This window comes from Bombus terrestris, chromosome 17 (assembly GCF_910591885.1).
Source record: "Bombus terrestris chromosome 17, iyBomTerr1.2, whole genome shotgun sequence".
NCBI lineage: Eukaryota > Metazoa > Arthropoda > Insecta > Hymenoptera > Apidae > Bombus > Bombus terrestris.
In genome coordinates, this window is record NC_063285.1 from 3,362,904 (window position 1) to 3,434,992 (window position 72,089).

At 38.8% G+C, this 72,089-nt stretch overlaps 1 protein-coding gene, 1 long non-coding RNA gene and 1 pseudogene across 2 annotated transcripts; all 3 read right to left on the bottom strand.

Annotated features, from left to right (window-relative positions):
• Positions 1-5,341: 5,341 nt before the first annotated feature.
• On the bottom strand, positions 5,342-18,416 carry LOC125386703 (zinc finger protein 184-like). The gene is made up of 3 exons (XM_048413780.1): positions 18,240-18,416; positions 17,875-17,991; positions 5,342-8,936 (listed from the first exon to the last, which is right to left on the bottom strand). The coding sequence occupies exons 2-3, from the start codon at positions 17,902-17,904 to the stop codon at positions 6,090-6,092; spliced, it is 2,877 nt and encodes a 958-aa protein (XP_048269737.1). The 5' UTR covers positions 17,905-17,991; positions 18,240-18,416; the 3' UTR covers positions 5,342-6,089.
• A 5,228-nt stretch (positions 18,417-23,644) lies between these two features.
• Positions 23,645-25,194, bottom strand: LOC125386710 (annotated as a pseudogene).
• Positions 25,195-26,526: 1,332 nt separating this feature from the next.
• Positions 26,527-26,930, bottom strand: LOC125386722. The gene is made up of 3 exons (XR_007227104.1): positions 26,898-26,930; positions 26,665-26,733; positions 26,527-26,583 (listed from the first exon to the last, which is right to left on the bottom strand). It is a non-coding gene; the product is annotated as an uncharacterized LOC125386722 (long non-coding RNA).
• Between the last annotated feature and the right edge of the window lie 45,159 nt (positions 26,931-72,089).

A 72,089-nucleotide genomic window follows, 5' to 3' on the forward strand; every position in this document is an offset into this window, starting at 1 on the left:
ACCTCCCTTGCCTCTGAGCCGTCCTGTTAGTTCTCTTTCCAGTAAGGCATAGTACTTGGTAACACTGGTAAATGTACAGATAGTACTCGATCTCTGCGATTTCGGTGAATTTTAAATATTTGGTTATCCCATAAGTTCGTGCCATTTTTCGAGCGGTTATATATGTTAAGATTGTTTACATTTTCAGTTTCATGAAAAAATGTAATCCCCCTCTCGTAGTACAACTTCTTCCCATTTTTCTGGTAGGGCCGTAGCGGCACTCGACAGCAAACTCGACTCAACGGTTTCTGTCCCGTGGCTCGTTACACAAAGACTCTACCCTTCGAACAAGACGATTGCAAGATGTCGATACATTTTCACCGAATATTTTCAGCTAGCCTAAGGACCCGCTATAAATCTTAGGATTCATGTAGCTAAGGTTCTCTAAAGGGACAAATAGTCTTTGTCTCATCAGTCCCTACACATACCACCCACTACGGGAAAACACAGGAAATCTGCTTTTCCTCGCGTACGACGCTCCTCGCTAGCAACTTTCTCTCAAAGGTGGTTAACATCCCTTTCCAACCACCAACTCAAAATTTAGCCAATTAACAGCGACGTCCATTTCCCTCACTTTCTGAACTAACACTTTCCTTAACGAATCCGATGATCCCGTATCCTTAGACACACCCAAACACAGTTTTCCTAAGGAGCATCATCGCGATAAAAATTCATTCGGTCATGAACTGCGAGACGAGTTGGAAGACGTCTATCTGAATTGATCGTCGGCAGTCGTCCGTAATAGCGAATCCGAATTTCTCGACATCTGGTGCAATCGTCTCGACTTGAATCGCACCGCGAAAAGTATCGCGCCGAGCTGGAACTTGTAATCGCGAACCGATAATTGTACCGCGCTTTCGGCGCACGAGTGTATACCACGAATACAAACAAATAAATAATTATTGTTGAACAATATCGAGTGATTCTTCTACACCTATCACGCACATGGCCCTCAGGGCCATTATTCCGTCTCGATAAAAGTTCTCTTGTTTTTCTTTAAAATATGAAATGTATACACAAAAGTGGGCACGAACTTATGGGATGACCTAATATGTTGTGTTGATGACCTAATATGTTGGGAAGAGAAAGCTCGATTCTGAACAACGTTTTCCTTTTCCTAAATACATATAATCGATTAAGCGATATCGCTTAGTTACCGCGATATTCGCAAGAAACTGTCGACAGCACACAGTAAATTCTGCCTATAGTTGTACAGCATCTATGACATCGTATGCATCAGTATTGGTTGTCGGTCGCTTACCTTTAGTTTATAAACGACAGGCGCGCGATGTTGATGGCCCCGTGCACGATCATAATTTATAACACTCAATGAAAAGTGAATATCATCGATAGTTTTACGTTCGGGTTAGATTTTTCAATTAGGTGGTCGCACCGAGGAAGGCAATGTGTACTCGCTGAGAGCGGCGTATTTCTGATTCCGCAAATTACATACCAAACATGAAATACGGCACACGAATTTCCGACAATAGCGTAACTAAAGGACGACAGGATAACAGAGGCACGTTAGAGCACGCCATTGATATTATACCCGTGTCGTGTGTCACGTTATCAGGAAACGTGCATGGAATGGGCCGGCACCCATACTCCGGTCTCCTCCGTTGAAATTCAATTCTCGTTAACTTACCGTATCGCAATTGAAAAGGAATACAACCGTCGACCTGATAAATATGGCTAGCCTCTCTCTCACCCTAATTTTGATCAGACATCTCTGGATTTTATCAAAATTTCCTTCACCATAGGATATGTATTGGGCAGAGGTCCATTTTTCTTTAGAGTGCTTTCTATTTTGCCATTAAAATCTATAATGTAGTAAAATGTTTTCTCTACTTTTCGTTCCTGTTTCGCTTTAGCTGATCTTCGGCAACATTGAACAACTTTGCATAAGTTACCACACCGATGAAACTTTACTCGAGATTGTAACTGGTGAAGTTCTCTTTGGAATTCCTCTAATTCCTCTGTACTTTTCTTTTCTTCTTTTTTATTCAAACGATCCATCTTAACATACTTCAAATTAAATTCGATAGGAGTTTCGGTTTAAATTTCAAAATCCAGGTTATTGGCAGAATTTGTAAAATTGTACTTCTTCTGTCACAAAGACGCTTCATGTTTCCATAAAGAGGATTTGTTTTAGCGCAGTCACTGCTGATTGATCATCGCGGTGAAAACAGGATGCAAAAGCATAATCCGACAAATACGTCGTTATTTTCTAGTTGATGGTTAAACAAAAACGTAGCTTCAATCTCCTAATTAACGTTACTTGTACAAAACGTTTCGAATCAAAGTGCTGTATACAATGGTACCAGTACACCCTATTTCGATTCCCGAGTATACAGACATATTTTAACTTCATGTCGCGTCTTTTAATTAAGGCGAGTCGTACACAACATTTCGAATGCGAGTGTTGGTTCGTACAGCAACAAAGGTTGTACGAATGTCGTAGTTTACACGGAGAAAGAGTTTACATTATTTTCTGGAAAATGTAATTTACTAAAGAATACCTACACTTTTAAAAACAGTACATATCGTACTACTAAAATCTACAAATTTCCCGAACAATCTATTAAGTTTACCAGCTTTCTAATTTTTAGAAAATACAAACGTTGGCTTTTATAATTGCTCAACTGTTCGTTTCGTTGTACGACAGAACCGGTGAAAGCTCATGAAAATAGTTCATTTTCCCGCTGTGGAACAACCAATTTATTTGATTACGCGCTGCAACTATTCTTTGATATGAACGTCAATTCTTATTTTTTTATAGAAATTCTAATACGACAATTTTCATTCGCGCTTTCATAGCGATACATATTGTTACGTCGCATGAAAAGGCCCGCGCGACGTCCTTCATTGTCTGACCGTCAAGTCCCAAGCATAATTAGAGAGACCCTCAATAAACCTAAGGCCCCACCATAAATCGAGTCTTAATAGCTTGCAAGAACCTTTAATCCTGCAAGTATTTTCGGTTTATAGCTGGTACATAACGGTCCTTAGGTATATTGTAAGTTCTTACAAATTACGCAGAAAGCAGGTAGTTATCTAATGAAAAAATCCGAATAGTTGCCTAACGGAAAAGCTGGTTTTTCCCATAAAACAATGTTGCCCATGAGCCACGTTGATAGGAGGATTTTCCTCCTATCTTCATTTCTAACGTTGGTCATAACCAATCGGTATCGCGGATCGTTACCCTTACTTTCCTAACTAAAAGTATGAACGACGAATCCGCGTTCTTAGTTCAAAGGGCACACCCTTACCGAGCTTTCCTCCGTAATCATATAAGAACGAAATCTACTGCTTCTGCGACAACAGGAGGCTCAACTCAACTTCTACATCCCTCTAGACTTGCACTCATCACTACAGAGCAGTCACCTCATCTATACTGCTTCAACTGCTTCTGCGAGAACAGGAGGGTCGACTCAACTTTTACATCCCTCTAGACTTGCTCTCATCACTACAGAGCAGTCACATCGTCTGTACTGCTTCTACTGCTTCTAACGCCATCAAGAGGGTCAACTATACTTGTTCTCGAACCTATAGAACAATCAATTTATTCTCTAAACTACAGAGCAGTCACTATATCCCTCTAGTCTTGTCAATTTGTTCTTGGAACGACAGAACAGTCTATCATAGGAAGTTTATATCAACTGAACATTCAAGCAGTTCTAGCTCAGTTCGAATACTCCCTACCTCAAGACATCTTCGAAGGCCACCTATCTACCCGTACTCAATCTCGATCTTCAGATCAGTCACCATCTACACAGATTCTCTTATCTACGAGTAATCCTTTTCTTCGTCACCTGTATCTTAAGCAACGGCGTAAACTCACCAGTGTAAAGTCGTGGGAAATATATGTCGGGTTGGCGTTACGATTAGAGTTAGGGTTAAGGGCGTAAACGAAGCCCTATTGACACTAGACGTGATCACTATGCAGTAGAGGAGATATTTACTAGTGCAAACATGACCATGTTGGAATTGGACAAGTAATCGCGATAAATTGATACTCGAGAAGCTAATGACAATGATCCTAGGCTCAATAACGAATCCACGGTCAACGGGATGACGAACTCTACTCTTCTCTAGCGTCTAAGTTGTACTCAATGTTAATGCGTGGGGCGATCACTACGTATCCGAGAGTTACTTGAATGGTCGTCGAGATCGTACCGGAGAGTAACTCTCCGTCTCGACGATGCCGTCGAGGAAAACTATAATGGGTGGGTCTAAGGACATGAGATCCTCGGATTCGTCGAAGAAAGCTTTCGTTCCAAAGGTGAGGGAAATTAGCGCTGTTGCTAACTGGTCGATCTCCATATCGGCGTTTTGAAAGAGATGCTGGCCGCCCTTGAGGGGAGGTTGTTGACGGGGGCATCGTTCGTGGAAGATAGGCTTCTCCTATCGTCCCGTAGTTGCAACAAGGACTGTTTGTCTAAATGAAGAACTTTGCTTGACTAAATCTTAAGATTTATTGCGGGTCCTCAAGTTAGCTAAACATACTGCGGAGGTATATAGACATCTGGAGATCATCTTACCCGAAGGATAGGATCTGCGTGTGGCGAGCCACGGAACAGAAACCTTTGAAATATTTACTGCCACGTGTCGCTACGGCTATTTCTTTAGAGGAGAGGTATAGAGTTACTCTGTGCTTTTGTTAGATAAAACGTTCATCCCTTGACCGCGGCTACGTTCGGCGACTGGTTGTCGCCTCGAGCCCATCACTATCATAAACCTCGAACAATCGGAGCGACATTTGTTTAATCTAAATTACGACATTACGGTATTCCCGAGAATCCAAGGAGAGGTTCCGGTGTTTTTCCATCTCCGACATATATATTTTATAACCCTGCTAATCGCAGCGTTATACCAACTCAATCACCCCTATTATCTCAATGGAAATCAGGGGATCTATTCGCGGCGTCGATTATTTTAATCGTAACGGGAATTTACGACTCCGGTTGACGTGTTCCCTCGCGATTGTGTCCCCCGCGATTGGTCGAAATTACACATATCGTTCTTGGTCTCATATTCCTCTCGATTATTGTGTTGGGCGACCGGCACTGTGATGGAAATTGAAATATAAATTTACTGAACATTTAACGTAATAGTTTAATTGCACATTACAAAGCATTATCGTTCCCGTACAATTATCATTCGAACGTCATTAATCGATAGCTGGGTAAGTAAATATATCATCTCATAACGAAAATTGTAATTACGATCCATATTTAAATTAGTCATCTGTCAAATATGAAACTTATCATATAATCATTCCACGTGTGATAAACGAAATGAATTTTTTTTAATCTCAATATCAGATTTATTAATAGGTTTGTTCATTTTTTAACGAATGTTATAAATATTATATCGAGCGGACGTTTAATCGAATAATTGTAGCGAGTAAACATTGCAATAGAAGAAAAATGACCAATATCAGACCAATTAAGAAAAGAAATTACAACATTTACTTACCCTCGCTTCATTTATTTTCTAACTTTTTCAAACATTTAGGCTGACCGAAAACAATTTATGAAATATGAAGATCAGCAAACGCACACGCCAAACGAAAAACTCCCTTTAACAACAAATTTTACAATAATGAAATAATGAAATAGGGTAATGATCAACGTACTTGATAAAATACACAGACGCGCACGCACGCGCGCACCACACACACAAACACACAGGCGCGAGCGCATATAAAAACACATAAATATAACGCGTTCAAAGAAAAGCAGACAAATTTATTACTCGATCTATCATAATTTTCATTAAGCTGTTTCAAGCGGCACTTAGTAAACGATACGATAACGCGATTATATCTCTTTATCTCTTATGACAAGAACAAAACGATGTATATTAAATAAAGTTAGAGACAGTATGGAATATCTAATTCACTCGTTTCTGGCTGGTCGTCTAGCTTAGAATGCTTGACATATTCTGGTTCAACAAACTGAGACCATCCGAAACAATGAACAGGAAGCGCCTAAGGCTGACACTCAATTACCCAAAAGTTATCCAATTATCCAAAATTATCCAAAGAATCACGAACACATGCGAAAAGTCTGATCCGATATATCGCGGTCGCGCGCCTCGTCAGCGAGGAAATCGTGCGAATGAACGTGTAGCTTATGTGCGTGGAAATGTGATTCGTAGCTGAAGCCTTCGTTACAAGTATCGCATTTGTAAGGATACAATTTCCATGATACATCCGAATAATGCTCCAACTTGTTGTGATGATAAAACTTGTACATTCCTTGAAACAACTTACCACATATTGCGCATAAAAAATCATTGCCCTTGTAATAATACATGTTATGCTCGACTAAACGTTCGTAAGATTCAAACAACAAATGGCATATATTACAGATTGGTTTATCTTTTACAACGCAATCGGAATTCAGCTCCAGTCTAGAATCCTGCCCAATATGCAAGTGTCGTTCGTGAATTTGAAGATTTGATTTCTTAACAAATCCTTGATTACAAAACTTGCAAAAGAATTTATAGTTCACCGAGCACGAAGGCGTATGAGTAGCAAGTATGTGAAACTGTAATAATCTTTTAGTGGAAAACATCGTGTTACAAACGTTACACTTTTCTGTGGCTGTTTGGCAATAGGTGCGCACATGTATGGACAAATTTTTAAATTTTTGGAATTGTGTTCCACAAGTAGTGCAAGGAAACTTTGTTCTGTTCATCTTGTCCGCTTGGTGACCCTTTACGCATGTAATCTCTTTAAGCAACCTTTTGTTCTTTGCAGCTGTATCGAATGACGAAGAGAAAGTATCATCCGTAATAAGCGTACTCGGAGCCAAGTAATTTTCGAAAGATCTTGTCGTCTCACCCGAAACATCCAACATTTGTTCAAAATCAGGTGACTGTACTATGCCGAGTTCCATGTCACTTGGTTCTTTCAAGGACCGAGACAAATGGTTTACACGTTGTTTATTTATTAAAATTTTCATTCGACGACATACATTCTCATGTTGTTTCAAACATGAGTATAGCCAAAATCGTTTGCGACAACCTTTGCATTTGTGTTGTTTCTTGGATGCATTGCAATTTATTTCAACATCAACCGGTGGAGCGTCCTTTTTTGATCTTATGGTCTTCAAACAATGCAAAATCATGTGCCGCTTCAACAATGCCGAAGTGTCAAACTTCTCATAACACACGCAACATTCCCTTCGTTTAAATATAATATGCCGACGTAGATAGTGAGTTAGTAACTTATTTATAGACGTGTAACGCGCGTTGCATATGCTCGACATGTAAATCGTATGGAACAATTTCATATGCTCGCGCAGGTTCTCCTTCAAAGAAAACGATTTCTGACAAATATGACATTGAAATATTTTCTGCTGATTGACCTTAAAGTTCTTCTGAAATTCAAACAATTCCTGTTGAGGTACGATTAATCTATCAGCGAAAGATTTTACAAATTCATTGAATCGCTTTGACGCAATCGTGTCAGCTTTCAAAGGCAAGTTACATGTCGAGCTTGTTTCACGAAAACTTTTAAATTCTTCTTTCACATTTTTCGATACTGCTTGTTTAAAAGCGTCTTCGTTTTCGTCTTCGTCTTTGTTTGACACGAAACTAGTAGGCTCCAAGAATTTGTCGCATTTCTCTAAACGGACCACACATTCTTTATACTTAGCTTCAGGTGCTGATCTTCTACTTTGGTTGAATATATAGGGGGACTTGTTTCTTTTAAAAGATTGTCTTGATCTTCCAAAGGTCTCAAATTCCAATAAATCGCAAAAATCATATAAAGAAGAAGAACATCTTTTCACTGGCCTAAGGTTGTAAGACATATTGTGCGAAGTATTAGAGCTTTCAGATTCAGCTTTCATTTCGTTCCTTAATGAAGATATCATCGTTTTTAAATTCACATGAATTTGAACAAATGGTCTTTTCCTAACAGGAGATTCTATTCGCTTAACAGAAGTAGACATCTGAATAACTTCTGCAGCTGTTGATGTCTTGTTACCAAATGTCTCAAGTGTTGGAGTTGGAATAATAGTCGCAGTAACAGGAACATTCTCCGTATAAATAACTTTTTCCGGGCTAACCCATTTGTCATTCAGTTTGTCTTTGTACAGCGATATGAAGTCTGTAAGGACAGTCTGCTTCATCCTTTTCGAAGGAGTGCCATACGAATCGTTTAACCATTTCGGATGCGTAGACTTGATCTTGCTGCTGGAAGCCTCGGTGAGTGTATTGTTTGAACTATTAGATAGTTTCAAAGATATATTTATTGAGCTATTTACGTTTTCTTGGCAGGAACTGTGTAAAGTATTTGATTCTGCCATGACTATACCATCCGAATTATTCGACTTTCCTAACGATTCAGGAGATGTTTTCATAATTTTGCTTTCACCAGAAAATATCGCGTTCCCGTGCGCATGGAATAAATGAGATTGGACATGTCTTTTATAAGAAAACTTTCGATTACAAAAATTACATTTATATCCAGACAATTTTTTCATACAACATCGCCTCTTTAAATGACGTATCAACGAAATATGCATAGTGAAGATCGCATTGCAATTATTACACTTAAATACATTACAGCTATATAATTTATTATGCAGTTCCAATAAATCTTTAGTTCGAAAAGTTAACAAACAAACATTGCAACTTATTCTTTTGTTTGAAGGTACTTTATGTTTACTTTTTCGTTTATCAGGATCCAATTTATTTTCTAAATACGTACTTCCTTGAGGAAACGCGGATTCTTCATTTTTACAATAAACGACATTCGAAGATTCACCTTTAAACGTCGCTGTTTCATTTTCATTCCCTGTATTCGTATCAACTGGCGACAAATCATCGCAGATCTCTGGATCGATTGGCTCTTCCTTTATCCTTATTGCATATTTAGAAGGCTGAAAAAAATATACAAACCTAATGTAACATCCTAAGAAACGAAAAATCTATGAAACAATCCTAGTCTAGTAATTGAAGACAACCTGCCATAAATATCATGGGTAGGATAGAAAACTACGTATAGAGCTACAGAACTAGATACTGGAAAGAACGGTTTATGTTTATGAGTTAGACAGGTTATACCATTAAAGACATGAAACACATAACTGCACAAGTCCAGAATACTACATACATAACAAGAGAGATGTAAATTTTGTGTAACAAATTTTACGACTCCATTAGAATTACTAAGAAACTTTTCCTCAACTCCTAACATTTACCATAGAACAGGGCCGATCGATATATTCAAATTATCATGTAGTGAAGTCGACCATATTCAACTCCCAACTATATTCAAATGTAAGAAAAATCAGATTCGCAAACAATAATTTTAGCATGATTGTTTAACGTTATTTCATGAATGTATTCTTCCAGGTAAGAGTTTAGTACAAAGCAACGAGCAGTCCTTCTATATGTTTAACAAATTGTATATTATAAATGAGAAATAAGATGTACGACAGAGTAACAAACACCATGCAAAACTCTAAAAATTCCATATCATTTGAAAATGTAAAAAAACAACTCAAAATGTTTACAAAAATCACCATGAATTGTTTAAAATGAAAATATTTGTATCCATTTCGATGGAAAATATTGTAGAATCAATTGAGATTAATAACCGGTGTGAGAAACAGTTAATGGTAATACCTGGTCAAACAGAAGGAAAACGTGACAGTCAACGGTGCTTACATACGCCGAAACACTGATGCGATGAACGCATCAACGTTTTCTGTTCTTTTATGATGTATATTGGCTTGCATCGATGCAGAAAGTAATATATTTTTTCAATTGGTAAGCAAAGCCATTGGGTATATATTAAGTATATATTGATATACTGATGTCATTTAATGAGACTTTGGAGTCGATGCGTAGCGTCATTACAATACGTCAGTTCCGCCTGGGCAGGCGACCTAAACGGACGTGCGAAACAGTGCTCCAGTGAAAGTGCGGCAAGAGGGAACAGAAAGGGATAAAGTTGACGCCAAAAATAGACAAAACGTGGAATCATGCAGATTCCACCAATAAAAATAATTAACTCCGGTGAAACATTTTTCATAAATAAAGCTACAGACTCTACATATGCAGAGAAAAATGATGATATTATGGAAACAACACAATCCGACGGGGAACAAAACATACCAATACACCAGGAAGAAAGCTGGACGGTGGCAACCTCCAGCAAAAAACGGAAGGTAACCCCGCTCGCAAGCGCGAGGAAAATTGATACATACGAAAAAAAAACAATGGCTACAAGATATCAAGCTGCACAATCCATTCAGCGCACTGCCAGAAGAGGCAGCAACGGACCCAACGGAAAGTCCGACAAACCGTACTCCCAAACCACCACCGATATACGTAAACGCAAAAATAATTGACCCCCTCATCCAACTACTAAACAACATCGCAGGAAAAGACAACTATATCATCAAACAGATAAAAATAGACCAGGTGAAAGTGCAAACCAACACCCCAGAAATATTCAGAAAAATTACAAGATCACTAAAGGAAAAAAATGCAGCATATCACACTTTTCAGCTCAAAACCGACAAAAGCTACAAAGCAGTAATCAGGGGACTACACCCAAAAACAAATACCGGAAAAATAAGTGAAGAACTGGCAAAAATCGGACCCCAGGTAAGGTCAATTAATAACATCAACAAATACGATACCAAACAACCATTACCGCTATTCCTAGTTGAACTAGAACCTAAAAACAACAATAAAGAAATATACGATATAGAAAAATTACTAAACACAATAGTAAAAGTGGAGCCACCCAGACATAAAAAAGAAATCCCACAATGCATAAGGTGCCAACAATACGGACACACTAAAAACTATTGTAATAGAACCCCGGCATGCGTTAAATGCGCAAAAAATCATCTCACGACACACTGCCCATCCACGGGAAAAATTGAGGAGGTTAAATGCTACAACTGTAACGGAAACCACCCAGCCAGCTATAAAGGATGTGAAGTAAGAAAACAATTACAACGTAAACTGTTCCCGCCCCTACGAAGCAGAACAATCACTAACACACAAGCCCAACAGGACAGCACAAATCCTGAAATAATTCCAAGTACAGAGCAAGCAACAAACACCAAACCTATCAGCACCAACACCATTGGTGGTCTAAGCTATGCTCAAGTAACCAGCCAATCAACACATACACACAACCAATACCACAGCAATAGTAACAATGACACTGCAGAAATCAAAGAACTGCTCAAACAATCCATAAAGAACACCGAAATGCTAACCAGAATGATAAGCGAACAAAACGCAGTACTCAGACAGCAAACCCAACAAATCACGGTCATGCTAAAACTAATTACAAACGTGCTAAGCAAAAAATAAAAACGGACACTCTAAAAATAGCAGCCTGGAACTCAAACGGCCTACAACAACGGGCCCTTGAAATTAAAACATTCATGTACATTAACAATATAGACATATTACTTGTCTCAGAAACACACTTCACTACAAAAAGCTACTTGAAAATACCATACTACACCATATATGATACCAAACACCCCTCAGGAAAAGTTCACGGAGGGACAGCAGTGATAGTCAGAAACGATATCAAACATTATCTACACAGCCAAGTTAACAAAGAATATTTACAAGCAACCACTGTTACAGTTCAAACTAGCAGCAACTACTTCCAGTTGTCAGCAGTATATGTGCCTCCGCGACACAAAATAACAACACAAATGTGGGAAGAATACTTCCAGGACCTAGGGGACAAGTACATCGCAGCGGGAGACTACAACTCAAAGCACACGCTTTGGAGGTCAAGAAACATTACACCTCGAGGTAGAACACTGGAAAAATACATTAGAAATAATAACCTCAATAAATTATCCACAGGAACACCGACACATTGGCCGACTAACCTGAACAAAAAACCAGATCTTCTGGACTTTGCAGTTACAAGGGGACTAAACACAAATAAACTAAAAATAACACCCAACCTCGAGCTCAGCTCCGATCATACACCTATAATAATTGAATACAGAAACAAACCAATTAACTATAGCAAACCAGAAACACTATGCAATAAAACCACCAAATGGCAAACTTTCAAAGAAATAATAGAAAGCAAAATAAAGTGCAACATCCCGTTAAAAACTCCTGAACACATAGAACAGGCAGTAGCAACATTGACAGCAACTATTCAGGAAGCAGCAAGGACAACCACTACTCCCGAACCAACCAGCAGACAAACAATAACAATCCCGCAAGAAATACTCGACAAAATCAAAGAAAAAAGAAAAGCAAAAGCAAAATGGCAAAAATACAGAACCCGAGAAAACAAAAAACACTTAAACAAACTTGCAAAGGAAATAAAAAACAAAATAAAGGAGTACAACGATAACGAATTCGCAAAGTTCATAGGGACACTCTCCACACACGAGAACACCAACTATTCACTATGGAAAGCCACGAAAAAATAAGGAAGCCAATAATACCCGTCCCGGCAATCAGAAAAGCAGATAACACAGGGCAACAAGCAACGAAGAACAAGGTGAAGAATTCTCCAACCACCTCTGCAACACATTCACACCACACATTATCAACAACAGCAACCTCAAAAGTCATACGGAGGAGGATCCAGAAACCACTACTACCACAGCCGACAAGGAATACACCATACCTAAAACATCGGCACAAGAAATTAGAAACATAATTGATAAAACAAATAACAACAAAGTGCCAGGAATCGACCTAATCAATGGTAAAATCTTGAAAAACCTTCCGCCAAAAGCAATAAGACTAATGACAATAATATTCAATGCAATTCTAAGAATTCAATACTTCCCCAAACCATGGAAATTAGCACAGATCAAAATGTTACATAAACCAGGCAAAGACCCGCACCAAACTGCACCTTACAGACCAATATCACTGCTTCCAGTATTTTCCAAAATACTGGAAAAGATAATATACGACGGCATAAAACCAATAATAGAGACAAAAAAACTAATACCGGATCACCAATTTGGTTTCAGAAACAAACACTCCACGATAGAGCAAATGCACAGGCATATAAACGAAATAATAGTAGCACTAGAAAACAAGGAATACTGCACAGCCATCTTTATAGATATAGAGAAAGCATTCGATAAAATTAACCATGAAAGTCTACTACAAACAATTAGGAAACAATTCCCGGAGCAAATACACCACTTAATAAAATCCTACCTAAGCAGCAGAACCTTCGTAATAAAAATCAAGGACACACATTCACAAGTTAAAGACATCAAGGCCGGGGTACCACATGGAAGCGTCCTAGGCCCAATACTATACACATTATACACGGCGAACATACCAACAACTACCAACAGCACAGTATTGACATTCGCGGACGGCACAGCTATACTAGTCAGGCATACTAACCCAGAAACGGCAGTCAAAATACTACAAGAACATATCGTAAAAATAGAAAATTGGCTACAAGAAAAACAAATAAAAGCAAACCCCAATAAATGCAACCATATTACATTCACGCTTCGGAAAAAGATACCACCAAACATCCTATTGAACGGCACGCATATAACGCAAACAAAGCATGTCAAATACCTAGGACTCCACTTGGATCAAAAACTCACCTGGAAACTACACATCAAATCAATAGTAGAAAAAATACAGAAAACAAGGAGACAAATGCATTGGCTAACAAGCCGAAAATCCAAACTAAGCACAAAAAATAAATTAAAAATATATAAAACGATCATAAAACCAATCTGGACGTACGGAATACCATTATGGGGGACGGCAGCAATGAGCCATATAAACAAAATAGAGATAATACAGGCTAAAATCCTCAGAACAACAGTAAGCGGACCTTGGTACGTCAGAAACGAAGATAAACGGAGGGACCTGGGAATCCCAACGGTCAAGGAAGAAATTAGCAGATACTCCGAGAAATACAAATCAAGAATAGCAACACACCCAAACCGGTTAGCTGCGGAAACATACAAAACCATAAAAATGGACAGAATACTAAAAAGGAAGCACCCAGCAGACCTTATAAAGGACATAACCTAACAAACACGAGGATGGTACCCCGCTGGGGGTAGCCACCAACATGCTAATTTAACTGTTAAAAAATTCCACCAAATGTCCAAATTGGACAAATTGTGAATTTTAATAAATAAAAAAAAAAAAAAAAATTACAATACGTTTCAGCTTGTACAGGTTGCTAAACGAATTTTCCACGCTAGACTATATGAGAACTACCGTCCCAATGCTGTTCGGGCAGTAAGGGACATATGCAAAATTCCTCCCTTTCGCTATGTTGCCAATTTGTATAAGAATATGTATACACACAGGCGCACGCATACGCACACTAATGCAAACGTGTATCTGTGCCTTGTTATAACTGTGTGCGGAAAAATTTTGTGTGCAGCAATATTTTTCATAACGCATACACAAATTTAAACGTAGGCATTAGTTCGGTCAAAATAGATATTTCAAATAACAAAAATTCCGACAGAGCTAAATTTTGGTAAAGACTTTGAGTACACCAATAGAAATAAAGTGCCAAAAGTCCCCATTGATTCCATGGGTGCTAAAAATGTTATTCGAGGTAAAAATCAAAATTTTCGGATTTTTTTAATTTTTCTTGAAAACGGTAAGTTTTATCGAAAATATAGCTCAGATAAAAATTGTAGATCATAAAATTATCTACAAAAATTTTTCTTATACTTTTTCCCCTAAGAATCACCATTCCTAAGATATCGTCATTCTAAAAGTTGAAGGAGTTACATTCTACATGATATGCACACATTACTACACCACCTATGGGGTAATATACTTGGCGCTTTTTTTTAACGTGGTTTTCCCAGTAAGCCTATTCCACGATCTGCTATGACGGAGTTTTATGGCTAATATTTGTGCAAACTAACTTCAAATGCTCCAAATTATGACGTTTGTTTTTAAGAATGATTTGCTCCAAAAAATATGACTATGAATCCGGGATATCGGTGTATATTCTCGAACATTCTACTCGGTGGGGGGTACATAATATTATCAAACACACAAGATTGGATATCCTCACGAATAATTGCTGTCGCGGCTTTCAACATTTTTAACCGTTCTTCTTTTTCATTCAAGTTTTTTTTTTATCAGACCAGGCTTGACTTAAAATGTCTTGGTAATTGTCGACGAAACAAATGAATGTTAATTTTCCCGGCTTTTCTGTAATAATAATTCTACTACCATACTTTACTTTCAATCGTATTTTTATAGTTCTGTTATCTAAAGCTAGATTTTTACTAACATGTAAACTAACTAACTAGTTCGTTCTGATGACGTATCAAAATTTATAAGTTTATAGAAAGTAGTAGTAATTGCCATTTTACATTGGATGAACCCCAACCCAAACCCCTAAATTACTGTCAAAACGGATTCTTTGAATGAAAGTGTAGCAAGTCGGATTCACTTACTCGCGCTCTAGTACGAGGTGGACTTACTTTTGATGTACTAACTTGTCCATCCTCATGTTGTCTTTTGATAGCAGCAATTGAACTTTTCCGGATGTATGATTTTCGGCAATCCACGTGAACTGTTACAGACTTTTCACTTCTCAGATAATCAACGAACTCATCACCTCTTTTGATACTTGCATCGATCAAAGTTTTCATTCCACGACTAACTGTAACTTTTTCACCTTCCGTCAAAAGTTTATTGCAAATAAAGCACAATTGTGACATTTTTTTTAAATATTAATGGATACAAACTGAAATAGTAGACGCTAGCAATAAATACATGTATTCACTTGAAAGGAACGTTCAACACTAAAAGTATTTCACTTAAGCCACTTCAGAAAAGCAGGTATATGAGCGTCACCACGTGGACAATAGAGTAGGCAGATCTTGATCAAGGCCATGCAGGTATATAGAAGGGACTGGCTAAGGGACTGAGTTTCTTTTGAGTATATATTCTCAGAATTGTATGATTTAAACATATAAGAGATAAAAATAGGCATTTTTACTTATATTAAGTGCCTGACTATGTATATATATGGTATTTGTGTGCATATCATGTAGAATGTAACTCTTTCAATTTTTAGAATGGTGATATCTTAGGAATGGTGATTCTTAAGAAAAAAAAATATGAGGAACATTTTTGTAGATGATTTTATGATCCACAATTTTTATCTGAGCTATATTTTTTATAAAACTTATCAAGAAAAATTTTAAAAATCCGAAAATTTTTATTTTTACCTCGAATAACATTTTTAGCACTCATGGAATCAATGGGGACTTTTGGCACTTTATTTCTATTGGTGTACCCAAAGTCTCTACCAAAATTTAGCTCTGTCGGAATTTTTATTGTTTGATCACTATTTTTATGTCTAATTTAACCGGACTAACAAGGGTACACGAGCGTTAAAACGGACATACATTTCAAGACCATTTCGTACATATGTAGAAGTCACGGCATACGAGCGTTGCTTGTTTTGCAGAGTTGGCGGAAGAATTACTCACGTGCTATCAGAGCACTAGCACGCAGATGGTCGGAGCGCTAAATTTCTATTTCTCAACAATAGCGATTGTTCTTCACTGTGACATAAGCCATGCTTAACGGAACTTTCGCGACATTGTGTTGTAAAACTCCAAAAATATTTCTTTTTAATTTGAATCGAAATCGAAATGCGTTAAAAACTGTACATAATTTGATTTATATAAATGATTTATAATAAACAAATTTAAAAATCTTTGCACAAAATAAAAAAGTTTTCATTCCGATACAACTATTCGCTATAGAATAATCGCTGGATATACATAAAAAATACGTACTCATCGAACTGATAAGGAATAACTAATGATACGTTCGTGTGACCTGTTCTATTTAAGGTTATACAATACAAAACATGCCTCAGCTGAATCCAATGCCCGTACTCATATAAATACATCAGTGAAATGGTAACGCACGTTACCAGTGATGAACGTTCCTGGTACATGTGTGAGTTTCAATCTATTATACGGCAATATATTTTTTACAACATACGTTGTTTCAACTCTCGTATGCTTCGACGCTCGTATGCTTCAACGCATTAATATGATAAAAATTTTATCTGTAACATGCATCTTTTTTATGAATTCACTTGGTATCGTACGAGTAAATAGATAACATTTCACGATACATCAATGATTTACATTAATATTACATAAAACACATTTATATATGTATAAATATCAATTTTATATTCCACAAGCATAGAAAAATTAATAACAAATAATAATAACACACATGGTAAACATAATCAGTATACTAAATATTAACATATTAATGGAAATCATTTGTAATTCAACATTTCCATTTTTATAAAATAAAATATATCAATGAAATTTAATTGTAAAATAATTATATTCGTATAAACTCATTACTGTGCAACGGAGCAATTAAATATTATATTTATAACAATAATAAGCAAGGTTGGTTCGATGCCAGACATTCTGCATTACTTTAGTATTTTTAATCCATGTATTATTATTGTGCCATAATATATAAAGCATAGACGCAAGAAATCATAGCGCGTTGGCCAAAGTAATCTTACAATTGACAGATACATTATACAAAATTTTATGTACCATGATGGAAATTCCTTCTAATTCAACAATTAAATTTCATTTCTATTACAAATCACAAGTTTGCGTCACAACGACCAAAGAAGCAAATCTTACTTTATCATATTGAAATAGTTAAAGGAAGTGGTACATAAACATTAGCTTAATATGTTATATTAACCAAGATTTATAGAAACAAAATATATTATTCAGTACGGTCAAAGTTTTCTTATCGAATGATGTTTCAAAAGGTACTTACGTCCATTTTGTTGTCCAATTTTATATCCATGAAGATTGCATCAACAGGGCGTACGTAAACTAACACTCGAGTTATTTGCTTTATGAAATTATTATTATTATTAGACAAACTGCTTGCCTGTGCACAAAGAAAATCTATGATTAGTGAATAGTAGACTTTAATAATATCCTCAAAAAACAATTCGCATTTTCCCGAAAATATGTCATAACTGCACAATAACAATAGCAACTTGTAAATGAATATAGAAATTGTATGAAATACAGTTATCAAATATATTTAACAAAACTGTAATTATTTGATAAAAAGTCGTGAAAACAATGAAAAGCAGAAGACAATGGAAGATATTTCAGGTTAACGTGTCATACATGATCTTAAAAGTTGTTTACACTCTTTTATTATTCACTTGCATCCAGAACATGTTTCCTTTGTTAATAGTTCGCGTCAAAATAGAATGTGAAATTTTTTTATACACATATAAACATACACAGAGAAAGAAAATACCGTTTAAACTCGGACACTACCATGAGCAGTACTGTGGGCAATAAAATGGCATCCTCCACTAGTAGCAAACGTGCCGCTCAGTTCAGACAGGTTCAGATTATTATCGGTAAGGAAGTAACCTTGAAATTACATTTATGGAAAGTGTACAATAAAGAATCTTATATTATTTATAATACATCATTCTTCAGCAGTTTAATATTAGTTTCATCTAATTTTACCTAATTCATTTTATAAATTGCATTTTAATTACGAAACAGTATCATATTGTACGTTTACACGTAACGGTAAATCAAAAATTGATTCGTAGAGCTACAGCGCATGCGTGTTACTGAGTAGTTTTCTAACTAACTTCGCGTTATGTCCAATATAATATTCTTGTTCACGTTTCTATATAAACTCACGTTATATATGTATGTATATCTGTGCATCTAAGAAACAACACCAACACGTCAATGAATATCTGATTATTCCTGCATCATAAGTATTGTAAGCATCGCATTCGTATACACAGGTTTGTAAACTCCAGTAAAGAGGGTAATACTCTTAATATTCGGAAATGTGCTTTACAAATCAGCCGTTAGTCGTAGCGCTGGCATCGATTTGTTAACACCTTTCTTTGCATTATCACTGAAGATAAAGGATATAAACTAAATAGTATTTCACTTGATACAAAAGAATGTTGTTTAAATAAAGTTAATTTTACATAATACAATAGAGTTTAGTTATAAACACGATCGTGTTGCAGACACAAGAAGCGCTGCACGGCGAAGTCTAACAAATCGATTGACGTCCCTTATTCGAGAAATATTTTCTGGCCCGTAGGAGTCTTACCCACTCTAATGGAATTCTTAAATTTGTGTATACGAACTTGGCAAATATGTGCATACATACACATGCGCCCGCGCGCGCGCGCGCGCACACACACACACACACACACACACACACACACACACATGTACGTACTGTTGACTCTGTCAAAGGCTTATGAGATACCTCTGGTTGTTAAAATATTTGTCAAAATATCTGTTTTATACTCTAGCGTTAAGGATGAGAATCTTATTGCTCACGAAATTAAAATGTGGTCAAAGAAATGATTATTTCAATCCGATGGACCATCAACTTTTGCGGTCGGTAAATTACCGACAACATATTTATATGTAATATCATCTGAGATACAATGACACAGACGGAACGAAGTACAAAATAAACATTTATATCAGTTTACATAGACGAGACGTAGAATAAATACGGTTGTCGCACGTCTGGAGGCATTGGGAACCTTTAGCATTTTAGTATTGTTCCAAATGTTACCGACTCAGCGTCTCGATAATATTTTCTCTTCCCTTCAGCAGATTATCCAGTCCAGCACATTGTTAAATATATAGGTATCTCCTTTCCATATCACATCTTGGATAACAAGTTTTTGTGGCAATCGTAGATCCGGAGATATTTACTTGTACTCCAATGATCCGAGGTTAATCAAGCTGAACACTTGATCGGCCAACGGGCGTTCCTAGAGTCTTATCCCAGTAGTAATAAAAATAGAGGAAAATATGGAATTCTCTAAGAGGTGGTGCTCTATCTTTAAAACCATCTCAATTTCTGGCATGGATTTTTCTGGCGAAAATCATCCCGGTAACCAAGTGACTACTACCTAGCGAAGCTACAAAAGAATGGATTGGAACACACAACAATACTCTCTTGAAAGTGCAACAGGTCTTCTGTGCTAAGGAAAACCAAGACTGGTGTTTTCTCGATAATGTCTAGACTAAAAATAGAGTTTTTTTTTCGATTTTGAACTCGAACATCTGATGACGAAGATGAGAGCCTGCTGAACTATGAGTCTCATTTAAAAGATAGACAGAGTCACGTTACATTTCTCCAACCGGTAGGGAGTACCACGGATAATCAATACTGGATGGAGAAAAGGCGGCTCTGAATCGGCGTTTCATCAAATACTTGAAATAATAACTTAAAACAGCCTTGTTACATTTGGACTTCTTCAGAACATGATAATGGCAGTGAACTCTGAGCTGATGTAGGGTTTTCGTGACATTTTAGCGCGGCTTACCTTGCACAACCACATAAATAAATTGGCGAAGGTGGGGATTTATAGTACTTAACTAGGCTTCTTCTGCTTGATGAGATAACAAGCAGCAGGCCTCGTATCACGACGTCCTACGACGATCCACGAGGTCCCAGGACATCCCATGACGTTCTACAACGTCAGATGGTGCCCCCGTAAGAGGTTATTAATCCAGTCTGGTTCATCAAAAGGTTTTGGATGATCTAGACTAGGCTAAACTATTAAAATAGTTTTTAGCTTGATATATCTCGAAATTATTAATATATGTTGTTTACCAATAGCAATCTAATCTTAATATTAAAATTAACGTTACACTTTCAGAATAGTACTTCATGTATTGTTATTTGGGAAACGATACCAATTATCCGGTCCCATCACGGGGAGGTAATTACGCTTGGGTTCTATTTACGTAGAGTTTTTAAGCATCGGAAGCAGAAAATGTAAAATTATTTGATAACAAAGAAGTAGCGTGTATTGAAATTTATTAATTAGAATAGGTATAGTATGTGGATCCACATAATCATATTTGAACATTGAACTTACCATCGAAGAAACCAAACCTCGTTGCCATCGGTTGCCACCTGATTGCATTTGCTTCTTCAATTCCATGAATGCGATTTAATTCTTTGGCTTCGAGCGAGCACGAAGAATTACATTTCATCTTTAGATACTCTACAGTTACACTTTGTATTAGCACTGTTTTATATGAAATAGTTAAGTGAAAAATTAAATACTGTGTTTAAAATTAAAAAATAAAATTAAATAGAAACAAAATACCATTTCGAAGACTCGAAAGATTTCGTTAATACTAAATAAAACAAAATAAATCATTAATTTAATCGCTACGAGTTGGTGGTATTGATTTAAATGAATAGTAGAATTGCTTCCGATTAATGGCATAAATTAAAAGCTTAATTATTTTAAATTAATAGAAGGATATTTGTTACGTCGCGTGAAAAGGTCTGCGCGACGTTCTTCATTGTCTGACCGTCAAGGCCCAAGCACCGTTAGAGAAACCCTCAATAAACCTAAGGCCCCGCCATAAACCGAGTCTTATTAGCTTGCAGGAACCGTTAATCCTGCAAGTATTTTCGGTTTATAACTGGTACTTAAAAAGTCGTTAGGTCTATTGTACGTTCTTCCTAATTACGGAGAAAGCAGGTTACCTAATGGGAAAAACGAAATCGTTGCTTAACGGAAAGGCTGGTTTTTCCCATAAACAATGTCGCCCATGAACCACGTTGGTAAAAGGCTTCTTCCTCCCATCTTCATTACCAACAGTGGTCATACCCAATCGGCATCGCGGATCATTGCCCTCACTTTCCTAACTAAAAATGTGAGCAACGAATCCGCGTTCTTGATTCAAATGGCACACCCATACCGAGCTTTCCTTCGTAATCACATCAGAATCACATCACATCACGAACGAACTACAGAGTCCCTATAGCCCTCACAGTGCCTGGAGTTCACACAGTTCGTTCGGCTCTCACAGTGCCTAGAGTTCTCACAGTTCCTACGGCTCTTACGGCTCCTATTGCTCCTATTGCTACTATTGCGACTACTGCTTCTACGCCATCAAGAGGGTCAACTCTACTGGTTCTCATAACCAACGAACAGTCAAAGTCAAGAAGTCAAAGTCTAGTCATTTTGTCATTCGGTTGATTCTGTTGAGTCGGTTGACTCAAAGTCAGGTCAATCGCTACGTCTATTACAACACGGGGGCCTTCATCTATCAGATTGTCAGTCAAAATCTGATCAAGATCAGGGCGGTACCAATCAAGACAGTTCTCATACTCAGCGACGTTACTAAAGTGTGTGATTCTACGAAGTTGTTGGAAAATACATAATTTATAACACGGTTAATCACGGAGTTATATCATTTCAATCACCCCTATTATCTTAACGGAAATCAGGGGATCGGTCTACTCGCGGCCTCGATTCGTAGAATCGTAACGGGAATTCACGACTCCCGTTGACGTGTATCTTCGCGATTGCGTCTCTCCGCGATTGGTCGAATTTACAGTCTGTATTTTGTAGATTGGGAATACTATTTTGGGAATGGTCCCTATTTTCAGATTGTTTTGATTTCTTTGTACTACTTGGACAGAGGAGATTGAAGTAGTAGTGAATTTTGGAGGACTGGGCGTTTGATTGATTGTCTCTTTGGCTCTGAGTTTAGGATACTTGTTTATGTATAGGGTTTTGTAGGCTGAGCAACCTTTGTAGTTAGCAGGATGGTCTCCTTGACAGTGGAGGCACTTCACTGGGATTTTTGATGACTTAGTGCACTGATCAGTGAGGTATGTACCTGTACATTTGACGCAGCGGAAATTATGATTGCAGTATTTCTACGTGTGACCGTACCTTTGGCACCTTTTGCATTGTACTACCTCCTTTCTTATTAAAGGAGGTTCGATTTTTACTACCGAGTTCATCAATCGATTTATGTTCTATATTTGTTTGTTATTGGTTTTTTGCTTTAAGTCGATGAAGAATAGAGATAGCGGGTTTTTAGAGATCCTATGTCTAATATTGTTGATGTTAACTACTTCATGACCAGTTTAAAGTTTACAAGTTTAAAGAGTTCGAACTTCAGTTCGTCTAAGTTAGTCGAGTGGTGGATGTTGCATAGTACCACTCGAAAAGGTCTTTCCTGTTTAAGTTGGTAAGTGTGAAAGTTAGCATTCAAGGTTTTTAACAGTTTTGTTATCTTTTTATATGAGGCCGGGTTAGCCGGCAGAATTTTAACTTGGTTATTGTTTATTTTTAATTTATATTTCTCATTGTTGATTTCTTTCTCAATGGACTTTACCATTGTTTGTATATCGATGACATCATCAACGAATATAGGTGGAGGAGGTGAATTTTTTGGCGTATGTTGGTTAGTTAATGAATCAGCAACATCCATGGAGTCATTTGTGGATTCTAGAATTGAGTATCTATTGTAGTTGGTTACACAGCCTATTGACTGTTCGTTCTGATTAGCGTTTGTGTTTGTTTTAACTGTTTCTAGCTTACGCTTTTTAATATTTTTGGTGTCACTAGTATGGAGGAATATGTTGCTCTTTTGCCACGGAGAAGGTTTTACTCAAGAGAGTGTCACGTAAAATAACATTAAAAAATAGAAAAAATAAATATAAACAAAAAAAGAAACTTTATTTTTTTTCTAACACAGTTCACAATTTTTACTTCCGAGCTCTAGGCGTGACTTTTCAAGACTGTAGTTCTTACAATTTTTTGACTTCCGATCGGATCCTTTGTCGCCCCTCAATATCCCCACTATCCATCCGTTTGCCAGGCGTCCGCGATCGCTACCGCGCACGCATTCTCCTCGAACATTCGGCGGAAGGACCGTTGGGATATTGATGGCTCATTAGGCTCTTCAGCGATATACATTGTCGCCGAGTGCCGCCACAGCTTTGTCTCCGATTTTAAAGCGAGCCGGTCGTGACAACAGCCTGGTCTCTGATGTGGATTGACATTACAAGAGCCTGGTCGCGATTCTTGGGCCATCATCGAGCTAGTTAATTCAAGTTGAATAACTAGTCGAGAGGGTATGAGGCTATGATTCGGGTAGAGATTAGAAGCGTTGGAATTTTTCACTAGTAAGATACGAAACACTTGGTTTATGTCTGTTTCGATTCACTATCGACAGATGGGCGTCACTAGATCACGGCGTCACAAAATCACGGCGCCACAGAGCACTAGACACACGTCTGCACGCTTCGGCACTCAACAGGAAACTGAGTTTCTCTAATTGTGTTTGCTTCGTTTAACCTTTCGCACTTCGCAGCTCGGGGCAGAATGAATCTTTTGGTTCAAAACGAAACAGATTCTTTCCTTTATTGACCATCGATATCCCCACTACGCGCGCGTTTGTTAGATTTTTTCTATTCTTCCGAATATTCGGTGAAAGAACCGTAGGGCTATCGATGGTACTGATTGACATGTACCTAATATTTCTTTAACAGTACCACTAAGATACTTTGTCATAGATTCTCTGTCTCATCGACTGAGCAATGGAGACGATATCATCAAATGATAGATTCCCATTATGTCTCATATTCTTCTGCCTTTTTCGGTCCCTAGGTGGCTCCTTCAAAGCCTTAATAATTAACGATGCAGTAGAGGGAACCACCGTAATTGTAGCTTGTCTGTTCTGAATTGTCAACTGGACGGTAATTTTTAAACCCTTCCAGTCACTGGTAGCTTTGGCAATATCATCACCAACCTTTTTGGGAGACTATAAATATAAACCAACATTTAACAACTATATAAATGTTTTTTATTTATTAATAGAATGTAAAATAGAATCAAATAATGAAAGAAGACGATTAATATTTACAATTACAAAATAGAATAATTTCTCAAAATTTAGAAGAAATATTATTCATAAATAATTTAAATTTATAAAATAGAATCTTACTAAACCGAGTGGACCAATTTTTGGAGCCAGAGATGAAGTTGCTCCTACTTCACCTCCAACGCATCTTAGATAGACTATTGAAACAAATAAACACATGTGAGGAAATTTTACATTCTTGTAGTACATATTAAAATGAAATATTAAAAATATACCTATCTTGATTTCGCTAGGGTCAAATTTAGGTGGCATTGTAATGACAACTTGTATGTAAAAAAAAAAGAAAAAAAAAATACCAAAATGAGACACAATCGAATAAAAGAAACAGGAACGACAATCACACGTGGTAAATCTCGTTCGAAAAGAGTGGAAGAGGTTATGATATCGAGGTATGTAGAACCGCTGTAACATGAACTATATAACTCAACGTAGATTTACATTCAAGTCGTCGAATTGTGACATAATAACACACCATAGTAATAAAACAATGCGGATGTGCCTTTACAATTTATTCAAATATTCCTAAGACATTTTAATACGCTACAAACATCGAATACAGTCTACTGCTTTAGGTACTACAAAGCGTAGTAGAAATTGGGTACCACCTCTTGCATTTTTATGAAATGGTTGTTCGTATTCACTTACACTTCATGAATTTTCAAACTCGATTTTTCATAAACGAAATTCCTAACGCGATTTTGTTAATTTTGGATCTTCGTCTTATTTTGAACCATAGAATCTGTCTAACCACATTTGTATCATGAATGACGGACCACCCACTATGTAACACAATACTATCCATATTTGCCTCTATGTTTGGTTGTTGTCCATGTTTATTCTCTAATCATTCATATTCATTCATACTGTTCGTTAGGATACAGTCATATATATTTTTGTTTATTTATTACAATGAGATATTAAACACAAACATTTTAAATATAATATTCTTACAATATTCAGGATTTTACTTTTACTTTACGAGATAAAAATTACATTTATCGTTATACTTTTGTCATAGCATTATAAATTATTATGAAAATACATAAATGTCTCCTTTCTTTTTTATGATGTTCTTTTACTGTTTAACTTTTACTTCTAATGTTCTTTTACTACACCTGATATTTATTACAAAGTATTATTTTTTGTAATGAAATACTATTAAAAGTGTGTTTTTTATACATTTAATTTTTATGTTAATGTTACATGAAATATTTGGTGACTTTGATCAGGTTACTATTAACATTCATTATTTTACGTTCTTTATTCTTTTTATATGTCTCGTATAAAGCAAAATATTAGAGGAAATTTCCCAAAAATATTTATTTCTAAGGTTTTTCAATAGTACAAAAATATTTAATATAATTTATGGAAGATATTTCCCATTATTTGTTTTTAAAAAATAAACTTATATTTAAATATACATATGGCAAAAGGACCAAATTGTTATCAATATAATCATAAAAGCATCATACATAAAGATAGTAAATTCGAAATAATATTTAAATGCTTAAATGCAAACATATTTCATTAATATATAAAATTTAAATTAATCTTGCTTATAATATTCAAATTGTTTCTATTCTCCCCAACAAAGGCAATAGCTTCAATTTCAAATTTTGCTCCCTACAGTAACATTTTATGTTTAATGTTAGCAATTAGATTTTGAATTATATGTAAATATTTATATGTGTATTGCTTCTTACCATTGGTAACTTTTCAACTTGGAATGTAGATCTAGCTGGATAGTTCTCCTTAAAAACTAAAGGGAAAAAATGGTGCGTGGATATATACACAAATATAACATACACTTATATAAATAAAATTAAAAATTATATCTTACATTCTTTGTAGACTTCATTTACATCACTAAACTCATTAATATCTTGTAAGAAAATTGTTGTTTTAACGACTGTAAATAAATATAAAAAGTAAATATTATTAATGTTTAATAAAATTAATTATTAATATTATTAATCACTGCTGATAACGTTTATCATATTTCTTGATCGTTTCGGAATTGAAAAATATAAATTAACAAATCAGAAAATAAGAAAAATTTAAAATAAACGAAACCTTTATCATAATTAGATCCAGCTTTCTTTAAGACATTTCAAATCTAAAGTAAAGATAGATTTTATATGAATGAAAATATATAGTAACATTATGTTTAAAAATCATTTTTAGTATAGTATTTGCAAACAAATTATTCTAACTATATGACATATTTGTTACATGTTATAATTAGTATATCTAACATTAAATAAATGTAATAACTATATGTTATTTGGATGTGTGATACATATTCATTGTGTACAAGGTATATGATGTATTAAAACATTTTTAATTTATTTATTTCATTAAAAGGAGGAAACATACATAAAAATACAACACCTTCATATTAAAAATGTTTTATTTTTTACTCCTTATGACAAATCTGTAACAATGGGAATGTAAAATTTTTATAATTAAAATACCACATATTTATGGTATATTAAATGATGATTTTTTTTTATTGAGGTTTTCTCCTCAGTAGCAATATCCCTGAGAATCTGTAACAATATTATAAATTGTTACAGCTGTCAGGTGGATGGGATGTTAACCCCTACCCAGAGCTCGAAGAAAATACTTTGCATAACAATATAAATATCACTTATTTATTTAACTATCCATCATTTTAGTTGTATAATAAACTCTAATATTTGATAAAATGAGACATTGTGCTGAAAATATTGGCAAGGAGCTCTAAACTTACCATATTATTCATCTGGGACTTGGAGCTTTCCACCATTAATTTCTTCGATAAGATCTCGTGGTGGTCTACCTTCAACAGTACATCCAACTGATTGACAAGTACCTAATATTTCTTTAACAGTACCACTAAGGTACTTTGCCATAGATCTCGGTCTTATCGACCGAGCAATGGAAACGATATCATCAAATGATAGATTCCCATTATGTCTTATATTCTTCTGCCTTTTTCGGTCCCTAAGTGGCTCCTTCAAAGCCTTAATAATTAACGATGCAACAGAGGGAACCACCGTAATTAGTGCAGAGTGATGCCTTTTCTTTACTATTTCGAATTGTTTGGTTGCCGATTTGGCTTTAAAGACCTTGCAGTGCTTCATTTTGTGGGTCCGTGGCATGTCGGACTCACCAACGTCCTGGTTTTTGTGTTGAATGTTTGCAATCGCGATTGGTGTTGTCGGTGACGGGAAGATTAATGAGATGAGATGTGTTCTGCCGCGCAACACATCTGCACGCCATCCCGCGCGGCTTGCCAAACAACGGTCTACGTGTCGTCCTTCGAACACTCCATAGACCCAAGGACCCACCATAAAGTTGCAATTCTAGCTGCATTGTTCGCACACATGGTCTAAGCACATCTGTTTGCCAAAAGGACTTTCTAATTCTGGAAGTGTTTTCAGCTGGTTTTTTAGAAAGGTCCTTGGGTTTATCACGTGCTCTTAAGCATTACGGAGACAGCGAACAGCTAGCCAATAAAACAATCAGGTTTTCCCATGAACAAGGTCATCTATCAACCACGATGGTAGGAGACCTTCTCCCCATCCCTTCAAGCATCCGCGTAGGGCAAAACCAATCGACATCGCGGATTGTTACCCTCACTTTCTTAACGAAAAGTATAAACAACGAATCCGCGGTCGTCATGAAAAAGGGCACACCCACATTGAACTTTCTTCCGTCTCGACGCTAGAGCGCCCAGTCAGTCAAAGATCTAACGTCTAACTTCTAACATTAAGTCTCTTACCGTTCTAAGTCATTAAGTGTTTATATCTATTCAATCGTGTATACTAAGTGTTGGAAATATAAATTTTAACTCTGTGAGCCACAGTGTTATCATACCTGAATCACCCCTATTATCTTAATCGAAATACGGGGATCGAACTATTCGTGGTGTCGATCATTTTAATCGTAACGGGAATTTACGACTCCCGTTGGCGCGTATTCTAACGACCGCGTCTCCCCGCGATAGCTCGAAAATACAAGATGACCCGTTTGTTTTATTTGATTTCGTTCGGATGTCATTACTGTTAGCCCGTGTCTGAAGCAATTCCATCAAATGTATGTATGATGGCATTCTTCTATTAGGCAACGTGCGCTGCCATTTGCGAACGATGGACGACGGTAGTTTCGATGAGAGCAAGTCGATAATTACTATATTAGAATTGATAAGCTCGCCTAATGTATCTAGCGCTTTGAGACTCACCTTGACTGCTTCGTGCAAGTCTTCTACGGCTTCTGATGTTTCCTCTGTGATTTTAGGGTAGTGTTTTAGCAATTCCCAGTGCCGCATACAGATTCGACGGTGATAGTCAAATGTTTCCTTCAGCACGTTAAGTGCGATCGAGTAATTAGAATCTGTGACTTCCAACGGCTGGGTGCTTCGGGCGGCCTTTCCAGTTACGGTTGTTTCAAGATATTGAACCTTTTGGACCGATGTTAGGTTCTTATTGCGGTCCACTGTGGGCACGAATGTGTCGTAAAAATACTCCCATTCTTCTTGACGAAGGCGTCAAACTTAGTCAAGGGTATCTCCGGTAGTTTAAACGATGGCGATTCGGACTCGTTGACGAACTCGCGTTTTGGGAGTCTTGACTTGGTGGAGGGATGTGTGATTGCTCAAGGAGATCCGGTATTCGTGCGTCAATGTGGTGATATTCTTGCGCTGAAGATACTAGACGCTCAGATTCTCCCTTGTCTAACGATTCCAATTCTTGGAATTCCGATTCTTGGACCGCGATTATTTTCATCCAATTCTCGTCGAACGCTCTGCGGCAAGATATCAAGTAATTCTTGTTTACCCGTCCTGATTCCTCGTATTCGTCGAGTTGACGCTTTGTGAGTGTCATTCGGCCGATTAAGTTGTTTCGTCTACGCCGCAATGTGCTGATCTGTTCAGCGTGGGCCATTTTTAGGTTAATAAATTGAATGATCTTACCTTGAAGAACTGGACGTTGGTCCGGGAATCGGTTGCTCCTTACTGAGCGGCGTGGGGTCGCGTGTATGCTTAGCAAGGAAGGCGTTCCTTACCGACGGCCGCTCGTTTGGTTGTGTGATTGAAGTAGTTGGACTGCGTTGAATTGATGATTGTCCAGCTACGACCAATGGGTTATGCTTCTTAGAAGGTGACGCTCCTGACGTTACTGGCTTCGCATATATGCGTCCATAGTACTCTAAGGGTTAAAACGAAGTATTAAAAATATACCTATCTTGATTTTCCTGGGATCAAATTTAGGTGGCATTGTTGTTCAAGTTATTAGATATACAGGGTGGTTGGCAACTGGTGGTACAAGCGGAAAGGGAGTGATTCTACGCGAAAAAAGAAGTCGAAAATATAGAATAAAAATTTTTCGTTTGAGGCTTTGTTTTCGAGAAAATCGACTTTGAATTTTCGCTCGGTTCGCGTGCACTTTATCACGTCTCGTTATAATGGATCTTACTGTAGATCGTTGTCTCGATGGATATTATCGCAGTTTAAGTTTATTTTTGCCGTAACGGAAAATTAGGAATACATAATGAAATAATATGAAGTAATCAGGGTTACCAACCACCCTGTATAAAAAAAAGAAACGCGTGGATAAATAAGTTGGACAAAAGTGGATCGTTTCTTTACTTCGTCCCGCAGACGAAACAAAAACACCGAGACTATCGCTTGTATAATAGAAATCGGTGCTGCCTTGGCACTGTGCCGCGTTTTTGTATTTTTTTCTGTATGATAATTTATGATACTGAGGTGGTATGTCGTGATAGGTGCAGAAGGAATACTCCGATGTTCAACAAAAAGTTTATTACTTATAACAATCAACGAGTCAACAATTCATACGATTCACACTTATGATTAACCATCGAGAGTTTACAATCGCGTATCTCGGCTTGTGTTTGCGTCGCTATGATACTGAACCTTTCGCACTTCGCGGCTTGAGGCAGAGTGACTCTTTGTTCGAAACCAAACGGATTCTTTTCTTAGTTGCCCTTCGATATCCCTACTACACACGCGTTTATTAGATGTACCGCGGCGGTTGCCGCGCGTGCATTCTTACAAACATTCGGCGGAAGAATCATAGGAATAACAATGGCACATTAAGCGCGTCGGCCTTACGCTTTGAAGATGTAGCGCTTTGTGTCGCGAAGCCGTTGGAAAGTTCCGTGCTCGTGTGCCGCCACAATACATTCGTCTGTGGTATGGTACATTCCTCGGTTTATCCAGTCAAGTATTTCACTAATAGATGGTTTCGTTCCTTCCACCTTGTTTGTTTCGGCAAGTACAAACCTTACGATTCCCTTTGATTCCTTTTAGAACGAATTAATATTTTTGCCAAATCTCTTCTTCACTGGCTAAAGCTACCAGTGACTGGAAGGGTTTGAAAATTACCGTTCAATTAACAATTTAGAACAGACAATTTCGGTAGTTCTATTGAGCTGCATTCTTAATTATTAACACTAGGACTAAAACCCCACGGTGGATCGCCCGACGTTCAGCTGGAATGCCCGGGACCCATTTCGAATTACTGCCGGAGCACTCCTGCGTCTTCTCCTATCTGAGGGAGTCGTTCCTTGGTTAGGTTCGGTCATTGGGAGGGATCACCCCTCTCTGTGCTATGCCTTGGGCCGTCGTACATGTATGAGCAGGTCCAGATCCTCCTTGGCGTGTCGGGCTCTACAACCACCCAGGACGGCGTAGGGCAGTCCTTTGGCGCGGAACCCTGTAAAGGTGGAATGTTCTCACCCTCTCTCGCTCTGTTCGTTCCTTTACGAGCATTACCTCCCACGCCGGTCAAAATTCTAACGTGTACTGGGCCGTGCCCTTGTCACGTAAAATAAAAAGCAGCAGGCTCGAACGAAAAGAAAAAAATTAAGGTAACAAAAAAACAAGAGAATTTATTTCTTGTATTCTGAATTTACACTGACTGCGATTTTGTTCTGAGCTCCAGCCGCGACTTTCCAAGACTGAAGCTCTTACAATTTGACTTTCGGTAACATCTGTTTCTTCTTTGTTTGTCATCCCTCAATATCCCCACTACCCTGTAGGCGTACGTGACCGTTGTCACGCTTCTAGGACATTCGGTGGAAGGACCGTTAGGATACAGATGACTCATTAGGCACTTCGGCGATATACATTGTCGCCAAGGCCGCCACATCTCTATCTCCATCATCGGTCCATCGGATTTGAAGTATGCCGGTCGTAACATACCCCCCAGTTTAGATCGATCTTGGTCCTCTAAGATCGTAGTAGAATTGGTTGGATTTGTTTATAAATCGTAATTAATATCCTGTGAATTTAAGACAACTAACCAAGGGTATTGTTACTAGTGCTAGCGTCAGCATTATCCTGGAAAAAGTACGTTTTCAATCGGTTACCATGTATCTTTTTCTTAATATTGTCGATAGATATAATGTAGTAAGGAGTTTTCACATCATTGATTCTATAGGGTCCTAACCATTCAATGTCCAACTTATCTCTTTTATGGTCATTGTGAATTAAAACAAAGTCTCCTTTCCTAAACACGGTCTGAGTTTTAACAATCTTTCTTTCTTGGTCTCGCTTGTAGCGTTGCTTATTTTGAATAAGTGTTTTGTGAGATGTTTCCCAATATTTATTTAACTGTTTTTGCCAAAGTGAGTACATATCGTCATAGGTAAATGTGGGGAATTTGGATATTGCGGAAGGTAAGTTCGTTTTTCGCCCAAAAGTCAATTCGAAGGGGGAGAATCCTGTTTCTTCATGTTTTGCAGTGTTGTATCCTAAACAAATGAAATTAAGTACTTCGTCCCATTCTTTGTCATTGTCGTGTAACGCAGTACGAATTAAATCTTTAACCGAGGCATGTGTTCTTTCGAGGGATCCGTTACTCTGTGGGTGAAATGAAGTTGTTTTGACGTATTTGATTTTAAAGGCCTCTTCAAATTTCGTCATTAAATCGCTAACAAAATTTTGTCCTTGGTCTGTCAGAATCGTCTTTGGTGCCGAAAATATGTAAATATACTGCTCAATGAGTGCGTTAATTATAGATTCAGTTCGTTGCGTTTTAAGGGGAACAAGGATCAGATATTTCGTAAGTTCGTCGTGAATTGAAAGTATATATTGATTTCCGCGTTTGGTTTTCGTCATCGGTCCTATGATGTCCATAGCGATCGTTAGGGTGAAGTGGTGTGTCTGAGATCTGTGGGGATTCTTTGGGTCTGATACGTGTTAGTTTCTCCTTTTGACATGTGTCGCATGTCTTCACGAAGTTTTCTACTCTTTCAAAAAGGCCGGGGATTTTGAATTTATCCTTAATCCGTTGATACGTTTTCTGTATCCCTAAATGTCCTACGGTGTCGTTATGGTTTTCCTTTATTGCTTGTAGTATTTCGCTTTCGTCTAGTTTTAAGATGGGGTTGGGCGCATAAGTAATTTCCTTGTATGTGTCGTTAAAATATATTAGCATGAGTTTAATCTGTGTTTTCTCTAACTCAGTGAAATCGTTATTTCCTATGCCGATTTTTGTTGTATTTTTAAGAATTTTGTAAAATTCTCTGATCCAAAGTGTCTCGTCGTATTCTCCTAAATCTTTTCGAGTTAATTGGTAAAATGTTTGATCATTCGGTTTAATTTCTAAGAGTTTCGGGTTCTCGTTGTTGTTCTTCCATTCGTTGAATGAATTAGTGTGGTCAATTAATAGGTCGAGATTAACTATTTCGTTGCGAGTTACCGCGTGAACCCTAGATAAGGCGTCTGCAGCTGTATTATCTTTACCCTTTGTGTATTCGATTCCATAGTTGTATTCTTCGAGTCTAAGTCTCCAACGAATCAGTCGACTAGAGGGGTCTTTGCAATTGTGTAGCCACTTAAGGGCTTGGTGGTCGGTTCGAATAATGAAGCGTCGTCCTAACAAGTATTGCCTAAGTCTTTTTACGGCCCATACGATGGCCAGGAGTTCCTTTTCTGTCGTGGTATAGTTTCGTTCGGGTGGGTTTAGTGTCCTTGAAATGTAACAGCAAGGATGACCGTCTTGTGACAGTATTGCTCCTAGTCCTTCGTTACTTGCGTCAGTGGTTAGGGTAAAGGTTTTGTTAAAGTCCCGATAAGCTAGTATTGGGGAATTACAGAGTTTGTCCTTTAAAGTATCAAAGCTAGTCTGGTGTTTGTCAGTCCAATGGAATGGTGTGTCCTTTTTTGTTAAGTCTGTAAGGCTTTTCGCGATTTTAGAAAAATTCCGAATAAATTTGCGGTAATAACCTGCTAAACCTAAGAATGATTTAACGTCCGTGGCATTGCGGGGTAATCGAAAGTTTTTTACAGCGTCTAATTTCTTGGAGTTTGGTTTAACTCCTTCGGCTGAAACTACGTGGCCTAAGTATTCTAGTTCCGGTTTTACTAATTCGCACTTATCCGGTTGCAATTTAAGTCCTAATTCTCTGAGTCTCTGAAATACTATCGCGAGGTTTTCATTATGTTCTTGAATCGTTTTTCCGAATATCACTATGTCGTCCAAATAAACAAGGCAATATTTTCCTACAAGTCCAGTTAAGGCTCTGTCCATTAATCTTTGAAAAGTAGCGGGTGCGTTTTTAAGACCGAATGGCATTCGATCGAACTGAAAGTGGCCTTGCGGTGTCGAAAAAGCGGTATATTTTTTGGATTTCTCGTTCATTGGAATTTGATGAAATCCTGAGGATAAATCAAGCGCCGAAAAGAATTTCGCGTTTCCTAGTTGTGTCAAAATGTCGTCTATGTCAGCGTCTTGTTCCGTGAGTTCATTTAGTTTCCTAAAATCAATGACTATCCTCCATTTCTGTTTTCCTGAGGCGTCTAATTTTTTCGGAACTACCCATACCGGAGAGTTATAAGGGGAATCTGATTCTTCTGCAATATTTTTCTTTAACATGTCTCCTATTTATCGCGAAATTTCGTCTCGATGACATTCCGGTGGTCTATACGATCGTGTGTTAATGATTTCATCTTTGGTTAATGAAATTGTGTGCTGGGTTAAATTAGTACAGGGCAAAAGGTCGGTTTCTAAATTAAAGATGTCAACGTAGTGGAGAATAATCTTTTCTATGGATTCGCGGATTGGCTTTTCAATGTGATCTGTTCTCACTAGGCTTTTTAGTTTTGATACGTTGGAAACATCATGAGAATTTTGAATATTATTAGAAATTTCAATGTTTTGCTCACCAGTGTTGATAAAACATACTTTAGTCGGTTTGCCTTCCAGATAGATTGTTTGAACTCTGTTTTCTCCAGGAGTTAATTGTATTGGTTTCTGAAATAAAATGGTTTTGTCATTTAGTCGGATTCTGTCATTGGATATTGAATAGTTATACTTCTCTAAACATGGTAGCCCAATGATTCCGTCTTCGATGATTGGGAAGTTGTCCGGTACTATGTGAAAGATGTGGTCTTGTCCAAAAATTCGTTTCGTTACGTATTCGTTCGTTTCGTATTTGTGTCGTCTCATAGAAAATTTTTGTTTAGGCCCTATTTGTATCGCGTTGACAGTTTTGTTACGTTTCACTAGGTTTATCCCTGCTCCTGTGTCGACCAGAAATACTCGCTCTGTGGTTCCGGTTGACAAAGGTATTGTGAGTAATCTTCCTGTGGTGATGTTGACTCGTATGTTTCGCGCGGTTCGTCTATACTCTGGTTCGATGTTACTTCTCGTGTTTCGTCCCTTTCCTGGACTGCTTGAATTCTTGCGGGTGGTCGGTCGTACTGACTCGGTTGTAGAAAATTTTGGCATTTGTTGGCCATGTGTCCCAGCTTTCCGCATTTGAAACACTTCATTTGCGCGCGTTCAGCGGGTGGCCTATTCTCTACTCGGTCAAATGTGGTAGGTTTCTGAGCTACTAGTGCGTTGGGCGATCTAGATAGTGTATTAGATCGTTTTACCTGCATTGATTGATTGTTGAGGCGATTACTAGCGGAAGGTAAGCGACTACTTGACCAATTGGCTTGCCGTTCTTCTCGTGAATAGCGTTCTAAGTCGGCTGCTTTCTTTTCAGCTTCTTCATGATTCACGGGTTCAATGATTAATAATGTTCGGCCTATGTCGCGCCTGAGTCCCTTTAGGTACACACGGACAATCTTCTTTGTAGTTTATTCGATCATTAGCTTGCGTAGAAGTGGTTGTGGGTACTCGTTGGTTACTGCGTACAGTAAACGGTTGAGTATTCTTCTGAAGCGAATATTAAAACTCTGCACTGATTCTTCCCGTCCCTGTCTCAACTCTTTTAATTGTTCCCGATATTCTTCCGAAGTCACTTGAGCTGCCACATTGTTCCTCAGTGCGTTGTACAGATCACTGTAGCACTCAATGGGGATGTTGCGGATACTTTGAGCTGCTTTTCCTACTATTTTTTCTACCTTTATTGCTTTTAGCAATAAATCTTGCTCCATGCAACGGTCTTTCATACTGCTCACTTCTTTGATGAATTCTTCCACACCTACATTATCGTCTCCGTTGAGCATTGGAATACAACGTATTGCATCCTTAACTCGCAGAGTGGAAAATAGCCTCTTTCTTGAACCTCGGGTTGTTCGGTGTCGATGTGCGCAGGTGGGATGCCTGGAATCGTTAACCCGGTCGGTTCGCGTGCCCTAACCGTACTCCCGGTGCGATTAATCGCCGTCGATTCACTTTCGTTGCCTTCAGTAATGATGGAACCAGAATCATCGGTCGCAAGGGATCCGAACCCAGTCCGTAGCTCTGCGACGGTTCTCCCAAGACTTCCGAATTCTGTTACCCAGTATCTATTTGTTTCGTCACTTTGCATAGACAAACGTAATATATCCTCTTGTAAACGGGCAATACTCTCTTGCTGTTTTTGAATGCTATCCAATATTGTTCGCAACGTTGGATCCGTTGAGGTAGAAGTTTGAGATTCGTTTGTCTTAGACATCTTCCTGCTTTCGGGCGAAGATGAGTCTTGGCTACTGAAGCTAGATTTTCTTTCACGGTAACGTACGAAGGAATCCAGTTTACCTTCCTTTGTCACTTCACTCGGTTCGTGATAGTTACTTCGTTGTTGCGGATGACCGTAGTCCCAAATAATTCTATCTTCCGTAGATGATGAATGTCTTTTGGTTTCCGAACAAACACTTTTCACTATCCTGGCAGTAATCGCCAAAAATGTCACGTAAAATAAAAAGCAGGAGACTCGGACGAAAAGAAAAAAATTAAGGTAACAAAAAAACAAGAGAATTTATTTCTTGTATTCTGAATTTACACTGACTGCGATTTTGTTCTGAGCTCCAGCCGTGACTTTCCAAGACTGAAGCTCTTACAATTTGACTTTTGGTGGCATCTGTTTCTTCTTTGTTTGTCATCCCTCAATATCCCCACTACCCTGTAGGCGTACGCGACCGTTGTCACGCTTCTAGGACATTCGGTGGAAGGACCGTTAGGATACAGATGACTCATTAGGCACTTCGGCGATATACATTGTCGCCAAGGCCGCCACATCTCTATCTCCATCATCGGTCCATCGGATTTGAAGTATGCCGGTCGTGACACCAGCACAAAAATTATACATATCTCAATACACCTCCTTAATTTTGTGCTGCATATTCATTACCTTTTATGAAAATTAAACCATTTTTAAAAGTAATCTAAAATTTTCAAATTTATTTCTCCCTAGAGCCTTCGTTAAAATATCAGGTACATTGTTTTCTGAATCTACTCTTATAGTGTCAATCTCTTTATTTTCGTAACTTTCATTTGCAAAATGGAAATGAACTTCAATGTACTTAGAATTTTTTGCCAAGTTTCCAAATTTTGATATCGCAATCGCTCCAGAATTATCTTCGTAAATTTTTATTGGTCTGTCGATCGTAATTTTGGAATTTTTCAATAATTTCTTCACAAATTTTATTTCACTCACTGCTTCTGACAAAGCTACATTACTCGGTGGCCGTTGACGATTTTGTCACGCTACTTTGCTTTCTCGATTTCCAGTAAATTGCGCTTCCGAAAAATCTTATGATAAATTCCGTAGTGGATTTTCTATCTATCTTATCACCAGCCCAATCAGCGTCAACAAAACAATTAATGACTTCAGGGTTCAAATTTCTTTTATAAGTTAATCTTAATTTTCTGGTTAAATATAAGCATTTCAAAATTCTCAACGCATACTTATAATGGGTCCCGTCGTAAGTGTATTGAAATCGACTTAAATAGTTTACAATATAGCTAACGTCTAATCTCGTTCCAGTAATAATATATAATAAAGCTCTTATGAGATTTCTATATCTTATATCGTCTGAGGCTGATTGTGCGGGTTCTAAATTTAAGTTTTGTTCCATTAGTGTAAAATATAGTTTACTATTTTCTAGATTATATCGTTTCGCTAATGACTCTATATAACTATTTTGATCTAATTTCATCTCACATTTCTTATGATCGTATTCGATGTTTATTCCTAAGTAAGTCTTTACTTCACCTAAGTCCTTCATCGCAAATCTGTTTCACAATTTGTTTTTAATTTCATCGATTTTTCCTTTGTTTTTTCCGCATATTAATAAATCATCTACGAATAGAATTAAGTATATAACGTCATCGCTCTCATACTTCATATACAGACAATAATTATTCTCACTTCTTTGAAAATCTAATTTTTTTATATACTCGTCGAAACATTCATACCAAACACTTGAACTTTCACACAATCTATATAACGCCTTTGATAGTTTACATACTTTCCCGTTTTTATCGTTGTAACCCATAGGTTGTTTTACAAATACTTTCGATTTTATAGTTCCGTTTAGGAATGCTGTTTCTACACCATTTGCATAATCATCAAACCATATTGACAACAATAAGCTAGTAATAACTTCAGCGTTTGCATTTTTGCCACTGGAGAATATAAATCTTCCAGTATTTCCTTTTGTTGGAAGCCTCGAACAACTAGTCGCGCTTTCTTACGATTATCGGATTTATTCGTATATACCCATTTCAAATCTAATACCTTTTTATCTTTTGGTTTCTCTACTAATTGCCAGGTTTTATTTTTGACTAAACTATTTATTTCTCGATCCATTGCTTCCTTCCATGATCTGCTATCATCTCCACATAAAGATTCTTCATAGGTTTGAGGACTGTCTGCGCTAACTACATTCACATAAATGAAATATGAGCTCGTTTGGCCATATCTTTGAGGTTTCTTTGTTTCCCGTCCTGACCTTCTCAAATTATTTTCTATGTGCTCAAGTTTTACTTCTGATTCGTTATTTAAGTTTCTCTCCTTTTTTATTACAACCTGCGCGACCTTTTTGTTACTTGTTTCACATTCATGAATTTCGTTTATATCCGAATATTCGTCAAAATCCCTTTCCGTTTCATTATCTGATTCATCAGTTCGTTCGTGAGTGCCGAGGCGTGCAGACGTGTGTCCAGTGCCCGGCAAAGTCCACAAAGCAGCACGTGACCATCCAGTTGCTGCTGAGTGCCGAGACGTGCAGACGTGTGTCCAGTGCCCTGTGAAGTTCACAAAACTCCACGTGACGCCCATCTGTCGAAAGCGAATCCAACTAACCTAGCCAGGGGTTAACAGCCTCTCGACTAGTTCTTTCACACTGAATTAACTAGCTCGATGATGGCTCTATCATTTCCAACAGGCTCCCCGGAGCTAAATTATAACACCGCCATTTTTCCTCCCCCGTGGCAAGAGGGCAACACATCCATCCTGGTAAACGACCAGCACACGAAAAAACGAAAGCTTGAACCGACCAAGACAAACGTAAACAAGAATCAAACCAAACCATCAGCCAGCCAAGTGACCACCTACAATAGATTCTCAATACTGGAGTCCACGGAAGACTCCATGATTACAACCGAAAAGGTAAACAATCTCCATACTCAAAGAATTCCCCCTCCCCCACGGATATTCATAAACGACGTAATCGACATTCAGTCAATGATTAAGACTATCGAAAAAGACATCAGCAAAGAGGACTACAAGTTAAAGATTAACAACAACCACGTGAAAATACTGCCGACCCACCCAGACGCCTATAGAAAGTTAACCAAGCTATTAAAAACATTAAACGCTAAATTCCACACATACCAGCTCAAACAAGAAAGACCATTTCGAGTGGTGCTACGCAACATCCATCACTCAGTCGATCTAGACGAACTAAAGTGCGAACTGTCAAATCACGGCCACGAAGTAACTAATATCAGCAACATTAGGCATAGAATCACAAAAAACCCACTATCCTTATTTTTTATAGACTTAAAACAAAAAACAAACAACAAAGAAATCTACAATATCAATCGGCTGATGAACTCCATAGTTAAGTTCGAGCCACCTCTTGTAAAGAAAGAAATAATACAATGCAAAAGGTGCCAAAGGTACGGCCACACGCAGAAATACTGCAATCACAACTTCCGGTGCGTAAAATGTGCAGGTAATCACCCCAATGACCAATGCACTAAACCCCCGGAAACCCCCGCCAAGTGTATCCACTGTCAAGGAGAGCATCCTGCGAACTACAAAGGATGCTCAGCCTACAAATCGCTACATAATATAAAGTACCCAAAACTGAGACCCAAGGACATAAACATACAAGAACCTAAACCCCAAAAACGCACCACACCAACAGTATCCTATGCGCAGGCAACGCAAGGAAACGTATACAACTCGAAAACACACAGTGTACACACAGAAAATAGAATTCCCACCCCACAAAGCACAGACAACTTTACCAGACTCGAAAAACTTATCGAGAAGCAAACTGAGCAAATTAACAACTTTCTGTCACTACTCACACTCTTCATGGACAAATTCATAAGCACAGAAGCAAAATAAAACCAATGCGAATAGCTCTGTGGAACGCCAACGGTCTAGCTCAGCACAAATCTGAGCTAGAACTATTCTTAAAACAACAGCAAATCGATGTGATGCTCATATCCGAAACCCACTTCACCGACAAAAACTACCTCAAAATACACGGCTACAACTTCTACCACACCCAACACCCCAGCGGAAAGGCTCACGGCGGCACCGGAATCAAAGTCAAGTCAAACATCAAGCACTACAAACTTCCATCATTCCAGAAAGACTATCTCCAAGCAACAAACGTAGCAATAGAAGACTGTCATGGTACAATCACCAATTCAGCTGTATACCGCCCTCCCAGACACTCCATCGCCAAAGAAGACTTCGACTACTTCCTGGACACCCTGGGCAACAGATTCATAGCCGGAGGAGACTACAACGCTAAACACACCCAATGGGGTAGCAGACTGGTTACAGTAAGAGGCAAAAACCTCCTCAACAGCATAATATCCAACAACCTCAACTACCTAACCACATACGAACCCACACACTGGCCCACCGACACAAACAAAATACCCGATCTCCTTGATTTCCTCATAACTAAAAATATCTCGTCAAGACACGTCCAAATCAATTCCTCGGCTGATCTCTCCTCTGACCATTCCCCCGTGATAGTAACAATCAGTTCAACTATCATCGAGAATACACCTAATGGCTCCATTCATAACCAACACACCAACTGGCAGCTCTTTAGAGAAATCTTCAAACACACAACTTCAGCCTCAACTTCACTAAAAACCAATGAAGAAATCGAAGCAGCCACGAAATACCTAAACACGAGCATAATAAACGCTATCCGCTTCTCCACACCGGCAATAACGTCCATCAGCAAACACGAATATCCCCAGTACATATTAAAAAAAATAGCAGAAAAACGTAGGCTAAGAAGAGTATGGCAGACCCTTAGAACACCGCAGGACAAACGCAAACTAAACAACGCAACTAGAAAACTATCCAAAACCATAAAAAACTACAATAATGACTGTTTTCACAAATATCTCGCCAGCTTGTCCCCCACAGCCGACTCCAACTACTCACTATGGAAGGCCTCCAGAAAACTCACGCGCTCCCCACAAATAATACCACCAATCCGCCGCCCGCAAGGCGGATGGGCGCGTAGCCCTATACAAAAAGCCAACCTATTCGCCAAACACTTGTCTGAAGTATTCAAACCCCATTCCTCTGTAGCTGCCGCAGACGTTACCGAATACCTGCACACTCCCTTCCAAATGTCCCCTCCTATTAAGCCCTTCACTTCTGCAGAGATTAAAGAAGCAATCAGTCGCCTAAACCCCAAGAAAGCAGCAGGTCACGACCTAATAGGAAATAAAGCAATCAAGGAACTTCCCATAAAAGGGATTGCACTCGTCGCATCAATCTTTAACGCTATCCTCCGCCTTCAACACTTTCCCAAGGCTTGGAAAATCTCACTAATCACCCTCATCCCTAAACCCGGTAAACCAATATATGAAACCACCTCTTATCGCCCAATCAGTCTTTTACCTACCCTGTCTAAACTATTCGAGACGATGCTCACGAATCGTCTCCTCCAACTCCTAGAAGAATTGAAAACACTCCCTGACCACCAATTCGGCTTCCGAAAACAACACTCAACAGTAGAGCAAATCCACCGCATAACCCACATGATCAGCCAAACCCTTGAAAAGGAAAAATACTGTTCAGCGGTATTCCTAGACATCCAACAGGCATTCGACAAAGTATGGCATGAAGGGCTACTCTACAAGATCAAAAAGATCCTACCCCATCCATACTACTCCATCTTAAAATCCTACCTAACCAACAGACAATTCATAGTTAAATGCCTAGGCGCCTCTTCCGCAACATTCCCAATAGAATCCGGCATACCCCAAGGTAGTGTCCTCGGACCCCTACTGTTCTCCATCTACACTGCCGACTTACCTACATCAAACGAGGTAACAATAGCAACATTTGCCGACGACACAGCACTATTAGCTACCCACGCAGACCCGGCAATTGCCTCATCCACTCTCCAGCGAAGTCTCGACACCATGGAAAAGTGGTTCCAAAAATGGGGCTTCAAAATAAACGAAAAAAATCCTCCCATGTAACCTTCACGCTCCGAAAACAAACCTGCCCCCAGGTCACCATTAACAACACAATAATCCCAAGCAAGGACTCCGTAAAATACCTGGGCATGACCCTGGACAGGAGGCTAACTTGGAAAAAACATATCTCAGAGAAATCAAAGCAATTAAAGGAAAAACTAAGAAAACTCTATTGGCTCACGGGCCGACGCTCCAAACTAAACATACAGAACAAAATAACCCTCTACAAGGCCGTAATAAAACCTGTCTGGACCTACGGAATCCAACTATGGGGAACAGCAAGTAATTCCAACATTGAAATACTCCAACGCTTCCAATCGAAAACGCTAAGATCCCTATTAAATGCACCCTGGTATGTTACCAACGAAACAATCCACCGTGACCTCAAGATACCTACAGTCAAAGATGAAATACACAAGTTCAGAAGCAGATATAACACAAGAGTCAACAACCACCACAACCCACTAGTCACCCAACTACTGGACACGACGGACCAGATCCGCAGACTAAAAAGAAAATACCCTCTAGATTAAATCCTTAATTTCTATTAGAACCAACAATATAAAATTATTATAATCCATGTCATTGTATCACGTCAAACTAAGTTACTGAAAATTCTCAACGAGAATTGATTGTAAATATTCTAATAAATAAAAAAAAAAAAAAAAAAAAATTATCTGATTCATTCTTTCCTTGAAATCCTACTAAACTTTCATTTTCACCTATAAATTCTACATGTCTTGCAATTATAATTTTATTATTAACTAAGATCCTATATCTAACGTTTTCATAACCTACAAGTATTCCAATATCTGCCTTTTTGTTCCACTTCGAATTTCTTTTAATTTCAGGTATTTTTACTGTAGCGGCACTCGACAGCAAACTTCTCAACGGTTTCTGTCCCGTGCCTCGCTACACAAAGACTCTACCCTTCGAACAGATGATTGCCAGATGTCGATACACTCTCTCCGAATATTTACAGCGAGCCTAAGGACCCGTTATAAATCTTAGGATTCATGCAGCTAAGATTCTCTAAAGGAACAAATAGTCTTTGTCTCAATAGTCCCTACACATACCACTCACTACGGAAATCTGCTTTTCCTCACGTACGACGCTCCTCACTAGCAACTTTCTCTCAAGGGCAGATGTCATCTCTTTCCAACCACCAACTCACGATTTAGCCAATTAACAGCGACGTCCATTTCCCTCACTCTCTGAACTAACGCTTTTCTTAACGAATCCGATTTTTTTTTTATTTATCTATTAAAATTCACAATTTGTCCAATTTGGACATTTGGTGGAATTTTTTAACGGTTAAATTAGCATGTTGGTGGCTACCCCCAGCGGGGTACCATCCTCGTGTTTGTTAGGTTATGTCCTTTATAAGGTCTGCTGGGTGCTTCCTTTTTAGCCTTCTGTCCATATTTATGATTTTGTATGTCACCGCAGCTAGCCGGTTTATGTGTGTTGCTATTCTTGATTTGTATTTCTCGGAGTATCTGCTAATTTCTTCCTTGACCGTTGGCATTCCCAGGTCCCTTCGTATATCTTCGTTTCTGACGTACCAAGGTCCGTTTACTATTGTTCTGAGGATTTTAGCCTGTATTATCTCTATTTTGTTTATATGGCTCATTGCTGCCGTCACCCATAGTGGTATTCCGTACGTCCAGATTGGTTTTATGATCGTTTTATATATTTTTAATTTATTTTCTGTGCTTAGTTTGGATTTTCGGCTTGTTAGCCAATGCATTTGTCTCCTTGTTTTCTGTATTTTTTCTACTATTGATTTGATGTGTAGTTTCCAGGTAAGTTTTTGATCTAAGTGGAGTCCTAGGTATTTGACATGCTTTGTTTGCATTATATACGTGCCGTTCAATAGGATGTTTGGTGGTATCTTTTTCCGTAGCGTGAATGTAATATGGTTGCATTTATTGGGGTTTGCTTTTATTTGTTTTTCTTGCAGCCAATTTTCTATTTTTACGATATGTTCTTGTAGTATTTTGACTGCCGTTTCTGGGTTAGGATGCCTGACTAGTATAGCTGTGCCGTCCGCGAATGTCAATACCGTGCTGTTGGTAGTTGTTGGTATGTTCGCCGTGTATAATGTGTATAGTATTGAGCCTAGGACGCTTTCTTGTGGTACCCCGGCCTTGATGTCTTTAACTTGTGAATGTGTGTCCTTGATTTTTATTACGAAGGTTCTGCTGCTTAGGTAGGATTTTATTAAGTGGTGCATTTGCTCCGGGAATTGTTTCCTAATTGTTTATAGTAGACTTTCATGGTTAATTTTATCGAATGCTTTCTCTATGTCTATAAAGGGGGCTGTGCAGTATTCCTTGTTTTCTAGTGCTACTATTATTTCGTTTATAAGCCTGTGCATTTGCTCTATCGTGGAGTGTTTGTTTCTGAAACCAAATTGGTGATCCGGTATTAGTTTTTTTGTCTCTATTATTGGTTTTATGCGGTCGTACATTATCTTTTCCAGTATTTTGGAAAATACTGGAAGCAGTGATATTGGTCTGTAAGATGCAGTTTGGTGCGGGTCTTTGCCTGGTTTATGTAACATTTTGATCTGTGCTAATTTCCATGGTTTTGGGAAGTATTGAATTCTTAGAATTGCATTGAATATTATTGTCATTAGTCTTATTGCTTATGGCGGAAGGTTTTTCAAGGTTTTACCATTGATTAGGTCTATTCCTGGCGCTTTGTTGTTATTTGTTTTATCAATTATGTTTCTAATTTCTTGTGCCGATGTTTTAGGTATGGTGTATTCCTTGTCGGCTGTGGTAGTAGTGGTTTGTGGATCCTCCTCCGTATGACTTTTGAGGTTGCTGTTGTTGATAATGTGTGGTGTGAATGTGTTGCAGAGGTGGTTGGAGAATTCTTCAGCTTGTTCTTCGTTGCTTCTTGCCCATGTGTTATCTGCTTTTCTGATTGCCGGGACGGGTATTATTGGCTTCCTTATTTTTTTCGTGCTTTCCAAAGTGAATAGTTGGTGTTCTCGTGTGTGGAGAGTGTCCCTATGAACTTTGCGAATTCGTTATCGTTGTTCTCCTTTATTTTGTTTTTTATTTCCTTTGCAAGTTTGTTTAAGTGTTTTTTGTTTTCTCGGGTTCTGTATTTTTGCCATTTTGCTTTTGCATTTCTTTTTTCTTTGATTTTGTTGAGTATTTCTTGCGGGATTGTTATTGTTTGTCTGCTGGTTGGTTCGAGAGTAGTGGTTGTCTTTACTGCTTCTTGAATAGTTGCTGTCAATGTTGCTACCGCCTGTTCTATGTGTTCAGGACTTTTCAACGGGATGTTGCAGTTTATTTTGCTTTCTATTATTTCTTTGAAAGTTTGCCATTTGGTGGTTTTATTGCATAGTGTTTCTGGTTTGCTATAGTGAATTGGTTTGTTTCTGTATTCAATTATTATGGGTGTATGATCGGAGCTGAGCTCGAGGTTGGGTGTTATTTTTAGTTTATTTGTGTTTAGTCCCCTTTTAACTGCAAAGTCCAGAAGATCTGGTTTTTTGTTCAGGTCAGTCGGCCAATGTGTCGGTGTTCCTGTGGATAATATATTGTTATTATTTCTAATGTATTTTTCCAGTGTTCTACCTCGAGGTGTAATGTTTCTTGACCCCCATAGCGTGTGCTTGGAGTTGTTCTCCCGCTGCGATGAACTTGTCCCCTCGGTCCTGGAAGTATTCTTCCCACATTTGTGTTGTTATTTTGTGTCGCGGAGGCACATATACTGCTGACAACTGGAAGTAGTTGCTGCTAGTTTGAACTGTAACAGTGGTTGCTTGTAAATATTCTTTGTTAACTTGGCTGTGTAGATAATGTTTGATATCGTTTCTGATTATCACTGCCGTCCCTACGTGAACTTTTCCTGAGGGGTGTTTGGTATCATATATGGTGTAGTATGGTATTTTCAAATAGCTTTTTGTAGTGAAGTGTGTTTCTGAGACAAGTAGTATGTCTATATTTTATTGTATATGAATGTTTTAGTTTCGAGGGCCCGTTGTTGTAGGCCGTTTGAGTTCCAGGCTGCTATTTTTAGAGTGTCCGTTTTTATTTTTTGCTTAGCACGTTTGTAATTAGTTGTAGCATGACTGTGATTTGTTGGGTTTGCTGTTTGAGTACTGCGTTTTGTTCGCTTATCATTCTGGTTAGCATTTCGGTGTTCTTTATGGATTGTTTGGGCAGTTCTTTGATTTCTGCAGTGTCATTGTTACTACTGCTGTGGTATTGGTTGTGTGTATGTGTTGGTCGGCTGGTTACTTGAGCATAGCTTAGACCACCAATGGTGTTGGTGCTGATAGGTTTGGTGTTTATTGCTTGCTCTGTATTTGGTAATATTTCAGGTTTTGTGCTGTCCTGATGGGCTTGTGTGTTAGTGCTTGTCCTGCTAACGAATCCGATGATTCCGTATCCTTAGACACACCCAAACACAGTTTTCCTAAGGAGCATCATCGCGACACAAATTCATTCTGTTCTCTCGCGAGTTGCGAGGCAAGTTGGATGACGCCTATCTGAATTGTTCATCCGCAGTCGTACGTAATAGCGAATCTGAATTCCTCGACATCTGTGCAATCGTCTCGACTCGAACCACCGCGTAAAGTATCGCGCCGAGCTTGAACTTGTAATCTTGAACCGATAATTGTACCGTGCTTTCGGCGCGCTAGTGTATACCACGAACACAAGCAAATAAACAGTTATTGTTAAACAATACCGAGTGATTCTTCTATACCTATCACGCCCATCACCTCAAACTGGTGACCCCGACGTGATTTTTTAGTGTAAGAGGTGACCGTGATAGGCTAGTCGCAATGTGAATATTACAGCCCGCAACTCACACCAATGGAAAAGGAGAGCAGACAAACTCCACCCTGCTCAGCGTTACGCGTGCCGCCCTTTATGCCAACGAGGGCTGGGATCTGGTTCTCCATTCTGGAGAAATATTTCCGCGTAGCCGGCATCAGCGAAGACGAGGAAAGAGCCTTGACCCTCATGGGATTCCTCGACTCGCATTACCTCGCGAAGGTTGAGGACACAGTGGCCGACCTGCCCGCCACCGGCCAGTACGATAAATTGAAGAGCGAGCTGATCCGCACCCTGACCGAATCGGACAGCGCCAAAGTTGAAAGGTTAGTCGAACGGGAAGAGATGGGCGACAGAAAGCCTTCCCAGTTTTACAACGACTTAAAGAAATTAACCGGCCCCCTCACGTCCGATGAATTCATCCTCAAATTGTGGTGGAATTACCTCCCTGATCGTATCAGGGAAGTCCTGGCTGCCGTGGACGATACGAATATCGAGAAACTGACTAGGACAGCGGATAAAATTGATGAGGCGTATAATCGTAACGGGCAGCGCGCTCACAAGGTAGTCACAATCGCCGAACCACCGGCACCACACGAATGTAAAAACGACGCACTGGCCGCCGAGGTCAGCAAACTGCGAGAACAAATTAAGGCTCTGGGAATCGGCGGGTATCATCGACCACGAAGACGCTCGAATTCTCTCACTCGACCCCCCGCCGTTCGCGTTCGCGAGACAACCCGCGCCAGGACGGTATCTGTTTTTATCATGCGAGGTTCGGCGATCGCGCCACGAAATGTACCATCCCTTGTAAGTGGAAATCGGGAAACGATCCCAGCCGTCTGTAAAAGCGGCAGACGACGACGGCTTGGGATCTCGCCGCATCTTTGTTTTGGACCAGAGAACGAAGACTTTGTTTTTAGTTGACACCGGTGCTGACATCAGCGTTTATCCCCGAAGCAGGCTATCTAGGGACGTAAAAAAACAGCGTATGAACTATTCGCTGCCAATGGGACGCACATCGCAACGTACGGCACTTTAGCGATGGAGCTGAATCTGTCCCTTAGACGTGCCTTCAAATGGCACTTTACCGTCGCCGATGTACAAACCCCCATCATCGACCTAGACTCCCTAAGTCATTACGGGTTGCTTGTGTATCCTTGAAAAAGACGACTTCTCGACACAACAACCCAGCTATCAACCAGGGGATACGCCGCCAACTGCAAACAGCTGATTAAGACCGTAAACGGGGATTCGGTCTACCACCGATTTTTGGCGAAATTTCCAGATCTAACGCGCCTACCGGCCTTTGGGCGAGAGAAAATCCGGCACAGTGTGGAGCATCACATCGAAACAACACCCGGCCCACCCGTGTATTGCAAACCCCGCCGTCTCGCACCGGACAGTCTCAAGCAAATCAAGACGGAATTTGCAACACTTATCGAGCAAGGAGTTATGCGCCCATCGAAGAGTTCCTGGGCATCTCCACTACACGTCGTCCCAAAAAAGGATGGAAGTCTGCGACCTTGCGGTAACTACAGGGCGCTGAACGCCCGCACGGTACCCGACAGGTACTCTCCACCGCACATACAAGACTTCGCTCAGCATTTACACGGTAGGCGAATATTCTCTAAAATTGATTTAGTGCGCGCCTACCATCAAATCCCGATCGCGCCTGAGAATGTTAAAAAAACCGCGATTGCGACACCATTCGGCCTTTTCGAGGCAACCAACATGATGTTTGGGTTTCGAAATGCCGCGCAAACGTGTCAAAGATTTGTTGACGAAATCACGCGAGGCTTAGATTTCGTTTACGCGTACATAGATGACTTCTTGGTAGCTTCGGAAACCGAAGAGCAGCACCGCGAGCACTTGCGGATTTTGTTCGAACGTTTAAACCAGTACGGCGTAGTAATCAACCTCACAAAGTGCGAGTTCGACGTTAATGAAATAGCCTTCCCAGGCCATACGGTAAACGAGCACGGAATAAAACCGCTCGCCGATCGCGTTAAAACCATAAATGAAGCACCGCTCCCCGCGAACATCAAGGCACTACGCAGATACCTCGGTACGATCAACTTTTACCGACGTTTCATACCGGGGACAGCTAAAATTTTACAACCCCTCAACGATTTGCTACAAGGGACAAAAAAGGGCAACATGCCCATTATTTGGTCGGAGGAAGTCAAAGCGAGCTTTAGCGAGTCAAAACGCGCCCTAGCTGACGCCACGATGTTAGCACATCCTATACCTGGCGCGCCCATTAGCCTAGCAGTATACGCGTCCGTCTTTGCAATAGGAGCGGTGTTGCAGCAACGAGCGAATGACACTTGGCAACCGTTGGGTTTCTTAACACTAGGTTTACGGGCGTTTCGTATATACCTATCTCTACGGGACCCGTCAAATTGACGGGTAAACGAAAATACTCATTTTTCATTAAAAAATCGATTTATTCAAATTAAGTCTGCAAGGAACAATATTAGGCTTCACATTTAAATAAATTATTAATAAATAAAACGTCTTCTTTTAAATTATCACTAAAAAAATAATAATAACATTAACACGATCCGCCAATTTGTCGGATTTTGAAGTTCGAAATGAAATATCTCAAAAAACCATAGCATTAATTTTAACCATTTTGCATCGTAAATTAATCACTTCATCTAAAGAATTTATGCACAAAATTATTTTTTCCTAGGCTTTCTAATTTTTGAAATCTGTATGTAGTATATCTATCTCTACGAGACCCCTCAAATTGACGGCTTAGCTGATTTCATAAACAATCCGTTTTTCAAAGATAGTGTGCAAAAGTTTCAGTTATCGTAGACATTTCCCATTATTGTCTCCACTTATTGTAAGTATTTACAATAGGATAATTGAATTTGGGCACAGTATTTTCTTATTTTGAACAATCCCCCTTTCCTAGCAATCATGAGTAAATTCAAGAAATATAATAAGATATTGGACAAAATGTCAACATCAATGAAGATTGTTCTGAGGATACCTCCGAAGAAGATCAGTATGAATTAGGCCAAAGCGAAGCTGACAGTGAAAGCTTTGAATACATCGAAAGTGGAGAGATAGAAGGATCTTCGGATAGTGAAGAGGAATACTTCTTGAAAGTGTGTCGTAACAAGAAAAGGATGCGTATTCTTTTTAGTTCTGACTCCAAGGATGAAAGGACGAGCATTCCAAGCATATCCCAAAATGTAATAGGTGAAATTGAAATTGCAATTGACGGGACATAGTGCATAAAACTGAAAGCAGGCGAATCTAGGGATAGGACGCCCGTTCGTATGATATTCAAGGATATCGCAGGGCCTACTGGCTATGCTAAGAGAAATATTATGTCGGGTTATGTAACTAGTGCTTTCGAATTAATAATTGACAGACACATAATGGAACACGGAAACGATTGCACTGAAACCGAGGCGCATCGAGTTTTGAAAAAGGACTGGACAATCACAGTTGCTGAGTTGCGTAGTTTTCTAGGAATTCTATATACCCGGGGCGCATATGAAGCGAGATCATTGAAAGCCTCCGAAAGATTACAAACAGATAAATTTGCGCTGATATCCGAAATATGGAACAGATTTATAAGTAATAGCCAGGCCTGTTACAAGCCATATGAAAATATCTCAATAGATGAACAATTATTTCCAACGAAAGCCTGATGCAGGTTTACGCAATATATACTGAATAAGCCTCATAAATTTCGCATTAAGTTTTGGTTAGCAGTTGACGTCCAAACAAAATATATTTTGAATGGTTTCCCTTATATGGGGAAAGATGAAACTCGATGCTCAAAAGAAAAAAGGACAAGATGACATTGCTTTCCTCAAATTTATATAAATCAGAAAACTGCACACTTACTGTGTATAAAAGTAAATCTAAAGTAAAAGTCCTCCTTCTAAGCACCAAACATACAGGTGTACGAATAGAAGATAATTACAAACGTGTTCCAGAAACCATTGCTTTTTACAATAAAACAAAGTATGGTGTTGACCAAATGGCACGCAAATGTAGCGTGAAAGCAAGGAGTTTCCGATGGCCCCTTCAAGCCTTTTTCAATATTTTGGATTTGGCAGCGATAAACGCTTGGATACTATATAAAGAGTGTACCAGATCGAAAATATCCAGAAAGGAATTCATATTTTGTTTAGCCGAGGAATTAACTGAAGAAAACAAGGACAACATTTGCCAAAGATCAGACGCTTCATTTCTGTCACCTTCAACGTCAGAAGTGCGAAAAAGTTGCCAAGTGGATTATTGCAAAAAAAAATAGAAGTAATAATTATTGTTTATATTGCAAAAAGATCGTATGCGGAAAATGCACAAACAATATTCAGTATATTTGCAAAAAATGTGCTCAATAGATATGATTAGCCTGTACTGTTAATGTTATTGTTATTTTTTTAGTGATAATTTTAAAAAAAGACTTTTTATTTATTAATAATTTATTTAAATGTGAAGCCTAATATTGTTCCTTTCAGAATTAATTTGAATAAATCGATTTTTTAAAGAAAAATGCGTATTTTCGTTTACCCGTCAATTTGACGGGTCCCGTAGAGATAGGTATACCACATACAGATTTCAAAAATTAGAAAGCCTAGGAAAAAATAATTTTGTGTATAAATTCTTTAGATGAAATGATTAATTTACGATGCAAAATGGTTAAAATTGGTGCTATGGTTTTTGAGATATTTCAGTTCAAAGTTCGAAATCCGTCAAATTGACGGGTCCCGTAAACCTAGTGTTAACTAAACCCTTAAATTCCGCGCAGCAAAAATACGTACGATCGCGAATTACTACTCGCTATGTATACCGCGGTCAAGCGATTTAGACACGTCGTAGAGGGGAGGAATTTTATTATTTTCACAGATCATAAACCCCTCACTTATGCGTTCAGTCAAAATCCCGACAAGTGTTCGCTGCGATAATTCCGTCAGCTAGACTATATCGAGCAGTTCACGACCGATATAAGGCATATTAAAGGGCTGAATAACAATGTAGCAGACGCCCTATCTCGCATCGAAGCGATAGGAAAGTCCGTCGATCACAAAACTCTCGCCACCGCGCAAGAAAACGACAAGGAGCTCCGCGACATCATCAAGTCCGATACATCCGCGTTGCAGCTTAAGAAAATTCGTTTTCCGGATTACGACGCGGAAATATACTGCGACGTATCAGGCCACATAGTACGACCGTACGTACCGAAACCCTTGCGACGCGACGTATTCAATTCGCTTCACGGACTTTCCCACCGAGGGATACGCGCAACCCAAAAACTTGTAAAATCGCGTTTCGTTTGGCCGGCGGTAAACAAAGATTGCCAAATATGGACACGGCAATGTATCCCGTGTCAGCAATGTAAAGTAACGAGACACGTATCAACGCCAACCGGAACATTCGGAGAGCTCGCAGGACGATTCGAGCATATACATTTAGACATTATCGTTATGCAATATTCACAAGGCTACCAATATTGTCTAACATGTATCGACCGTTTTTCACGTTGACCCGAAGCGATTCCAATAGTAGATATGGAAGCAACGACCGTTGCCTCGGCACTTCTCTCCACATGGATAGCGCGTTTTGGCGTCCCAGCAAAAATATCAACCGATCAAGGACGCCAATTCGAATCCAATCTTTTCAACGAACTATGCCGTATGTTCGGCATTAAGCATTTGCGTACCACAGCCTATCACTCCTCGTCCAACGGGATGGTAGAGCTCTTTCACAGGCAACTTAAGGCAGCAATCCAATGCCACAATTCGAGCAACTGGGTTGAGAGCCTTCCCATAGTTCTTCTAGGCATTAGAACCGCTATCAAGGAGGACCTGAGTACAGCGGCAGCCGAAATGATTTATGGTACGAGCATACGATTGCCAGCAGAATTTTTTGTATCAGCAAAACAACCGGCCAACGCGGAATTCGCAAATCGTCTGTGAGAGCGAATGAAAGATATTAGACCTCTGCCGACTTCACGACACGGCGAAAAGAAAACGTTCATGTTCCGCGATTTAGAAACGTCGCCGTACGTTTTCGTACGTCACGATGCTATCGGAGGTCCACTGCAACCACCATACGATGGCCCCTATCAGGTTATACAACGTGGGGAGAAAACTTTTACTATACGAATGAAGGACAAAAGCGTGAAAGTCTCCGTAGATCGCCTAAAACCCGCCTTCATCGTGTCGGAAGATATCGAGCAACTGGAAAAGAGCGCAGAATCCCACGACGTGTTTTTACCTGGCAAAATCTTACGACCGCAAAGCAGCGAGCAAGCGCAACAAAGCGACGGAGACGCAAGAACCCATTACACCACGCGTTCGGGCAGGAGAATTCGTTTTCCTGACTGCTTTCAAGCGGGTTTGAATTAAGCGGTTAGCAAGGGCACCCGCGCTGACATAAGTAAAGAAACATTAAAAAGAAACAGTATCGTTAACACTGGCAGGGGGTACTATAGCGGCACTCGTCGGTAAAATTCATAACGTTTTCCGTCCAGTGAACCCGCTACACAAAAAATCGTGTTTACAGAAAGATGAGTTTATTATAGATCCGACAACCTTAGGCGGTTACCGGTTAATCAAAATCCGTCGTTTTTGTCGTGATCATATGCCCTCGAGTCAACTATCCGAAAAGTCAACATTCGTAAACAAGGTCGAGAGTTCAGCGTCCGTTGGGATCTTTCGAGAACATCTTCAAAATTAAAATCCTAACGCCTTTTGTCAACTCCGACGGTTATAAATATAGCGAACAGGGTAGCGAGGCATTCTTTTGTTATAGAGTGACACGAGCAGTAGCAGCTAAGTCGATACTTCCTTACGCCGATCTATTCGTAATCACGAATCAAGACAGCAGTTGTATTATACGACTAGTGTACACGTAGGGTATACTTTAATAAACTACATAGTTAAATATACTCTGGTGTTATTAAACCTAAATCACTTACATACATCTCACCTCCTTGCTGTACTCCCTTCCTGTCGTTTGCTCTTCTCTTCTCTATTATTGCTTTTAGTTCTGTTAAACCTTCTCCAGTCTTATTTAGCGCTTTTCCTATGTCCTTTGATCCTCCTATTATTTCACATTCTTCTATTACATTTCTCACGTCTTCTTCTTTCCTTCTACATAGTTTGCATCTTTTTTCTCTCTCTTCTTTCCAGTATTCCCTTGCTATGGTCTCATTTCCACATCTGAATCTTACCAATATTCTTCTGTCCTTCCACTTCATCCTCCCTTCTAAGTACTTTGGTAATTTTTCTTTGGCGATATTTCTGTAATATATATTATATTTGGATTCCCTTATCCTTTCCCCTCCCTCTTCTGCTTGTCTCTTTCTTCTTTCTTCTATAATTTGGTCTGCTGACATTCTTTCTTGCTCTTCTCTTGCTTCTATCTGCGTCCCTCCATTTCTCACCTCTTCTAGTCCCTTCTTTCTCTTTCTTGCTCTTTTCCCTTCTTGGCCATTTCCCCAGTTTCTCTCTCTTTCCTCTATACACTCACTCCCTCCTTTACTAGTTCCTTTTTTGGCTCTAGGGCTTTCTCTTCATACTTTGTTGCTCTTTTTAATGCTTTCTCTTTGATTCCTATTAGCTTGTATTCTTCTATCAATATATAATTTGATGTTGTCATATCTAAACCTAATATCCATTTCACATATCTTCTTTGTATTCTATCCAGTCTTTCTTCCGTGTTCCAGCCCCATACCTCTGCTCCAAACAGCGCCACACTATCTACCAGTACTCCAAACATCTTCATTCTCCTCTTGCAATCCTGTTTGAATATTCTTTCTCCCACGCTCCATGTTTTTTTCATTGCCATTCTTGCTCTCTTTTTTCTATCTTGTATGTGTTTCTCATCACTGCCATTTTTCTGTAGTATGTACCGTAGGTATCTTATCTGGTCCACTTCTTCTAATTCTTGCTCTCTCCATTTCCATTTTCTTTGTCTCCTTTTGGTCCTTCTTTTTTCAAAAACTACTATTTTGGTCTTTTTCGTGCTCAGTTCTAATTCGGCTTCCTTAAAAAATTTTTGGAATCTCTTTAACATTTCTCTTAGCTCCCCCTCTCTATCCGCCATCAGCACAATATCGTCTGCACATGTTAGTGGAGTTCCGCCTGGGCAGGCGACCTAAACGGACGTGCGAAACAGTGCTCCAGTGAAAGTGCGGCAAGAGAGAAGAGAAAGGGACAAAGTTGACGCCAAAAATAGACAAAACGTGGAATCATGCAGATTCCACCAATAAAAATAATTAACTCCGGTGAAACATTTTTCATAAATAAAGCTACAGACTCTACATATGCAGAGAAAAATGATGATATTATGGAAACAACACAATCCGACGGGGAACAAAACATACCAATACACCAGGAAGAAAGCTGGACGGTGGCAACCTCCAGCAAAAAACGGAAGGTAACCCCGCTCGCAAGCGCGAGGAAAATTGATACATACGAAAAAAAAACAATGGCTACAAGATATCAAGCTGCACAATCCATTCAGCGCACTGCCAGAAGAGGCAGCAACGGACCCAACGGAAAGTCCGACAAACCGTACTCCCAAACCACCACCGATATACGTAAACGCAAAAATAATTGACCCCCTCATCCAACTACTAAACAACATCGCAGGAAAAGACAACTATATCATCAAACAGATAAAAATAGACCAGATGAAAGTGCAAACCAACACCCCAGAAATATTCAGAAAAATTACAAGATCACTAAAGGAAAAAAATGCAGCATATCACACTTTTCAGCTCAAAACCGACAAAAGCTACAAAGCAGTAATCAGGGGACTACACCCAAAAACAAATACCGGAAAAATAAGTGAAGAACTGGCAAAAATCGGACCCCAGGTAAGGTCAATTAATAACATCAACAAATACGATACCAAACAACCATTACCGCTATTCCTAGTTGAACTAGAACCTAAAAACAACAATAAAGAAATATACGATATAGAAAAATTACTAAACACAATAGTAAAAGTGGAGCCACCCAGACATAAAAAAGAAATCCCACAATGCATAAGGTGCCAACAATACGGACACACTAAAAACTATTGTAATAGAACCCCGGCATGCGTTAAATGCGCAAAAAATCATCTCACGACACACTGCCCATCCACGGGAAAAATTGAGGAGGTTAAATGCTACAACTGTAACGGAAACCACCCAGCCAGCTATAAAGGATGTGAAGTAAGAAAACAATTACAACGTAAACTGTTCCCGCCCCTACGAAGCAGAACAATCACTAACACACAAGCCCAACAGGACAGCACAAATCCTGAAATAATTCCAAGTACAGAGCAAGCAACAAACACCAAACCTATCAGCACCAACACCATTGGTGGTCTAAGCTATGCTCAAGTAACCAGCCAATCAACACATACACACAACCAATACCACAGCAATAGTAACAATGACACTGCAGAAATCAAAGAACTGCTCAAACAATCCATAAAGAACACCGAAATGCTAACCAGAATGATAAGCGAACAAAACGCAGTACTCAGACAGCAAACCCAACAAATCACGGTCATGCTAAAACTAATTACAAACGTGCTAAGCAAAAAATAAAAACGGACACTCTAAAAATAGCAGCCTGGAACTCAAACGGCCTACAACAACGGGCCCTTGAAATTAAAACATTCATGTACATTAACAATATAGACATACTACTTGTCTCAGAAACACACTTCACTACAAAAAGCTACTTGAAAATACCATACTACACCATATATGATACCAAACACCCCTCAGAAAAAGTTCACGGAGGGACAGCAGTGATAGTCAGAAACGATATCAAACATTATCTACACAGCCAAGTTAACAAAGAATATTTACAAGCAACCACTGTTACAGTTCAAACTAGCAGCAACTACTTCCAGTTGTCAGCAGTATATGTGCCTCCGCGACACAAAATAACAACACAAATGTGGGAAGAATACTTCCAGGACCTAGGGGACAAGTACATCGCAGCGGGAGACTACAACTCAAAGCACACGCTTTGGAGGTCAAGAAACATTACACCTCGAGGTAGAACACTGGAAAAATACATTAGAAATAACAACCTCAATAAATTATCCACAGGTACACCGACACATTGGCCGACTGACCTGAACAAAAAACCAGATCTTCTGGACTTTGCAGTTACAAGGGGACTAAACACAAATAAACTAAAAATAACACCCAACCTCGAGCTCAGCTCCGATCATACACCTATAATAATTGAATACAGAAACAAACCAATTAACTATAGCAAACCAGAAACACTATGCAATAAAACCATCAAATGGCAAACTTTCAAAGAAATAATAGAAAACAAAATAAACTGCAACATCCCGTTAAAAACTCCTGAACACATAGAACAGGCAGTAGCAACATTGACAGCAACTATTCAGGAAGCAGCAAGGACAACCACTACTCCCGAACCAACCAGCAGACAAACAATAACAATCCCGCAAGAAATACTCGACAAAATCAAAGAAAAAGGAAAAGCAAAAGCAAAATGGCAAAAATACAGAACCCGAGAAAACAAAAAATACTTAAACGAACTTGCAAAGGAAATAAAAAACAAAATAAAGGAGCACAACGATAACGAATTCGCAAAGTTCATAGGGACACTCTCCACACACGAGAACACCAACTATTCACTATGGAAAGCCACGAAAAAAAATAAGGAAGCCAATAATACTCGTCCCGGCAATCAGAAAAGCAGATAACACATGGGCAAGAAGCAACGAAGAACAAGCTGAAGAATTCTCCAACCACCTCTGTAACACATTCACACCACACGTTATCAACAACAGCAACCTCAAAAGTCATACGGTGGAGGATCCACAAACCACTATTACCACAACCGACAAGGAATACACCATACCTAAAACATCAGCACAAGAAATTAGAAACATAATTGATAAAACAAAAAACAAGAGAGCACCAGGAATCGATCTGATCAATGGTAAAATCTTGGAAAACCTTCCGCCAAAAGCAATAAGTCTAATGACAATAATATTCAATGCAATTCTAAGAATTCAATACTTCTCCAAACCATGGAAATTAGCACAGATCAAAATGTTTCATAAACCAGGCAAGGACCCGCACCAAACTGCATCTTACACACCAATATCACTGCTTCCAGTATTTTCCAAAGTACTGGAAAAGATAATATACGACCGCATAAAACCAATAATAGAGACAAAAAAACTAATACCGGATCACCAATTTGGTTTCAGAAACAAACACTCCACGATAGAGCAAATGCACAGGCTTATAAACGAAATAATAGTAGCACTAGAAAACAAGGAATACTGCACAGCCCTCTTTATAGACATGGAGAAAGCATTCGATAAAATTAACCATGAAAGTCTACTACAAACAATTAGGAAACAATTCCCGGAGCAAATACACCACTTAATAAAATCCTACCTAAGCAGCAGAACCTTCGTAATAAAAATCAAGGACACACATTCACAAGTTAAAGACATCAAGGCCGGGGTACCACAAGGAAGCGTCCTAGGCCCAATACTATACACATTATACACGGCGAACATACCAACAACTACCAACAGCGCAGTATTGACATTCACGGACGGCACAGCTATACTAGTCAGGCATACTAACCCAGAAACGGCAGTCAAAATACTACAAGAACATATCGTAAAAATAGAAAATTGGCTACAAGAAAAACAAATAAAAGCAAACCCCAATAAATGCAACCATATTACATTCACGCTTCGGAAAAAGATACCACCAAACATCCTATTGAACGGCACGCATATAACGCAAACAAAGCATGTCAAATACCTAGGACTCCACTTGGATCAAAAACTCACCTGGAAACTACACATCAAATCAATAGTAGAAAAAATACAGAAAACAAGGAGACAAATGCATTGGCTAACAAGCCGAAAATCCAAACTAAGCACAGAAAATAAATTAAAAATATATAAAACGATCGTAAAACCAATCTGGACGTACGGAATACCATTATGGGGGACGGCAGCAATGAGCCATATAAACGAAATAGAGATAATACAGGCTAAAATCCTCAGAACAATAGTAAACGGACCTTGGTACGTCTGAAACGAAGATATACGAAGGGACCTGGGAATGCCAACGGTCAAGGAAGAAATTAGCAGATACTCCGAGAAATACAAATCAGGAATAGCAACACACATAAACCGGCTAGCTGCGGAAACATACAAAATCATAAATATGGACAGAAGACTAAAAAGGAAGCACCCAGCAGACCTTATAAAGGACATAACCTAAGAAACACGAGGATGGTACCCCGCTGGGGGTAGCCACCAACATGCTAATTTAACCGTTAAAAAATTCCACCAAATGTCCAAATTGGACAAATTGTGAATTTTAATAAATAAAAAAAAAAAAACATGTTAGTGACCATGCCTTTCTTTCTCCTACCACTGTGCCCCCAGCTTGTCCTTTCCTTAGTTCTTCTTCCAGTCCTGCTTCGTATATGTTGAATGACGTCCGCAAAGCAGGCATATAATTTCCCTTTTTTTTAATCAACTGTTTGTGTATGATATGGTTTATCACAAATACCGCGTCGGTCACTCCTCTTCCATTTCTAAACCCGAATTGGCTCACTTCCAGTTTGTTTTCAATATCTGCCTTCAGTCGTTCGTCCAGTATCCCTGCATAGATCTTGTATGTTGTATCCATTAATATTACTCCTCTGTAACTCTTCGCTACTCTCTTGTCCCCTTCTTATATATCGGACATATTACTCTTTTTTTCCAATCTTTTCATTTTTTCTGTTATGAACTCCTTTACTGTCTCGTCATTGCTTCCTTCGTTCCATTACTTCGTACCATTACTTTTTTTGCCGCGCTTCTGATTTCCTAACCTCTTCTCTTCTAGTTTTTTTCATTTGTATCTCTCTCTCTCGTTCCTATCTTCCTTTCGTTTTTCTTTCACTTTCTCCTCGTTTGCTCATTCTTTATTTTCCCTCCTTCGTGTCACTTTCTGTTTCCTTCTCCTTCTTCCCCTCACACTTCACTTTTTCCACAGAGTTCTCCGTCCGCGTGTTACCCTCGACCCGAATCAAACAGAAAGTCCTATGTCCAATGTATTTTACGTGAAAGAAATGGACAAAAACTTGATTATCTATGCAGGAGTAACGGATGGATATAAAAAATTTATAACAAATACAGAAACTTGATAGTAACCGTATTCAAAGAACATGGTTTGTATAAAATAAATAGTTATATTGAAAGGCAGGAGTCTCATGCTAAAAATGTAGAAAAATGACACAAAAAGAAAAATATTACAGAATCTTAGTACATGTAAATTTTAACTATTTAAATACGGTGCTGTTATGTCAAAGGGAATTGTCTTCCCTTAAATCGAAAATGATAACGCTACTTGAAATCTATCCTTGAAAATTCCGATCGGTACGGTAGTTGCTGCCACCAGAAATAGCTAAGAACTATTTCATCAAAATTTTTTTATTATATATTCCGAAATTCGTGACGGTGTGTAACATTAGCTAGCGTTTTAACTTGTAACTGTTAAATACATTCCACTTTCCGGTTAACCTACTATGCGTAGGAATACTGGCATGGGAGAGGATTAAAGTTGTTGAAAATGCACAATTATCTTTGATACACTGGGGTTTTATTTACTTCGACTCGATTATATTATAATTGACAAAATTTATCTTTATCTTCCGAGTATTCGTTATTGTAATTTATGGGCGATGCCGCTCGTGAAGAGTAGGGTTGTGGTTCTTCCAGTCTGAGGTATTCACGTTCTGGTATCGGCGAGTTACAAGGCGAATAACTTACTTGCGTGTGGTGTCGATCGCTCTTAATAGTAATATCGGTTAAATACTAAAAGTGTCAATAGAGTGAACTCGGACAGTTTAATTTCTGTAGATTAACTAATGTGATTAAATTTATAAACTTTCAACTAACTTTTATTGGCTGAGCACCAACTTTCAGCTGGCACGATAATTTGTAAAATGTTTAATAACTATTGGATGCTACTAAGTTAACTCTTGATGACTTTAATTATACAATGTTAAACACTTAACTCGGTTGTAAAAGACGCGACATTTAGGACATTTAGGGATACAGAAAACGTATCAACGGATTAAGGATAAATTCAAAATCCCCGGCCTTTTTGAAAGAGTAGAAAACTTCGTGAAGACATGCGACACATGTCAAAAGGAGAAACTAACACGTATCAGACCCAAAGAATCCCCACAGATCTCAGACACACCACTTCACCCTAACGATCGCTATGGACATCATAGGACCGATGACGAAAACCAAACGCGGAAATCAATATATACTTTCAATTCACGACGAACTTACGAAATATCTGATCCTTGTTCCCCTCAAAACGCAACGAACTGAATCTATAATTAACGCGCTCATTGAGCACTATATTTACATATTTTCGGCACCAAAGACGATTCTGACAGACCAAGAACAAAATTTTGTTAGCGATTTAATGACGAAATTCGAAGAGGCCTTTAAAATTAAACACGTCAAAACAACTTCATTTCACCCACAGAGTAACGGATCCCTCGAAAGAACACATGCCTCGGTTAAAGATTTAATTCGTACTGCGTTACACGACAATGACAAAGAATGGGACGAAGTACTTAATTTCATTTGTTTAGGATACAACACTGCAAAACATGAAGGAACAGGATTCTCCCCCTTCGAATTGACTTTTGGGCGAAAAGCGAACTTACCTTCCGCAATATCCAAATTCCCCACATTTACCTATGACGACATGTACTCAATTTGGCAAAAACAGTTAAATAAAAATTGGGAAATAGCTCAGAAAACACTTATTCAAAATAAGCAACGCTACAAGCGAGACCAAGAAAGAAAGATTGTTAAAACTCAGATCGTGTTTAGGAAAGGAGACTTTGTTTTAATTCACAATGACCATAAAAGAGACAAGTTGGACATTGAATGGTTAGGACCCTATAGAATCAATGATGTGAAAACTCCTTACTATATTATATCTTTTTTTTTTTATTTATTAAAATTCACAATTTGTCCAATTTGGACATTTGGTGAAATTTTTTAACGGTTTAATTAGCATGTTGGTGGCTACCCCCAGCGGGGTACCATCCTCGTGTTTCTTAGGTTATGTCCTCTATAAGGTCTGCTGGGTGCTTCCTTTTTAGACTTCTGTCCATACTTATGGTTTTGTATGTTTCCGCAGCTAGCCGGTTTATGTGTGTTGCTATTCTTAATTTGTATTTCTCGGAGTATCTGCTAATTTCTTCCTTTTTATTACGAAGGTTCTGCTGCTTAGGTAGGATTTTATTAAGTGGTGTATTTGCTCCGGGAATTGTTTCCTAATTGTTTGTAGTAGACTTTCATGGTTAATTTTATCGAATGCTTTCTCTATGTCTATAAAGAGGGCTGTGCAGTATTTCTTGTTTTCTAGTGCTACTATTATTTCGTTTATAAGCCTGTGCATTTGCTCTATCGTGGAGTGTTTGTTTCTGAAACCAAATTGGTGATCCGGTATTAATTTTTTTGTCTCTATTATTGGTTTTATGCGGTCGTATATTATCTTTTCCAGTATTTTGGAAAATACTGGAAGCAGTGATATTGGTCTGTAAGATGCAGTTTGGTGCGGGTCTTTGCCTGGTTTATGTAACATTTTGATCTGTGCTAATTTCCATGGTTTTGAGAAGTATTGAATTCTTAGAATTGCATTGAATATTATTGTCATTAGTCTTATTGCTTTTGGCGGAAGGTTTTTCAAGATTTTACCATTGATTAGGTCGATTCCTGGCGCGTTGTTGTTATTTGTTTTATCAATTATGTTTCTAATTTCTTGTGCCGATGTTATAGGTATGGTGTATTCCTTGTCGGCTGTGGTAGTAGTGGTTTGTGGATCCTCCTCCGTATGACTTTTGAGGTTGCTGTTGTTGATAATGTGTGGTGTGAATGTGTTGCAGAGGTGGTTGGAGAATTCTTCACCTTGTTCTTCGTTGCTTCTTGCCCATGTGGTATCTGCTTTTCTGATTGCCGGGACGGGTATTATTGGCTTCCTTATTTTTTTCGTGGCTTTCCATAGTAAATAGTTGGTGTTCTCGTGTGTGGAGAGTGTCCCTATGAACTTTGCGAATTCGTTACCGTTGTGCTCCTTTATTTTGTTTTTTATTTCCTTTGCAAGTTTGTTTAAGTGTTTTTTGTTTTCTCGAGTTCTGTATTTTTGCCATTTTGCTTTTTCTTTCCTTTTTTCTCTAATTTTGTCGAGTATTTCTTGCGGGATTGCTATTGTTTGTCTGCTGGTTGGTTCGGGTGTAGTGGTTGTCCTTGCTGCTTCTTGAATAGTTGCTGTCAATGTTGCTACTGCCTGTTCTATGTGTTTAGGACTTTTCAACGGGATGTTGCAGTTTATTTTGCTTTCTATTATTTCTTTGAAAGTTTGCCAGTTGGTGGTTTTATTGCATAGTGTTTCTGGTTTGCTATAGTGTATTGGTTTGTTTCTGTATTCAATTATTATGGGTGTATGATCGGAGCTGAGCTCGAGGATGGGTGTTATTTTTAGTTTATTTGCGTTTACTCCCCTTGTAACTGCAAATTCCAGAAGATCTGGTTTTTTGTTCAGGTCAGTCGGCCAATGTGTCGATGTTCCTGTGGATAATATATTGAGGTTATTATTTCTAATGTATTTTTCCAGTGTTCTGCCTCGAGGTGTAATGTTTCTTGACCCCCATAGCGTGTGCTTGGAGTTGTTGTCTCCCGCTGCGATGAACTTGTCCCCAAGGTCCTGGAAGTATTCTTCCCACATTTGTGTTGTTATTTTGTGCCGCGGAGGCACATATACTGCTGACAACTGGACGTAGTTGCTGCTAGTTTGAACTGTAACAGTGGTTGCTTGTAAATATTCTTTGTTAACTTGGCTGTGTAGATAATGTTTGATATCGTTTCTGATTATCACTGCTGTCCCTCCGTGAACTTTTCCTGAGGGGTGTTTGGTATCATATATGGTGTAGTATGGTGTTTTCAAGTAGCTTTTTGTAGTGAACTGTGTTTCTGAGACAAGTAGTATGTATATATTGTTAATGTACATGAATGTTTTAATTTCAAGGGCCCGTTGTTGTAGGCCGTTTGAGTTCCAGGCTGTTATTTTTAGAGTGTCCGTTTTTATTTTTTGCTTAGCACGTTTGTAATTAGTTGTAGCATGACTGTGATTTGTTGGGTTTGCTGTCTGAGTACTGCGTTTTGTTCGCTTATCATTCTGGTTAGCATTTCGGTGTTCTTTATGGATTGTTTGAGCAGTTCTTTGATTTCTGCAGTGTCATTGTTACTATTGCTGTGGTATTGGTTGTGTGTATGTGTTGATTGGCTGGTTACTTGAGCGTAGCTTAGACCACCAATGGCGTTGGTGCTGATAGGTTTGGTGTTTATTGCTTGCTCTGTATTTGGTACTATTTCAGGTTTTGTGCTGTCCTGATGGGCTTGTGTGTTAGTGCTTGTCCCGCTTCGTAGGGGCGGGAACAGTTTACGTTGTAATTGTTTTCTTACTTCACATCCTTTATAGCTGGCTGGGTGGTTTCTGTTACAGTTGGAGCATTTAACTTTTTCTATTTTTCCAGAATATGAACAGTGTACAGTTAAGTGATTTTTTGCGCACTTGACGCAAGCTGGACTTCTGTTGACACCGCATGCATTGAGGTATATCTTTTTTGTGTCGTGGTGGTTCGACTGTTACTAATGTGTTTAGTATTTGTTTGATATCATATATTTCCTTGTTATTGTTTCTGGGTTCCAGTTCTATTAAGAATAGTGATAATGGTTGCTTTGTGTCGAATCTTGTTATATTGTTTATTGTTCTTGTTTGATGTCCAATTTTAGCTAACTCATCGCTTAGTTTATGTATGTTCGTTTTAGGATGCAATCCTCTTATGACAATTTTATAGCTCCTTTCAGTTTTAAGCTAATACGTGTGGTAGATAGCATTTTTTTCTTTTAATGCTTTTATAACTTTCCTACACGTTTCTGGAGTGTTTGTTTGTATTTTTACTTGTTCCAATTTTGTTTGCTTTATTGTGTAGTTGTTTTTCTCATCTAGATTATTTAGTAGATCGATGAACGGGTCTATTATTTGGGCCTCAACAAAGATTGGTGGTGGTTTTGTAATATGATTTGTTTGGATAGTGGTTTTATTTACGGGGTGAGCGTCTATTTCTTCCGTTAGTGAGCTGAAGGGGTTACTTACTGGTAATTCTTGCAGCCATCGCTGCTTTTCTGTATCTGTGTTTCCTATGGCACTTATGTCTGTAGTTGTTTTGCGTTTTTTGCTAGCCTTCGCTAGCTTCCATCTTTCGTCCTGGTAGTATCTTTCATGTTCTGAATTGCTATCTTCCTGTCCCCGATGCTCTTTTGTTTCTTCTGTCTCCATGTTAATTTGTTTGGTTTTTATATGATATGATTCTCCTTTTGTTGCTATGTTTATAGTTGGTATCTGCATTGCTATTTTATTTTCTCCTCACTATCACTTTGCAGCACTATTACTTTGAAGCACTTGTTCACTATTCACTTATACCTGGAAAGGACGACCGTCTAGACACGTCCGTCCTCCTCGGCTGTCCGAGCAGGAGTGAAAGCTGGACGGTGGCAACTTCCAGCAAAAAAACGTGAAGTAATCCCGCTCACAAGCGGGAGAAATACCAGAAAAAAAAACAATGGCTGCAGGATATCAAGCTGAGTAATTCATTTAGCGCACTGCCAGAAGAGACAGCAATGGACCCAACGGAAAGTCCGACAACACGCATTGCTAAACCACCACCAATATATATAGATGCAAAAATAATAGACCTCCTCATTGAACTGCTAAACAACACAGCAGGTGTTACGCCGCGCAAAACATCTGCACTCCATCCCGCGCGGCTTGACAGCCAACGGTCTACGTGCCCTCCTTCGAACCCTCCATAGGCCTAAGGACCCACCATAAAGTCGAAATCATAACTGCATTGTTCGCACATATGGTTTGAGTCAATCTGTTTGCCAGAAAGGACTTTCTAATTCCAGAAGTGTTTTCAGCTGGTTTTTAGAAGGGTCCTTGGGTTTATTACGTGCTTTTAAGAATTGCGGAGAAAGCAGGTAGTGGCCTAACGAAAAAAGCGGAGATCTACCTAACGGAAAATCTGAGTTTCCCTATAAACAATGTCGCCTAGGACCCAAGTTGGTAGGAGGCTTCTTTCTCCTCTCTTCCTTCCTAACATTGGTCATAACCAATCGGCATCGCGGATCATTGCCCTCACTTTCCTAACTGAAAATGTAAGCAACGAAACCGCATTCTTCGTTCAAAGGGCACACCCATACCGAGCTTTCCTCCGTACTCACATTAGAATAAGCTTTAGAGTTAGATCGTCTCTCACGGTGCCTAGAGTTCCTGCATTCCCTATAACTCTCGCCGTTCCTATATCTCTCAGAGTTTCCTACAACTCTCAAGGTGCCTACACGGCCTAGAGTCTCCTAAGGCTCTCACATTATCTAGAACTCCGACAGTTCCTATAACTCTCAAGGGCCTAGAGCTCCTAAAGCTCTCCTTCTCTCATCTAAGACTAACCCTTCTCTCGTTATCTGTATCTTAATCAACGGCGTTACTACTTTGTGTGATTGTATAAAGTGTTGGAAATATACATTATTATAACTCTGTGACTCCCAGTGTTATACCGCAACAACTAGCCCGATTATCCTAACCGAAATACGGGGATCGAACTATTCGTGGTGTCGATTATTCTAATCGTAACGGGAATTTACGACTCCCGTTGACGCGTATTCTAACGACCGCGTCTCCCAGCGATAGCTCGAAAATACAGCAGGGAAAGATAAGTATGTTATCAAACAGATAAAAGCAGACCAGGTGAAAGTGCAAACCAACACTCCAGACACATTCAGAAAAGTGACAAAATCACTAAAGGAGAAAAATGCAGGGTACCATACCTATCAGCTCAAAGCTGACAAAAGCTACAAAGTAGTAATCAGAGGATTACACCCAAAAACAAACACCGACAGCATAAGCGAGAAACTAGCAAAAATCGGACACCAGGTAAGGCCTATAAGCAGCATAAACAAGTATGATACCAAACAACCATTACCGCTATTTTTAATTGAGCTAGAACCTAAAATCAATAATAAAGGTATATATATGAAATAAAAAAATTACTAAACACAATAGTAAAAGTGGAGCCACCTAGACATAAAAAAGATATACCGCAATGCATAAGGTGTCAGTAATACGGCCTCAGAAAATATTATTGTAATAGAAGCCCGGCATGTGTTTAATGTGCAAAAAACCATTTAACAATACACTGCCCATCCACGGGAAAATAGAGGAAGTTAGATGCTATAACTATAACGGAAACCACTCAGCCAGCTATAAAGTGTGTGAAGTCAGGAAACAATTACAACTGTAAAGTTATAGGAGGGATTCAGAAAATACAAAAAATTTTCTTTATTTAGCACACAACAGTTATACATATATCTTATACTCTAAAGACCTTCATACCCTACTCGCGCATTTGTTTGTTGTCAACCGACTCTTCTAGATACTTCTAACGACTGACTATTGTCTTTTGTCCCAACTAAGGCCTAGACGTCCTCTGACGCTTACACACACATTCACATGTACAGTGTAAATGTGACATGTTCCCAACAACAACGCAAACTGTTTCCGTCACGACGAAACAGGACATACACTAACATACAAACGCAACAGGACAGCACAAAATCCGAGACAATACCAAATACACAGCACGCAATAAACACTAACCACATCAGCACCAATACCTTTGATAGTCAAAACTATGCGCAAGTAATCAACCAATCGCCACCCTCTGACAACCAATATCACAACAATAGGAGCAACGACACTACAGAAATCAAGGAACTTCTCAAACAATCCATCAAAAACACCAAAATGTTAACTAGAATGATAAGCGAACAAAACGCAGTTCTCAGACAGCAAACACAACAAATCACAATCATGACACAACTGCTTACAAACGTGCTAAGCAAAAAATAAAAACGGACACGTCTAAAATAGCAGAATGGAACTCAAACGGCCTACCACAACGGGTCCTTGAAATTAAAACATTCATATATAATAACAATATAGACATACTACTTGTCTCAGAAACACACATCACTCCAAAAAGCTACTTGAAAATACCATACTACACCATATATGATACCAAACACCCCTCAGGAAAAGCTCACGGAGGGACAGCAGTGATAGTCAGAAACGATATCAAACATTATCTACACAGCCAAGTTAACAAAGAATATTTACAAGCAACCACTGTTACAGTTAAAACTAGCAGCAACTACTTCCAGTTGTCAACAGTATATGTGCCTCTGCGACACAAAATAACTACACAAATGTGGGAAGAATACTTCCAGGACCTAGGGGACAAGTACATCGCAGCGGGAGACTACAACTCAATGCACACGCTTTGGGGGTCAAGAAACATTACACCTCGAGGCAGAACACTGGAAAAATACATTAGAAATAATAACCTCAATATATTATCCACAGGAACACCGACACATTGGCCGACTGACATGAACAAAGAAACCAGATCTTCTGGACTTTGCAGTTACAAGGGCACTAAACACATATAAACTAAAAATAACACCCAACCTCGAGCTCAGCTCCAATCATACACCCATAATAATTGAATACATAAACAAACCAATACACTATAGCAAACCAGAAACACTATGCAATAAAACCACCAAATGGCAAACTTTCAAAGAAATAATAGAAAGCAAAATAAACTGCAACATCCCGTTAAAAACTCCTGAACACATAGAACAGGCAGTAGCAACATTGACAGCAACTATTCAAGAAGCAGCAAGGACAACCACTACACCCGAACCAACCAGCAGACAAACAATAACAATCCCGCAAGAAATACTCGACAAAATTAGAGAAAAAAGGAAAGAAAAAGCAAAATGGCAAAAATACAGAACTCGAGAAAACAAAAAACACTTAAACAAACTTGCAAAGGAAATAAAAAACAAAATAAAGGAGCACAACGATAACGAATTTGCAAAGTTCATAGGGACACTCTCCACACACGAGAACACCAACTATTCACTATGGAAAGCCACGAAAAAAATAAGGAAGCCAATAATACCCGTCCCGGCAATCCGAAAAGCAGATAACACATGGGCAAGAAGCAACGAAAAACAAGGTGAAGAATTCTTCAACCATCTCTGCAACACATTCACACCACACGTTATCAACAACAGCAACCTCAAAAGTCATACGGAGGAGGATCCACAAACCACTATTGCCACAACCGACAAGGAATACACCATACCTAAAACATCAGCACAAGAAATTAGAAACATAATTGATAAAACAAAAAACAACAAAGCGCCAGGAATAGACCTAATCAATGGGAAAATCTTGAAAAACCATCCGCCAAAAGCAATAAGACTAATGACAATAATATTCAATGCAATTCTAAGAATTCAATACTTCTCAAAACCATGGAAATTAGCACAGATCAAAATGTTACATAAACCAGGCAAAGACCCGCACCAAACTGCATCTTACAGACCAATATCTCTGCTTCCAGTATTTTCCAAAATACTGGAAAAAATAATATATTTCCGGATAAAAACAATAATAGAGACAAAAAAACTAATACCGGATCACCAATTTGGTTTCAGAAACAAACACTCCACGATAGAGCAAATGCACAGGCTTATAAACGAAATAATAGTAGCACTAGAAAACAAGGAATACTGCACAGCCATCTTTATAGATATGGAGAAAGCATTCGATAAAATTAACCATGAAAGTCTACTACAAACAATTAGAAAACAATTCCCGGTGCAAATACACCAATTAAGAAAATCCTACCTAAGCAGCAGAACCTTCGTAATAAAAATCAAGGACACATTCTCAAGTTAAAGACATCAAGGCCGGGGTACCACAAGGAAGCGTCCAAGGCCCAATACTATACACATTATACACGGCGAACATACCAACAACTACCAACAGCAGAGTATTGACATTCGCGGACGACAGAGCTATACTCGTCAGGCATACTAACCCAGATACGACAGTCAAAATACTACAAGAACATATCATAAAAATAGAAAATTGGCTACAAGAAAAGCAAATAAAAGCAAACCCCAATAAATGCAACCATATTACATTCACGCTACGAAAAAAGATACCACCAAACATCCTATTGAACGGTACAGATATAACACAAACAAAGCATGTCAAATACCTAGGGCTCCACTTAGATACACAACTCACATGGAAACTACATATCAAATCAATAGCAGAAAAAATACAGAAAACAAGGTGACAAATGCATTGGCTCACAAGCCGAAAATCCAAATTAAGCATAGAAAATAAATTAAAAATATATATAAAGATCATAAAACCAATCTGGACGTATGGAACACCATTATGGCGGACGGCAGCAATGAGCCATATAAACAAAATAGAGATAATATAGGCTAAAATCCTTAGAACAATAGTAAACGGACCTTGGTACGTCAGAAACGAAGATATACGGAGGGACCTGGGAATCCCAACGGTCAAGGAAGAAATTAGGAGATACTCAGAAAAATACAAATCAAGAATAGCAACACACCCAAACCGGCTAGCTGCGGAAACGTACAAAACCATAGACATGGATAGAAGACTAAAAAGAAAGCACCAAGCAGACCTTATGAAGGACATAACTTTTTTTTTTTTATTTATTAGAATATTTACAATCAATTCTCGTTGATAATTTTCAGTAACTTAATTTGGCGTCATACAATGACATGGATTATAATAGTTTTATATTGTTGGTTCTAGTAGAAACTAAGGATTTAATCTAGAGGGTATTTTCTTTTTAGTCTGCGGATCTCGTCCCTCGTGTCCAGTAATTGGGTGACTAGTGGGTTGTGGTGGTTCTTGACTCTTGTGATATATCAGCTTCTGGACTTGTGTATTTCATCTTTGACTGTAGGTATCTTGAGGTCACGGTGGATTGCTTCGTTGGTAACGTACCAAGGTGCATCAATTAGGGATATTAAGGTTTTCGATTGGAAGCGTTGGAGTATTTCAATTTCGGAGTTACTTGCTGTTCCCCATAGTTGGATTCCGTAGGTCCATACAGGTTTTATTACGGCCTTGTAGAGGGTTATTTTGTTCTGTATGTTTAGTTTGGAGCGTCGGCCCGTGAGCCAATAGAATTTTCTTAGTTTTTCCTTCAGTTGCTTTGTTTTTTCTGAGATATGTTTTTTCCAAGTTAGCCTCCTGTCCAGGGTCATGCCTAGGTGTCTTACGAAGTCCTTGCTTGGGATTATTGTGTTGTTAATGGTGACCTGGCGGCACGTTTGTTTTCGGAGCGTGAAGGTTACATGTGAGGATTTTATTCGTTTATTTTGAAGCCCCATTTTTGGAAACACTTTTCCATGGAGTCGAGACTTCGCTGGAGAGTGGATGAGGCAATTGCCGGGTCTGCGTGGGTAGCTAATAGTGCTGTGTCGTCGGC

Bases quoted from the DNA above. Each gene is read 5' to 3' on its own strand.
- LOC125386703 (XM_048413780.1), bottom strand. From the start codon at position 17,904: ATGGATATAAAATTGGACAACAAAATGGAC. The intron at 8,937-17,874 runs GTAAGTACCTTT...TATTTTTTTCAG, and splicing joins AATTGGACAACAAAATGGAC to CCTTCTAAATATGCAATAAG.